The sequence below is a fragment of the Marmota monax genome, unplaced genomic scaffold, assembly GCF_021218885.2.
Source record: "Marmota monax isolate L192 unplaced genomic scaffold, Marmota_monax_Labrador192_F-V1.1 WCK01_AAM20220418_F8-fsc00921, whole genome shotgun sequence".
NCBI classification, from domain to species: Eukaryota; Metazoa; Chordata; class Mammalia; order Rodentia; family Sciuridae; genus Marmota; species Marmota monax.
Window position 1 is genome coordinate 42,222 of NW_026694069.1, and position 72,089 is coordinate 114,310.

The window sequence follows — 72,089 nt, forward strand, 5'->3', positions numbered from 1 at the left end:
TGGGTCTTGCATCTGTTAATGCCTTTGTGATGTGTCATAACACAGCAAAAAGGCAAGCAAATACAGAAAAGACAGGAAAATCAAGTCAAACTCATCCTTTTAATCAGTAACCCACTCCCACAGGAGCTCAGGATCGGCCTCTGTTGCTGGTACATCAGACACTGACAGTGGCTACATGAACACTGGTGAGGAAAGAGAGCCCAAGACTGTTTGGCCCTGACATAGTCTCCATCCCTGCCAACATAGTGATTCTGTTCAGGAGCCCATTAGCCAAGCTTTGAGTGGTCAGTGACAGAAACTGGTTGACATCCCTGGCCAAGTCATCCTTTCCTTCTGGTTGTTCAGTGTCTTTTCTGCAGTGGGCATTCCCTGGTGGACATGTGATGAAAAGGTGATCACACTAAGTGCCTACTCCCATAGGTCCATTCACATGCCTCTTCCCTACACCTTCCTGTCCTCAGACTTCCGGTATTGCTATCTTGCTTCTTCTAAACTCCTGACCAGCAATCTAGCTATTTGATGTTCCCCAGAGCATACAGGTTAAAATGGGATTGAAGCATCTCAAGTGAGTGTGTGGAGATACCCCATCCTGGAATCTCCACCTGTTCCCTTCTCCATCAAGACCCTGATTTTGGCATAGAATAGTTTCCTAGACTTATATAGCTCAGCTTTCTCTGAAAATTTGCCTGTCTTATAGTTAAGTACTGTGTCCAGTTTTCAGTTCCCTCTGCCCTTCAACAATAAGAAATGAGGGCTTATTTAAAACCCCCTAAGGAGGTTCTCTGACTTTGCTTTAATTTACTGATTAGTGGATATGAACCTGTCATTTTATTTCTTCAACCATCATAGAACTTAGCAACATTCCATTGTCCGTAGTGTTACTGTTTCCCCTCAAAAGCCAGTTCACCCATCCTTGTATCAGTTCAAATCCTCTAAAAAGCACACACCAAAATAGGATTAGATGTTTATTGAGGGGAACACTTGTAAAGAATAAAGGGAAAGGAAGAGAAAGAGACCAGGAGAGCCTTCGGATTGTGATACAGTTTCAATACCTGTGTAGGGAGAGGGAGGAGGGAGAATTGGTAGGAGGAGCCTCATGTGCTATTTGATCCATTTTTTGAATTCTTATTGTCAGTTATGTTTCTCAGTTCTAGGTTTTCCATTTGGTCCTATTTCTACTTAGATTCCAGTCGTTCGTAATCTCCAGCTTTTATTTTTTTAAGTACATTAATCACAACTATTTTAAAGTACCTATCAGATAAATTATTTCACTTGAGCATCTATTCCTATTGTCTTATATTTTTTCTTCTTGATTTTCAGTCATTTGACTCTGTTACTTTGCTTACATACAAATTTTAAAGCGTTAAATGTGATTGAAATTTCAAGGCCCAGCTGTATTTGTGTTTGGTTTTTGTTTTTGTTTTTTCCTGTGCTGGTGATTGAGCTCAGAGCCTTGCACATGCTAAACAAGTGCTTTATCACTTGAGCTACACCCCATCCTTTTGTCTTCCTTTAAAGAGAATGCAATGTTGTTGTTTTTTTCTGGAAGATCACTTTGATCTATTTGAGGGTGGTTTTTGTTAGAGTTGACATTTTTTTTAGTTGTAGCTTACTCCTAATCTGTGGCAGAAGCTTACTTAGACAGTGGTTTTGACTTGTAGAACCTAGCTCTTACCATACTTCTAAGGAAGTAGCTCTTCTGAGACTTCAGCTGATAGCCTAGGGTATTTAGCAAGGCCTCTACACCTTGACAAGGCTTGAATCCCTACCACCATTTCCCTAGCAATGTGAAACTGTTCATATCCTTGCTCAGCTCTTTAACAATCATCTGCTGATTTCCGCTTGGTTTCTGAGAGTCCTACTCTGCTTGTGCACAGCTTAGGATTTTGGTAATGCCTAAAGGGGAAATCACACTAGAATTTTTGGCTAATTCTTTGTATTTCCCTCTACCTTCTTTTTATTTTTCCCTTCTATCCCTCTAAGTCCCAGGCTAAAATCCCAACTCTTCCTCCTTTATCTTTCTCACCTTTTGGTTCTTCCATTCTCTTGGGACCACCTTCAGAAAGGTTTCCAAACCAACCATTCCACTGCAATTTTTCTTGTCAGATCCCAAATACCTTTCCATTGCTAACTCCAATGATCAGTTCTTAGTTCTTTTCTTACTTGATCTTTTAGCAATATTTCATATTTGACCTAGTTGATCACTACTTCTTCCCATAAATTTTTCTCCCTTGTCTTCTAGGGTGCTGTACTCTCTAGGTTTTTCTCCTAAACTATACCTCCTGTTTCTATTCCTTTGCTAGAGACTTACTCCCTCATTTCCTTCAGGACTTTGCTCAGATATCACTTCAGGAAAACCTTCTCTAATCATCTTATGATTTAAGATTTCAACCCCATTCTTACCTCACACAATCTGTATTTATGTATTTATTATTTATTTATTTGCATGTTGCTTAGTTTTTCCATTAGAAGTAGTAGGCTCAGTGGAGGGAAGGGATCCCCCCCCCCTCCGCTTTCTTTGTGCACTGCTATCTTCTGGTGCCTAGAGCTGTGCTTGGCATAAACATACAGTAAATATCAGGTGAGTGAGCAAATGCAAGAACAACTTATCACCTGAGAATTCATTCATTCATCAAGTATTTATTGAGTATGACCCTGTTTCAGGTTCTGTACTAATATGTAGTGTTATTGTAAAGACAACAATTAGAAATATCACCTCTGCACCTGAGGGTACCATAGTGAAATCTAGTATAGGTTGGTAACATGGAGAGGCAGTAATTGAATGAAGTAATATTTAAAGTCATTAAGATTGTCCTTTAAAATTCTAAACAAACTTATTATTTATAATTTTTTTGTAAAATATGAAGTCTGCATACTTCATATGGGCTCCCGCAAAATATTGACACGCATTTTGTGTTTTTTTTTTTTTATCTTACTTACAGCAAACTACTGAGGATAAAAAGGTTATATCTGATATATTTACACCCAAGAAGAGCTACAAAGGGTATCAGCACTGAAGAGCGAAGTCGATGAAATGAAAGGATGAACCTCAGATGACACGTCTGAAATGGTGATTACACTTTCTTTTTTGTTTCTTTATTATCTTCTACTGCTGGAAAACAGATGTTTTTGTGTTTATTTTCAGTGAAACATTCATATTTCTTCACAGTGTGTTTTATGTTCTTTCATCTGTTCCTAATAGTCTCTTGGGGGGGGGCGGGAGATACTGAGGGTTGAACCCAGGGCTGTTTTACCATTGAGTCACATCCTCAGACCTTTATAATTTTTATTTTGAGACAGGGTCTTGCTATGCTCTGAGACTGGCCTTGAATTTGTCGGCCTCCTGCCTCACCTCCTGAGTCTCTGGGATGACAGGCATGTGCCACGGTGCCCAGCTTTATTTTTGTCAATCTCTTTTGAATTTTTTTATTTTAATAAGAATGTTCAACCTATAATAGTTTATGTATATTGTGACTTTTTAGATACATATATCTAACATTTAAAGAATTTTTTTAAAAAAGTATGTTTTCCCAAGTTATACCTCTGTACCTAATGGAATTATTTCCTTTTCATGTATGTCCTTGGTATTTCTGTATATTCACGGCTGCTGTTCAGCCAGAAAGCACTGGCACATTTTCAACAGGCATTGTAATATTAAAATTTTTTCTTATTGGTAAATAGCTGCTGCCTCAAACTCTCAGAGTAACTCTGTCTACATTGGACATTCCCCTAGAACATTCTGGATTTTACCAAAATCTACCTCAAAAAAAAAAAAAACTAGCATTTACTACAGAAGCAATCTCCAGGACTCAGGACTCTGTTTGTCCCTATAACTGGTATCTATTCTAACTGGTCATTAGTTGTGCTATTCAGATTATTACATATTTTTAATATCACTTCATTCATATTTATGAATATTTTATGTAACTTACATAACCATATATATTTAAATAGTACAACATGATTGTAGTCTACATAAGCAACTTTGGAATGTATTTTATTCATTCAATGTTAAGGTTTCATATGGTTTAAAAAACCAAAGATTTTTTTTTTCCCCATTAAAGTCAGGTACAGATCAAGTGGAAGACACTCTTCCTAATGGCTTAGTGTTCTAAGTAGTGTTGGACACCTTGTAAACCAGGCAGTTTCCAGGAACTCCCAACCTTATTTACTCAGTGGTAAAATGGGGATAATAATACTTATTTAGTGGATCACTGAAAGAATGAACTGGGTCAGGGCTGGGGTTGTGGCTCAGGGGTAAAGCACTCAGCTAGCATGTGTGAGACTCTGGGTTCAATCCTCAGCACCATGTAAAAATAAATAAAATAAAGGTATTTTTTTTTAAAAAAGGAATGAGCTGCATTAAATAAATTATTTAGTAAGTGCCTTACATATGAAGATCATCCTACAAATGGTGACTCTCCTGATCCTGGATCCTTCCGTCAACACTTTCAACCCATTCTTGTTAACTTCACCCTAATTTCCTAGAATTTGAATCACTGTGACAAAGGAATTTTTTAATTTATTTATTTATTCTTAAGGGGTGCTGAGGATTAAAGCCAGGGCCTTGCACATACGAGGCAAGTGCTCTACCACTGAGCCACAACCCCAGCCCACAATAAAGGATTTTGCACACTTAAGCATTGGATGCATGCTGGCAAATTGCCAATTCTACAGCCTTTTTCTTCCACTCCTCACAGTTGTGGGATGGAATGTGATTCTATACCCTCCGCTTTCTTAGATTCCAGTAGTCACTTAACAGACTCTAGTTTCTCAGTGATCTACCTTGAGATGGTTTTTTTCTTATTGTTACTCTGTCTTAAAGAGTTTAGTGTCAGCTTGCTTTCGGGGTGGTTTGTATACTCCCCAATAATGGGAAAACAGGTATTATACAAATTTTTTTTTAAAAAAACTTATGTTTTCATAGCCCTACTCTAAGCCAGTACATGTGGTACTGATGCTACTGACCATGACCACAAAGGTTGCCCAGCAGATGAATGGTAAGATGGGAGGAGCCCTCTGGAAGGTGGAGGTATTACCTTCTCTTTTATTTGTACAAGGTGAAGTTTAAGAGTCTACTTTTTTTAATCTAACCATTAACTTTTGTTAATATTCTGTTCTAAATGTACTACTTTTTTGAAAAAAGTTGGAAAAGACAAAGGCAAGTGCAGGATTTGTGGAGAGCACCAATGAGGAATTAGATAAATGAGTAAGCTTTGGCAGACATTTAGTTGGTCACCATCTGTTCACCAAACAGAAGAGGTGGACCTGACTCATATTCATTGGGAGTTTAGACAAGTAGTTCTTAGACATGAGCTGTTCCAGTTTTCTGGCATAGTTATACTCCCTACTCCCAAAATATTTTGCATGAATTATTAATTCATTTTTTTCTAACAGAGCACAAAAGTAGCAGCTGACAATACCTGCTTTTGTGTAGATCTTTGGGTGAGACAGTTGGCACCACAGGGCTCTCAGGATATCATGAGATAGAGATTAAGTTGTTGGCCAAGCCACATTCTCATCTGGAGGCTTGTGGTCCTCTTCTAGGCTCTTGTGGGTGGGGCAGAAGTCATTTCCTTCTGGCAGTAGCACTGAGGTCCCAATGCCTTGCTGGCTATCAGCTCCAGGTCAATCTAGGCTCTTAGAGGTTGTCCACATTTCTTTGCACACCCCCTTACCTCCCATCTTCTGACCAGCCAGGGCACATCAAGTCCTTGCTGCTAGAGGCCTGTAAGTATAGAATCTTGACTTCTTCAGGCCTTTCTATGTAATGTACCCACTAATGGAGATGTGCATCTGTATTTCCACACTTCCCCTTTTCTCCTTGAACCATTTCCCCCTCATCCTTAGAGTAGAAAACATACAACACCTTAAAATGAGTGTGTAGCCCTTGTGTATTTGATATGTGGTCCTCATAGATTACCCACTGTCACCACCACAATTGATGTCTATGTTCTACTAGAGAATAATTCCAGAGTGTTCTTTAGGGAAAATCCATCTTCATTTGCACAGTTTACATCATTTTCCCCAGGCATTCTCCATTTCAACACAGTATTTTGTATGCGTTTTTCTTTGAAATCAGAAAATAATGTTGCACTAATAGGAAGACAGTGTCACCATGCACTGAGTGGACATTTGGAAGCATTTTCTAGGTCCAAATACTGGCAGTGCAGCAAACAGAACCAAATGCCAATGAGAAATCACGGAGGTTAAATCCTGATAAGAGGCAGACACATAGGGATAGCACATAATGTCAGGTGGTCAGGTGTGCTCACTCTGAAGTGAACAGTAAAGGGATAGCAACTTGGGATATCTTATGATTTTAGTGGACATGCTGAAGTTGTCACAATAGCTGTCACTCTTGCAAAGCAAGTTGCTCCCGCAGATGATTATCTGGATGAGCCGTTGCTTAAGACACAGAGACCAAAGCAGGAATCTCTAGGAACTTGGTCACATTTCCCAGCAGATGAAACTACAGTAGTCATGCAGGTTGACAACATGAATAATTTGTAGTAATGTTAACAGTTCTTATTTATGTGTACTCAAAAGCCCTTCTAAGGTGATGAAGATATCAGAAGAGAGTGATACCTTGATCATTATAGATATGTGAAAGAATTGATACTTAATTGGATTCTTTGGCTACTGGTGTGTGTATGTATGTATGTATAATGGACATATACACACGTATAGGTTTTGTCATATATTAATTCAGAATCGAAATGATTCTGAAATTTTAAGATTCCAGCTCATTTATTTTTTCATCAGACAGGTGGTACTCTCAATGTATCTTCTAGGAACCAGGAGAGGAGCTTGCGGATGGATTGATGAGCTGTTTGCAAATTCAGCCTGGGGTTCAGGTACCAACTCTACATCAGTAGTTTTCCACAAGTGGAGATAGTGCCCCCAGAGACCATTCATTCATAACTGAAAACATTTTTTGTTGCCACACTGGGATGGTGGTGTGCTGGCATGTAGTCCAGCAGGTAGAGATAAGAAATGCTGCAAAACACCCCACTGTGCATGACACAACCACACCCCCCGACATCACCAAGAGTTGTGTGTCTCAAATTTCAATAGTCCTGTTGTTGAGAACCATAGACTAAATACGTAAATAAATGAAAGAGACCCTGGACTATTCTGAAGTTTGAGGCTGTGATTGAAACTGTCTTGAAAGTTACAGTGTTGAAAGGTGAACCCTGACATTATCAAAAATAGCAAAGGCCAGTTTGTCTCAAGTGGAGGTTGATTTACATCCTTCTAGGTGCCTTGAGTTGCTGGTTTAGAAACATAACCACGTGTGCCACAATCTTTTGTGGTCTACTGAGATGGAGTGGAAGATGGTCAGCTTCAGGCCTTGCTTGACCATGAAATACCCCAGCTCATGAGCTGCTTAGAAAATCAGTGCACACATAGGTTAGCACATAAACTGTCCAGTTCAGATGATGTAAGCTGTACTGAGAAAAATGTGTTCTCAGGGAGGGAAAAAAAAACAAAGTGACATGTGAAGAGATAGAAAGGGGCTTGATGCACACAGTGAGCTTCAGTGATTCACACTGAGTCAGGGTGCAGAGCACAGTGTTGTGGCAGCATCTTTCCCCTGTTTGTTTTTATGGAGCACTGTGTGGAGCACTCATCAGCCTTAGAGGTTCATAGATTTCTGTGAATAACAACATTTCTGTGGATTGCAGGTATCACTCCTTTGATCCCAGAGTTTCTAAGTCTGTGCTCTGGGGCTCCCTCTCCCCTGTCTCCTCAACCTTATCTGTTTGTGGGGCCTGATGCCCAGCATAGTCAGCAGGAGTGGTCCTGAGGTTGAGAGGAAAGGCCCCTTCACCTAGGATAAGGGTGGCTCTGAAAAGAGTCCTCCTCCTTTGCTGCTCTGTTTGGTAACGTGCAACCAAGACTGTAAACTGGGCTTTTGGGAAGGTGGATACTGTCTAGAGGCTTTTAAACAGGTCCTAAGTGTGTGATGTTCTCTTGCCATGAATTATTTGGAGATGAGATTGAGTAAACATCCTAATTTTTCTTCAAGTATCAAGCTAACTTTCATTGTGGTGAAGATATGAATAAACACCAGGATTTTTGTTGAAAACGATAATGGACTTGGAAATCCATTTCTAGGAACTGTGATCAACATGGTGTTAACCACAGAGCAATGGTAAGACAGTTTTGTTTTTAAATCTATGACATTCTCAGTTCACCTTGGCCAAATCACTTAATCCCAGTAACTTCATCTTAGAAGCATTTTCTGATTCTTGACAACTGATTTGATCTATATATTTTTCACACTTAGCCAGAGACACTGCATTTTGATTTAGAAATTGTGACTGGTCTTGTGGTTAACATTCTTAATCAAGCTTTTGTGTCTGTGACAAAATAAAGGTTAACTTTATTGTGGCCCTAAAATGACTTCAGGTATGAATATGAACATAGCAAACAGGCTGAGGTTATAGCTCAGTGATAGAGCACTTGCCTAGAACACATGGGGCACTGGTTTGATCCTCAGCACCACATAAAAATGAATAAATAAAATAAAGGTATTGTGTCCATCTATAGGAGACAATATAGAAAAACAGTATCTCTTATGACATGGAGATGGACAATGATGCATTACAAGGTAATATTAATATTGGATAAGCTAAAAATACCGAGTTTTCTATTGTCATCTCTACTATCCATGAACATGTGCAAAAATTCAGATCAGTCATTTGTTGGCTTGATGTTCCAAGTGTTATCCCATGGTAACTGAACCATCATCAGCAGAGTTTTGTATCCATTGTTTATGTGAAGCCACATGCTTTCTCTGGAACCACACAGGTTGCTCTTTGCATTTAAGAGGATTCTTTGAATAGACCTAGGAAACAATGTAGGAGAACTATATTTTCTTGTACTCTTCTAAACAAAGTGGTATTTGGACAGGGGGCAGAGATTAGTTTCAAATATACGAGAGGGTATGCTAAGACATAATTTGCTTTAATTATTGATTTAAGTTTGCAATTTGTGCCTGTCTTACTAAAAATGACAAAGCATTTAAAATTTTTAAACAGGTAAAATCCATGGCCAACAGTGATGAATATACTATAGGAGCTAGGCCCATAATTAAACATGAGCCAAGGCAAATGTTCTTTTTTGAAGTTAGAATTTGGTTTATGTTAATTTTCTAGAAATATGAAAGATTAATTTGGAAGGAAAGAATGGAACATTGTTATGAAACTTTCTGAATGCTCCCTATAAATGAAATGTGTACAAATGTCATTCTTGATGCTATTAAATTTAAAATGATGTAATTCAATAAAGGTAGTCATGTTTAAGTCATTGAATTGAGTACCTTAAAAATATATTTTATGATTAAATTATTGTTTTTCTACGATAAATGGAAATATTACTGAAATTAGGGCACTATCTCATTACATTAGCCTATTAATCTTTTATAAATTGGGCGAAAGCAAGTTGGGCATGGGTATTATACAATGATAGGACTGGGAGCAGCTGTGCTGCTCATGGAAGTCCCTGAAATGAAGAACATCCTTCCTCAGTTACATGCTGTAAACTCCCCAGCAGTAAAAACAGAGCCTCCTTCCTCATCTAGTGACCCCCACCATGACCAGAAACAGTTCCACTGTTGAACTTCAGAATTTTCAACACTGAGGATAAGTAGTATTAAATTTTGGATTCAAGGAAAGTAGTCCTGACTTGCAAATATCTAATTAGCAACACTTCTTTTTTTTCCTTTGATCACACTAGAAATATTTAAATTTTCAGAAAGCAGAATGCACAAAGAGAACTTAAATGCTCATGTTTCAGGCTTGACACTGAATTTTTGTCTGTCTCATGAAGAACTTTGAAAGAAGTAAGAATCTTCCGACATGATGTATTGGTAATGTGAATTTTCAAGATTTTCATGTCAAGTAGGGCTAAGCCAGGAGCACAGGTGAGTGCCCTCTACCCCCCCAAGCTGGTAACAGAAGATTGTTAAACCTGGCTAGAGCTGGGTGGCAGTTGGGGCTTCAAGAGCCAGACTGGGATCCTTCAACCACTCCTTCCTCTGCCTCCCCAGGGCTCCCTGTCATATTTAAGCAGCCCACGCTTCCTGCCTGTAACTTAGGGCCACAAAAACTCAGAGCAGACTCCACTCTAAGCCATAAAAAAACAATAAGGCACAGTTAATGGTCCAAAATATGTTATTTCTGCATTCTGTCCCCAAGGGGTCCTCCTAAGTTATTACCTAGAAAGAAACATAAAATCGCACCTAAAGTTGTGTGTTTCATAGAAACAAAGAAATTGAGCTTTTTTTCCCCCCTGTACCTCCCTGTAATTTAAGGCAGTGGGTCTTCCTAGCTAGAAATGAGGTTGCTACTCACAGATCAGAGAGGCTGCCCCTCAGTAGCTTGTACCAGTGTGATGTGGACATTTGTATACAGGTGGCTGCAGAATTTGTGGGGCCTGGTGCAAAATGAGCATATGAAACCTCCTGCTAAATATCTTAGGAATTTCAAGACTACAACAGATGTGAATTAACCAAAGGTAGGGAACTTCTGAATAGTTTGCTGGGTGGCTGCAGAGATGGCGTGTCTGTGGGGCCAGATCTGCACACGCAGGATGCTCTGAGGAGCAGAAGGACAAGGCCCCTGAGCAGACTCCTGCCTTTGCCTGGCCTCTTCAGACAATGGAGATTGTGAGAAGATGAGGAGAAATTGTGGGGTGGCTTCTGAGGGAAAAGGTGGGGTGGCCAAGGACAGAATCCTCCTTAGTGGTTCTCCTGGTCCTGATGTGCCTGGGGTTGGGTACTGGAGGGCCCAAGAATCAGAATTATTTAATTTATTTAATTACTGGGAGGAACAAAGACTCAAATGTGCAAGAGAATGCTGGTATTGAAGAAGGGATGGACACAAGGCACGGGTTCTAGGCAGGGAATTATCCTCATTGTATTTTCATTGAATCAACTGTGTGTGTGTGTATGTGTGTGTGTGTGTGTGTGTGTTGCATACATATGAATATATATACATATATTTTATTATTTTTAATGAAGTACAATGCACCAAATTTAGATAAATTATTTTTTCTCCTAACCTGCTTCTCCCTTTTCTCCACCTTGGTATTTTTTAATCACTGTCCTTCTCATTTATCAAGACAGAAACAGGGAGTCTTCTTTGACACCTCTCTAATATCCTATCACTTCTACTATCAGTGTCTCTCTTGAGCCTACATAGGCACTTTCCACTGATGTTACCATTTTTCCTGGCCATGACTGACCACAGCCTCTTCAATTCCTCCCTTTTACATTATGCAGCCAGGAATTTGAGTCCTTCTTTTGCCACATGTTAGCTGGGTGACTTCTCTGAACCTCAGTTTCCTCTTCTATAAAATAAGAATAATACTATTTGTCTTAAAGGGTTGTTGTTAGAACTTGAAATGAGAGTAGGGTTTTACCATCATCCCTTGATTTTGCATCCTCAGGCTGTAGTTTAAATATCACTTTTAAAGAAAATTCTTAATGAAAGAGAATTTAATGTTACCACTTGAATTTTGTGCCAAAAATATATTTGTAACCTACATGTATATTAGGACTTCATTTTTCATGTTTCCCTTTGTTTTGTCAGATAATTTTTGCCAACATTGGAAATGTTGGCCTTGTCCAAATCATTGTGTTGAATAGTTAAACAACCCACTTGAATCAAAGTGTGAAATATGATATATCAAGAACTGTGTAATGTTTTGAACAACCAACAATAAAAATTAAAAAAAAAAGAATAAACAGATTTTCAGGTATGAGAATGACCTGGCTCTACACCAGACTGTGGAGGCTGACATCAATGGCCTGATAAAGGTGCTGGACAAGCTGACCCTGGCCAGAGTTGACCTGGAGATGCAGATTGAGAACCTGACTGAAGAGCTGGCCTATCTGAAGAAGAACTACAAGGAGGTCAGAAGTTGTTTTATTTCTTCTACACCAAAATTAAAGTTTCAGATTTGCAAATCTGGAGTTAAAACATGGCCTGTTAAAGGGGCCATTTGTTTTTGGATGTGCCTGTGTGTGTCCATTGCTGCTGCTGCTGTTAATAATGGTTTCTACGAAGGTGTAACAAATTAGAGGCACTTTCTGATTTTGTCACTTTCATTATTAGGTAATGAATTAGGTAATAAGAATTTTAATTATCTTGATTTGGTGATTTTGAAAAAATATATATGGTATTTCAAAAGTTAGAAAATAAACAAGTCTACCAGTAATATAAAATGCCATCTACACCACACATGGAACTCTGATGGCCACGGTGTATAATAGGGGCTGCTGTAGAGAATGGACACTGGCAGGAAATTCATAAAGGAGGCCACTCACACCCTGCAGGCCTGGGCACTGCCTTCAGCCCTCAGGTTGGCAGCTGTAGTGAAATCCCCCAGCAACCTGCATCCCAGGCCTCTCCTTCCTGTACAGACTGTGGACTCTCCAGAAGGAGGGCCAGCTAATCCTTCTGACCCATATAGATTCTGCAGCATATAGATAGGGTCCACAGTCACTTAAAGGGCCAGTGAAAATATCTTAAAATTTTTTAGCATGCTTAAATACATTGCCTTTTTTTGGTTCTAATTAGTTATGTATGAAAGTAGAATGCATTTTGACGCTTAATACGTAAGTTCAGAATAACTTCTCATTTCTCTGATTGTACATGATATAAAGTTACACTGGTTGTGTAATCATATATGCACATGGGGTAATAATGTGTGATTTATTCTCCTATGCTACCTACCCCCATACCCCTCTCCTACTTTCATTGCCCTATGTCTAATCCAAAGTGTCCCTATTCTTCCCTGGACACCTTCCCTTATTGTGAATTAGAATCTACATATCAGAGACAGCATTTGACCTTTGGTTCTTTGGGGTTGGCTTATTTTACTTAGCATAATATTTTCCAGCTCTATATCTATTTACCAGCAAATTCCATCATTTCGTTCTTTAAGGCCTAGTAATATTCCATTATGTATATATGCCACTGTTCTAGTTGTAAGTTCTTGATGCACTTTGAGTTGAGTTTCTCACAGGGTGAGAAATACGAGTTTAATTTCATTTTGCTAAATATGGATTTCCAGTTTTCCCAGCACCATTGTTGAAGAGGCTATCTTTTCTCCAATATATGTTTTTGGTGCCTTTGTCTAGTATGAGATAACTATATTCATGTGGGTTTGTCTCTGTGTCTTTTAGTCTATACCATTGATCTACATGTATGTATTGGTGCCAATACCATGCTGGTTTTGCTTTTATTGCTCTGTAGTATAATGTAAGGTTTATTGATTTTCATATAAACATCACTTTTTTATTATTTTGGTACCAGGGATTGAACTCAGGGGCACTCAACCACTGAGCTACATCCCCAGCCCTATTTTGTATTTTATTTAGAGACAGGGTCTCACTGATTTGTTTAGTGCCTCATCGTTGCTGAGGCTGGCTTTGAACTCACCATCCTCTTGTCTCAGCCTCTGTAGCCTCTGAGATTACAGGTGTGTGCCACGGTGCCCAGCTAAACATCAGTTCTTTAGGGATCCCTTTCCTGCCTTGCTCACTGCTGGCTCCTACAGGGCCCCAGACTGCTCTGCAGCATTCATCACATGAACCTGTCTTCTGTTCTCACACCTGTCTTCTCCACAAGGACAAGTATTCTACCTTGTATCCCTGATGAGGTGCCTGACATGGAGATGGAGTTCCCACTGTTATATGACTGGTATCTTCACACATAGTCAAAGGTTCTTCCCAACTGTAAGTAAGTGAGCAGATGACCACATACATAAATGAATACTAAAGACACCATTCCAGAGAGTCCATTAACCATGCATGCAGGGGTGCTCACTTCATCAGAGCCAATCCCTTTTGTAAGAAACAAATCTTGGTCAGATAATGCCACTCCAGGCAGCCTGACAGAGCCAGGAAGCCAGGTCCCCAGGTCAACATAACAGACCACAAGAGGTATGGAGCACATGTATGGCACTGCTGGGGGCAGGAGGACACCCCAGGGGAAGGAATGAAAATGGTATTTGATGGTCATTGGCCCAGGGTCACCTGAGTGGCTTGTCCTCTGGCCCTGGCAGCTCCCTACCCAGTCTTCCCCATTAAGACAATCTGGGCAAGACATGAGTGATCCAGTGCCCTGTGAAGACCAACACAGGCCTAGGGTCAGAGTGGTTCCTTTTTGTGTGATCTTTGTGAAATAAAATATATATGCAAAATACATACAGTATATCTGTGGGGGCTGAGGAATTGCACCATTAATGTGGCTGACACCCACTTCCCAATCAGGACCTGCAGCTTCCCCAGCACCATGGAATCACACACACATTCTTCCTGACCTGCTTGCTCCACCCCTAAGATGGCCTTGGCCCTGGCTTTTGTCATTACCTTGTCCTCACACCCCAAAGAGAAGTTGGTCTCTCCTGGCTTTGAAGGTGTCAAGGATGGGAACATAACAGCACATTTTGCTCTTTCCACTCAGTATTTGTGAGTCGTCATCTGGTTGTGTGTAGCCTGTTTACTCACTGTGGCTGCATTAAGTCCTGTGCATTAATCTTCCTTTCTGGATGTGTATCATGATGGGGTCTTTTTTCCCCTGTTTATTCTTTAAGGTTTCCATACCTGTTATTTTTCTATTTATCTGGTTACCCACTTGCCTTAAAAGTAACTTTAAAAAAAAAAAAACCTTAAAAATAACTTTAAAGAAAACCCATTACCTTGCCATGTTATTGGTTTGCATTCCACTGCTCACTACTAACTGTTATCTAATACCCCTGCCAAGGTTGGAAACCCAAAATCATATGAGGGACAAGGGTGATTAAATCAAATCATTACCAGCGAAATGCTCTTGATTATGAGTTAAGGCCTATCCAGGGGGCCACAATATCTGATGCAGGAGAAACAGATTCTAATACCATCTTAGAGGCAAATGCCCTGTGAGAAAAACAAGAAGACACAACTATCACAATAAGATTGATACAACAGGAGACACAGCAATATTGGATACAATGAGTTGTATCCAGACACCAGCAATTTCCTCCACCAGAAAGTTCTAGAAAACCACCAACTAAAAAGTTGTCTCTGTGGCAAGGGTGGTGAGGACAGGGCACCTATTGGGAAACACAAATCTCTTTTTTTGTGGGGGCTGGGTACCAGGAACTGAACCCAGGGGCAATTTACCACTGAGCAACATCCCCAACCATTTTTTATATTTTATTCAGAGACAAGGTCTTGCTGAGTTGCTTAGGGCCTTGATGGTTTGCTGAGGCTGGCTTTGTACTTGCAAAGTTGCCTGCCTCAGCCTCCCCAGCCACTGGGAGTACAGGCGTGTGTACAGTGGCCTCTCCTGCCACATATAGGGCAAGAAGTCTTTGGAAGCCTGCCATCAATTGGGTGATCTTTCTTCTAGTGCCTTCACTTTCTGTAATGATGACAGATGCCTTCAGAGGCTCAAAGGTCCTGTGGGGAGAAAACGGGGTGGCCATTAAGAGCTGCAGTCAATAATTGAACTGGTCTCTTGTTCCTCTTTTCTTTTTTCATAGGTCTCTTAAAGTTTCCTCCTGGTTCAATCATAAAAGACCTGGATGGCTACCTTTAAGGGAATTCCCAGGGTCTGCTACCAATTTTGTAATTTATAATATCTGGAGCAAATTGGAGAATAAATTTGTCTTTTGAAATAAGTTGCCCTTCCAGAGATATAGGATCTAAGTTTGTATATTTTACTAATCTTTTCTTCAATCTTTCTACAAAAGCCATGGGATTTCACCTCAACTCCTTATCAATTGATGCCAATGGCATGGAGTAGGTTTCATCCTACTGTTTTTAAGTCCTCCCTTGAGACAAATGATCACATGATCCCTGTGCCACCTTCCAGGTGATTCATCATAATTCCAATGAGGATGCTCAATTGGAATGGCAGAAGGACCCACAGGTATACAGTGTTGGTCATATATTTACATAGATCATCTCCCAAACCTTAGCAGCTTCTGTCTCCTGATGACTCTCTCTGTTTTCTAGAGTTTGACTCAAAATTCCTGTTACATCTCTCTAGATTATTTCAAAAGCCTTGGTCAGATGTGGGAATCCCTCTATATATTCATTAGGGTCATCAGTATACCTTCCTAAATCCTGTTGGAATTGTTTTATATCTTGCATAGAAAAAGGTACCTGCATTCCTACCAGTCCAGATTCTCCATTTGTCTCTTGCAATGGGTGTAACCTGGCAATGGGCTGAATAGGGACAGGATTATGATGAGGGATACCAGTATGGCAGTGAGTGGGAGCAGTACATAATGGTGAGTTCAGAGGAGAGTGGGAGAATTCTATTTTGACATATATATAAAGTATACTGTTGAAAGGAAGGAAGGTGTGGTTTGGGGGGTACTCTAAGCCAGTAATGTTTTGACTCATCATTGCTAGAAAGGCATCATCAGTGCTGTACATAGCACATAAATCTTTTTGATCCCTCAGTAAAAAAGCCTGTATGTAGGGGACTTCTGGCCATTTTCCTTCCTCTCTGCAACATGAGTCTACTAAGGAAAGACTATTGTAGTTCAGACTTCCTAAACATAGTCTGTCAATACCCCAGGAGTCCCTCAGCAGTACTGACAGGCAAGAGAGATGAATGTATGAAGGCATCCCTCCCATATATTCCATTTTAAACCCAGAACCAGGAGGCATCCCTGTGTGGTTCCTTAAAAATTCTGTGTGTAGAATGCCTGTCCAAATTATATATGTATGTAAGTGTGTATATTTACTTGTGCATCATTTGCTGAACCCTCTGTTGCTGAAGCTGGTAATCTTATTGAAGAAAGATGTTTAATAATGCCTTTATGCCAGCCAGTTGACTTAACTTGGAGAAGTGACTCTTAATCCTTTTGCAGAGAATTTTAAGAGTAAGATGGGCATGATTTTGAAAAGTGGGTGGTGGGGGGGGTGCGGGGGTTATTGTGTCACTCTGTTGAAAACATAGTCCAAAAATAACAATAGGATAAGTGACATAGAAAAGGGCAAGGATCATTGCATTCCTTGGCTTTCCCTTGGAATAATAAATGTGAGGGGACATAGGGTTCATGCAAAAGTACCACAGAGAAAGAACAATAACTACCATTTTGGTGAGGAAAAGACATCAGCTGAGAAAAGTTTTCCTAGCTGTGAGATATCTTAAACTAGTGCCCCATGAGGTGATTTGTACGTAGGTAAAGATGGGGAACTCATTGCCCTGCAGCTTCTGGGAATAGCCTCTAAAAGAAGGTGGTGTGATGCTCATTACTGAAGAGAGTCAGGGGGACACCATAAGGCAACAGCCACAACAGTGGAGCCTCAATGCTTCTCTGATGGCCTTGCTCAAAAGAATGCCAAAAAAAAAAAAAAAAAAAAACAAGAGAGAGTGTACATCTGCATGTCAGCAGGAAAAAAAAAGTTGTCACTACAGTTATTAACAGGAATAAAAGATGAACAGTGACAACAAAAATGACATCAAGCAAACAGAGCACGGGTGTGACATATGGAAGAGGTTTTGGCAGAGAAAAGGAGTACACAGAGAATCCCAAAGCAAAATGCAAGATATTAGAGGCTAAATTAGTCATTATCTCAAACAGAGCTGGGAGAGGAACAGGGTGAAGTTCAAATGCCTGTCCTGTAGATGGCTGTCAGTCTGAGTGGAAGCACCAGGTTAGATGTCACAGGAGAGTGAGGAGTTGAAGCTTCAAATCTCACTTCTTGTGACCCAAAGAAAGAAAATTTGAAGTCAGACATGAAAAACCATGCAAGATGACTTTTCTTTTCATAAGTAAAAGTAAAGTAAGGCTCAAATAAAGAGCACTCTCAGGAGAGTACATCAGCTCCCAGCAGAGAACGACAAAGGAAACAGTGCTGTCTCCAAATTCATTGGTGTTTTATGGTTGCCCTGAGAACTGGGTCCACCTTCACCCCTCTTTCAGTTGCCCCACTCCTTCATGTCAAGAGTAGAGTTTTTGACCTTAGTTGGTCCTCTCCAGAACTGTCTTGGTGGCCATCCTATTAAGGGGGTCCTTCATTTACAAATAAATGCTATGTTAGTATGAGTATTGGGGTCAATGGCCAGACAGAATTTAACTTTTTTCTCCTGCAATACTGAGACGATTTCTCTTCTGATATAGATTGAGATACCTATGGCCATAAATTCTAGCTTTTCAATGACCCCAACAGATCCTGTCAAGAGTTAGTAAGGACTCCATTAATTTTTCTTGGTGTATTTCTTAATTGGCTTCCTCTGTTCTGATTATTTGTATACCATTATCTGTTTACCCACTTGCCTTAAATGTATTTAAAGAAAATCTTAAAAACCACATAAAGAAAACCCATGACATTGCCCTGTTATTGGTTTGCGTTTCAATGCTCACTATTAACTGCGATCTAATCTCTCTCATCTCCTTAGAGAACTGACAAAAATTATCTTCTTTGGTTTGGCAGATAGAGGTCAGAGGAGGGCCCCTTTGCCTTGGAGCTAGCAGGCTACATGACAAGTGAACAAAATTCCCCTGCCTTCCATAAAGACCACACAGGAAAGCAGGTAGAGAGTGGGAGTCAGCCACAGAGACAGCTTTGACAGGATGCCCCTCCTTACACAGTAGACCAGCCAGATTTCTTTAACTTGATGAAGTTCCTCACTGATCTTCATCAGCCCCAGGGGCATATTGGACACAAGTCCCCACAGATAAGAAATTAAAGCAGAGCACTAAGGGGGCTGGAATGCAGGTCCCACCACCCTGGGTCAGAGCTCCTATCTAGAGCTCCTATCTACTGAGTGACAAAGAGCCAGGCACATGTGGGCACTTGCTTGGGCAGGCACCAAGCTGTGGCTTCACCAGACTGAGATTCTGATGGAGTTGGTGTCTGGTACAAAACTTTAATTCAACTGTTAGAGTTAAAAACAGGAAAACATATGTCCTAATCAATAAATTGTTTGCTTTATTGACAATATTATGGTACAAAATTCTGATTTTTTTGAGATTTAAAAAAATGTAATGATATTAAATATTATTACAGCATAATATTTAAAATAACACAAAATCAAACATGGCATTCAGAGTTCTCACATTTTCTACCAGGCTAAAAATTTTTATTCATATATATTATTTGTATATCTTTATGGGGTATAGCATGGCAATTCAATATAGGTGTACAGGTTTTATCATGCAACATTAACGTTACTTCCAGGGAGTCACTGTAGTGTAACCTGCCTTTAGTGTTTTGTGATGAATGACTTTGCATAGAATTCATACTGTGGCACAGTCAGAGAGACTGTCTCTGCATGCCCTTCAAGAATGGGGACACTGTAGCATTCCAAGCAGGCATTGATGTAGGACAGATGAGGCTGGACACCTGAGGAATTTGCAGGAAGTAGGTTTAAGCTGAAGCAATCCAAAGGGGCTAATGCCAAACAATCTCTGGACTCCATGTCTGGAAATTCTCTGAGATTTCTACTCAGTGGGTGGCTACACAACACAATGGTTAACATAACAGTTACTTTTTGTTCCGTATTCTTAGAAAACAGAAACTTACACATCAACAAACTTGATTTGAGACCTAAAATTTTTTTTGAGTTATAGATGGGCACAGTACCTTTATTTTCTTGCTTTATTTTTACGTGGTGCTGAGAATCAAACCCCATGCCTCATGTGCTAAGCAGGTGCTCTACCATTGAGCCACAACCCCAGCCTTGCAGGCCTTTACAAGAAAGAAACCTGGCCTTCACAACAAAGAGGAGCTCAAAACACAATGAGCACTCTAGAAATACTGCTGACTTCTTAAAAATATATTCTTGACTAGAAGAGAGGCTTATGTGTTACAGTTAAAGTGGGGGATCTTTGGGGGACCACATCATTATCCCCTTGGATGCTCATTATTTAATCCTTGAAATCAAAGAGCATCATTATCTTCTTGCTTTAAAGCTTTGTCTAATGTCTATTGTAGTTGTTGTTTCTCTCTTTTTTTTAAACAGCTGCTTCTATAATAGACCCACTAGTTTTAACGTAAAGGGGAAACAAACATGGAAGCAATAAACAAGTTAACAGCATAATCCCTTCTATATCAATTAAGCTTTTGAATCTACTAAGAATAGGAAACCATCCTCCAAATAGTGAGCTTGGACCCCAACTATAATGCCCTTTCAGGTTTGAACTGGTAAATGGGTTAGTTTTCTCATATTGTTACCTACATGTTTGATTGTTATCTGTCCTAGAATCAATGCAAAAGAAAGGACTATTTATATGACAGAAGTAATGGGTGGCAATTAATCACACTGTAAGAGCCAACCTAGAGGATAAAACAGTCCATTTTCCTATTGGTTAGTTTATCTTCCACCTTGTGTTGATCAGCCAGCCCCCTGGTAGCTGAAGCAGGGCTGATGTTTCCTCAAGATTTGGACGTGTGCAGGCTAGTCAGCTTCCAGTGTGACTGGAGCAGGGCTGGTGTCCTTCTGAAAGCTTGTCTGCTGGTTCTTTATTCCTGATGCTCAGCTGAAGGAGTGCAAATTAAGGAGGGAAAGTTGCAGAAGAATGGATGTGAGAATGAGATTCTATTTTGGGGTGGTTCCAAAACAGGCCAAAAGGAACAAAATATTACATAATGTATACCTGCGTAGGTATATATACATGTATTCTGATAGTTGGTGACACTAAAGAAGAGTAAGGGGTTGTGGACAGTGCTCCATGTGTGTGTGGCAGAGGTGGGGGATATCCCAGGAGGCTTGAAATATATAGATTTATCTCAATGTAACTTTAAACAAATTTGAAAATATAAATATATAAAATATAATATCATGATTCTGATCCAACATCTTATGTTTTGGCTTATGATCTTCCATATATTAATATTTCATCTAAAAACGTAAATTTCAACTCCCTGCCTCACAGGAATATTGCCTTCCAAAAGTCCATTTCTAAATGAGTTAACCTTAATCTCAGAATATATTTCTGCATGGAAATAATGCTGAATGCCAACCTGGCTCCCAAAGTTTAGATAGTTCTCAACAGCTTCATTTACCTCTGGCTTATCCTTCTCACCATATTTACTTTACCAGATGCAAACCCAAAGTTGTACCTAGTTCTGTACCCTGGTCAAGTTCACCCAGGTAAGAGGGATTTGAATCCAGCTCTACCCACTCTGAAGTCTTTGCCTCTCCTCACAGGACCCTTTAGCAAGACAAACTTTTTTTTTTCTTTTCTTGATAATCTCTTGGAAGAAGCCAATGTCAGGCTAAATTTGGTAGATCTAGGAGGTTATTTTCCAAAGAGGCTGCTTTGCCCCAAGTCCAGGTGGGTAGAGTCCAGTCACTCTGGCTGTCCTCAGCCTGCTACAATGTATCTGGGTCTCACACCACTGCCCCAGAGACCCGGTGTCCAATGACCCTGTCTCCAAGAGCCAGAGTCCCCTCAGGGAGGAGTGGAGGATGGGAGAAGGAGACAGGGTGGGAAGCTCAGGAGAAAGAATCAGAAGGTGCTCCCAGGCCTGGACTCCCAGAGCCACCAGAGATCTCTCTCTAGCTTGCCCCACAGGGTCAGGTCCAAACCTGACCAACAGCCCCCAGGCTCTGCCCCCACCCCTCACCAGTGATCTGGACTTACCTAGCCCTGCCCACTGCCTGCTGTAAGGACTGCAACCTTTATTTAAAGTACTCACTTTTTATCCTTGGATGAGTTCCCTGAGTTAGCACCGCAAATCCTCAAGGGTCCTGAAGGACCAGTGGATGGTCCTGGGGACGAAAGGCAGGAAGCATGCAGTGGACTCTGGTGAGGCGACTGTGATGGAGAATGCCCAGGTTCCCAGCTCTTGTGGTCTTGGGCACAGCAGCAGCCTTGGGGTCAATTCACTGCAATGGTACCATCATGGAATGGTGGCGTCTGGTAGCAATAGCAGCTACATGCAGCTGCTTTGGGCATAGGGCATCAGGCGTCAGAGGTCAGGAGTTGAGTATTGGTGTGGGGTGGGGGTGTCTGTGGAGGTGTCAACATCCGGCTGCGATTTGGGAGTTCCCTTGCTTCCTACTTATGGTGGCAGTGACAGTGGAAGAATCCAGAAAGAGTGGTGTCAACAACAGAGGCATCCAGCCTTAAGACTTTTTGTCCTGCCATAGTGAGAAGGGTCCAGCTGCACTTGCAATGAAGTTGGCCCCGGTGCTGAGTGTCACTGTCTGGTGTCCATGTTAAAGTCTGGTGGCAGCAGGGTAGAGCTCCAGAGTCTGGCAGGGGCAGCAGCAACACTCAGTTGCATCAGGGCTCCAGGCTCGGTATAGGGGTGGGGCGTCAGGCATTGGGTGAATGGCAGTGACGGTGGGGCCTGGGTGGGCAGCGTCAGAGTCCAGCTGGGGTTTGGGAGTTCAGTTGTTGCACAGTGGCAGAGGCACCAGAAGAGTCCAGAAGCAGGGGAAGCAACAACAGAGGTGCACAGTAGTGAGCATCTTCATCCTGCAGCAGGAACAGGAGTCCAGCTGCAGGGCAATGAAGGTGGCATCCGGTGGCCACATGGGGAGTCCTAAGGCTGGAGCCAAGAGTGTCAGGGCTGGCAGCAGTGGCAAGGGTGTGGGGCAGTGGGTGTCAGAGTGAGATGCTGACCAGTAGCTGGGATGGCCTCTGTGGTGGCAGCTCCAAGCCTTTGTCTTGCTCCTGGCAGAGTGGCCTGCTCAGGAAGCAACATATGGGAGGTGGCGGTACCCAGGCAGGTGCCCAGGACCTTATGCTATCCCCATAGCCAGGCCTGTACTGGCCATGAGCCTAATGGGCGGCTGCTTGCCCCCCCCCCCATACGGCCTCTGCAGGGGCACTAGGCCATCTGCCAGGTTGGGCCGTGTGACAGGACCCCACCCTCCCCAGCTGCTGAGAGCCACAGCCGAGTCGGAATGACCCTGGCATTTTATAAATAGTATTGGCTGACAGGAGAGGCATTCTATCCGCCTTGGCCACTACTTTGGAGTTCTTGTGGGGATTCCTGGGGATTCCTGGAGAGTTCCCATTGGTTAGGGAAGTGCAGGAGGAGGGATTTCTGGAGGATATTTCCTGCTGCTGCTTCCTGGACGAGCCGCGTGGCTATCGGGAGGAGTTCACGGGAGCATGTGTGGAGCGTGCTGGTGGAGTTCAGAAATAAAGTTTGTTCCTGCTTCAGTGGCTCGTGATTTGTGCCCAGCCAGACTGCAGCATTTGATGGCCCGTGGGGGGAATGCCTGAAGCTTGGGGGTAAGTGAATTGCTTGCCCCTAAGGGAAGGCGACAGAATGGGTGACCATTTCAAAAAACAATGTGTTCTTGTTTTGATTTGTTTTGTTTTTGTTTCAAGCTGCCTATCCCTAGAACTTTCTCAGGCAAACTGGGAAAAATGGTTGGCTCAAGGTTTGAAGTTGTTCGCCCATGAGGAAGAGATAGAAATAGACCACAAATGCACATGTCACACATGAGAAAACGACTCCGATAGAAAGACAGTGACATTTGTGCACATGCTTACTGTTCTCTGTGTTATGCCACACCTCTGTCACTTGAAGATGCTTTTTTCTTCTAACCTTCATGTCCATGTTGAAAACCCTTTAGGCTTTCACGTGCTCTCAGCCCAAAGGTCATCACCATTACCCAACAGACAGCAAAGACAGAATATCAGCAATTTTAGATAATATAGGCAGCTCTGGGGTCCCAGCTCTGGTACCGAGGCTTAACATGCTGGCCATGGCTGCAGGCACTGCTGTCCCAGGATTGGCCACCTGTTTATATAGCAGTGGGTTACAGATCAGCCTTGGGCAGTGAGGTGAGACAGTGAAGCTGGCTCCTAGGCATGGGAAACTTTAACCCTCTCCTCTGAAGCCAGGCTCTGAGATCCCTCTGAGATCCTGAGTCAGTTTGGCTCTGGGTAGCCTGTGAGCATGAGGGGTGAGGAGCCAGAAATGGGGAGAGACTTGGAAGGGGAGAATGGGGGGTCCACTGAGTGTAAAGGCAGTTGAGTCAATAGACTGAGTAAGGAAGACCCATCCTCACCCAATGAGGGCAGGCAAGGTGTAATCAGCCAAGATCCTCAATAGAACAAAAAGGAGGAGGAGGAGGAGGAGGAGGAGGGGGAGACATTCTATTTCCTGGAGCTAGGACACACTTCTGCCTTTGGACATTACTCTCCAGGTTCTTCAGTCTTTGGACTCTGGGACCTGCACCAGTGGCCCCACAGGTTCTCAGGTCTTTGGCCTCAGACTAAGAGGGATACCATCTGCCTCTCTGGTTCTGTGGCTTCAGACTTGGACTGAGCTACACTACTGGCTTCCCTGGCTCTACAGCTGACAGAGACTTTGCCAAGTTCCCCAATATATCCCCTCTCATACATCCACAGACAGTTGGTCCTCCATATCTGCAGGTCCTGCTACAGCAGATTCAACCAACCACAGGTCCAAATATTCTAAAAAAATAAAATAAAATTGTGTCTGTACAGAATGTATACATATTTTTCTTGTCATTGTCTCTGCATCACATCGGGTATTTGAAGTAGGCTAGATTTAGAATAAACTAGATCCCTATCTCACCAATTACAAAGCTCAACCCAAAATGGATTCAAGGCTTAAATGTAAAACCCAAAACTATAAAACTATTAGGAAAAAAACATGGAGAAAGACTGTGAGATGTTAGAATAGGCAAAGATTTGAAGGGGACCCCAAAAGCAACACAGGGAACAAAAGCAAAAACAGATGAATGGTAATACATCGAACTACAATGCTACATAGAAAAGGAAACAATCAACGGAGTCTAGACACAACCTATGGAATGAGAAAATATTTGCAAAGTAAATATCTGATAAGGGTTGCATCCAGAATATATAAGGAACTCTAAAAGCTCAATAGCAAAAATATAAATTACCTGATTTTAAAATGGGCCATGGACCTAAACAGACTTTTCTCAAAAGAAAGCATACAAATAATAATTATATGAAAAAAATTCTCTACATCACTAATAATCAGGGAAACACAAATCAAAACTGCCATGAGACATCACTCACCCTAGCAAGAAAGGTCATTGCCAAAATGATCAACAAAAATGCATATTGGTGGAGATGTGGAGGAACTAGAACACTTGCACAGTGTTGATGGGAATGTAAATTAGTACAGCCACTATGGAAAACAGGATAGAGGTTCCTCAGAAAACCAGAAATAGAACTACCCCATGATCCAGAAATCCCACTATTGGGTCCAAAAGAAATGAAGCCAGTAGTTCAGAGAAGCATCTGAATTCCTATGTTCCTTGCTACTCACAATAGCCAAGAAATTGCAGCAACCCAGGTGTACATTCACTGATGAATGGATAAAGAAAACATGGTACATATACACCCGGCATGCAATTCAGTCACAAAAAGAATGGAATCCTATCATTTGCAACAAGCATGAATGGAATCAGAGGTCATTGTTTTAGTGAAGTGAGCCAGAGAGACAGGCACAGAGAGACAGCATGGCGGGGCTATTGTGGAGCACTTCCTAGATCAGGTTGTAGCAGATATGGTGGTTTTTATCTTGGTTGCTTCGTGGCCCTCATTGGATGATCTCCATCTCTGAATCAGGAACTAGGAGGAACAGGACCTGGGAATCTGTACTTACCCAAGCCTTCTGGGTAATGGTGATTATTATCACAATTGCTATGTATTCAAGTTGGAGACCTGTTGGAATAGCTAGTCACATTATCCTCACAGCTTTCCTGTGATCAGAAGAGCAGTGCACTGCCTGGCATTTGAGGACTGTCAACTATGAGACCCAGAGTCAAGGTCAGGGCCAGTGGTATCTCTGACTCACCCATAACAATGGATTCATCCCAGTTTTTACAATTAATTCAATTTTTTCCTCCTTGGGCCAGGCATCAGAATCATCTGTGGGGTTCCAGAAATGCAGGTGGCTAGCTTTACCTCATGCCAGTTAAGGCAGGAGCTCTGCAGAATGAGTACTGAGAAGGGGGGTGTGGAATAAATCCAAGGCCTAAACTCATGCTAGCTAAGTTAGCTAAGTGTTTTACCACTAAGCTGCACCCTTAGCTCCAGGAATTTGTATTTTTAAAGGCTACCAGGTGATGCCAATGTAGAGCCAGGGTCGAAAATCACTGGTGGCCATTATTTCAGAAGTTCTCATCCTTATGTTTAATAATGAGGGTTCTAATCAACATATTGCTGACACATGAGGGTCTCAGTTTCCTCTTCTTAAATACAAACACCATAGACAAGAGCCAGCCCTGACCAGTGCTCTTACCCTGAGTGTCCTCCACCTGGTCACCACTATGGTGAGTCCTAGGGATGTGGTGGAGGAATCTCTCTGCCCACAGATCAGGACAGTCACTTCTCACTAATGACTTTCAATACTTCACCTGGTGAGGAGGTGCGACAGGAAGCAGGGAATGGGAGAGAGTTGTGGGTGTACTTTTCTCAGGAAGGTCAGCCAAGGCTTATTCTTTGTAGCCTATTTGGTAGCAGGCCCTTCATTTCACCCAGGTTTCTCCATTAACTGGCAGACATGTACTAATTATCCTCTGATAATTTTTCCTTGGTGATCATTTCCTCGTTCTCTATTCAACTTTGTGGAATCTCCTTTTTGTCTTAATTAGGCTACCTGGTGGTTTAGTGACTACATTAGTTTCTTAAAGAAACATCACTTCATTTTATTTATTGCTTCCATGCATTTTCACCTTCGATTTTATTATTCTTCTCCATTGGGTGGCTTTTATTAGGGTTATTTGGTATTTAAATATGTTTTCTAATTAGAAGTATAAATAAATTTTTGTGTGCATCTAGTTGACCTACTTCTGATACATGCTTGAGTTGTATTTAGTCATCTGCCATTTGTTTCCATGTATTCATAATTTTTCCAGCTTAAATGACACTTTTGCTCCCACTGTTCGCTCCCCATTCATTTTTTTCCAGACAGAAGACTAAGAGCATTTTTTTTTTGGGGGGGGGTGTTAATTCATTCAGAAATAACAATAATCATAACTGCATGACATATGGGGATGTATATGAGAATTAAAATGTAGACTGCTTTCCTGTTCAATTCCATATTAAGTTTAATCATCCATCCATTTATTCTCTCTAAACATTAATGGAGTGTCTACTGCTTGCCAAAGACTGTGAGATGAGAGACCAGATTCCCTCCAAGGCGACCCTTGCATTCTATTGGTGAAAGACTAATAATAAATAGATATAGAAATATGTGGTTCCCATGAATGACTCTGTACCATGACCTGAAATACCAGTGAGCAGCAAAACCGTACCACTTTTCTCAAAGACATTAAAGAAGGCCTATTGGTAAGTATCATAAGGAGGTAAGTACTTACTGAAAGAGGCAGACCAGTTGTGATTAATGCAGGTTCGGGCAACATGTACTGAGAACGGGCTCCATCTCTGCCCTGGGCTGGATACTGGGATGGATGCTGCACTGGATACCGTGATATCTGGGAGTGTCTCATCCAACCCAATGCACTAGCATTTTATCCTCTTCCCCTCCTCTTCTTTCCATTTTCTCCTTCCTGGCTTACTCTCCACCAGATGAATCAGAATCTTCAATTAGAACATTCAATGAGAAATGTCACTATGCAGCAGACTCCCAAGGCTGGTTTCCATGACTAACTCTCAGCAGCAACTTGACTCCATGGACAGCTTTCTTATAATCACTTCTGAGCACAGGGATTTTTCTGGAAAATCAGAGAGAGGACTCTGAAATGTAGAGGAACAAAACCAATGTCTAAATTCAATAAAGCCCCAAATTAAGAGGACACCATAACTGATTATACTTTGCAACCCAATGCAATAATTCTGAAGTCAATTTCAAGAAGAGTTAGGCTTTCCTAGTTTTTAGAATATTTTCAAGATATGATAAACAGAACAATGTGTTGTCGGCATACTACGGACAGTACAGTGCATAGTTGACATCAGAATTAGACCTATAGAAGTTTTCTATAGGACATTGGTGGAATCTCGAAGTAGTGGGTAATATAAAGATTACTTTATAAAATAACAAATGCTAAAGAGGACAAGAAGAAAAGAAAACTCATACTGCAGGAACATAAATTAGTACAGCCATTATGGAAAACAGTAGGTTGATTCTTTAGAAAACTAAAAATAGAACCACCATATGATCCAGCAACCCAACTACTAGGTATAGAGCCAAAGGAGAGGGACTCATTATACCAAAAAAAAATACCTGAACTCCCATGTCTATTGGAGGACAATTGATAATAGCTAAAACATGGAACCTACCTGGATGCCCTCTAGTGGATGAATGGATAAAGAAAATTATACACACACACACACACATACACACAATGAACCATTATTCAGCCATAAAAATCCTGTCATTTTCATTAACATGGATGGAACTAGAGATGATCATGTTAAGTAAAATAAGCCAGACACTGAAAGAGAAATGCCACAAGTTCTCAGTCATTTGTGGAAACTAATGAATCAGTCTCAAAAAGAACAAAAAGGGATAGTGGTACCAGAGACTGGGAAGGAAATGAGACAGGGGGATGCAGAGAAATTCAAGTAGGGGTAACAAAACCTAGAGAGGAAGAATTAGTTCTGCTTCTTCTTTAGCAGAGTAAGTAACTGTAGGTTAAAACAATCTGGTATTTTCCAAGCACAGAAAAAATTAATGGTTGAAGAGATCGTGTAGTACAACTGCTTCAATCTGAGGCAGGTTCAGGCAGCCTAAGAAGGTACACGGAGCAGAAGGGCGATCTGACATGCTTTTATTTGATGGGTGGGTGGGAATCTATGAAGTGGAAAGTCCCATTTAGTTTATATACAGGATTAAAACGAAGCTAGCAGCTTGCCAAGTATGATATCAAGGGCTATATAAGAAAACACGTGCACCCTTGTTCTTGACTTTAATAAGACATCTTTACCATTGCTTCCTGGACATCAGGGTGAGGGAGCCTGACTCACGCCATTTTCCCTATAGATGGAAATGCTTATTACCTTGATTATTACACATTCTGTATATTTACTGAATTACCACATGTACCAATACAGATACAAAAAAACCAAAAACTATGTCTCAATATAACATAAATAAAATGGTTGTATAATTAAAATGAGTATCTGATGTATGTGTGTCAAGGATTTAAATGCACAACAATGCAACTGTAAAAATGTTAGAAGAAAGGATTGGTGATTAAAAAAAAATAATAAAGCAGCAAAGCCAAAGAATGACAGAAACCCGGAAACAACCAGTGAGGCTGATACTACAGATCTATTTTTAAGGGACACAAAATACTCAAAAAGCTTGCAGATCCACTCATAGGGATCAGTGCCCCGGAGTGGATTTGGGATATCTTCTTTGAATCCAAGGAGGTCGGAGCAGCTGCATTCAGTTGTGCTGGCCATTGCAGGGATCAGGTTAAAGCTCTTCAGTGCTAAGGGCTAAGTTTCTGGGGCCCACGTGCATATCGTTTTGTAAAGTGACCTGGCAGATAAATCCGGGGATGCTTAATAGGGGACACAAGGTGGGACAGGTAAGCGGGGAGACCCATCCCCTCTCCCATCCACTAGACTCAGCACCTCCGAGTCCTCCAGGTGCAGCTCCCATGCGGGCTTCGTGTGGAGGCGGTTCCGGAAGAGGCCAGCCCCGCAGGGTTGAAATTGAAGCTGAGCGAGCGAGCAAGCAAGGGCGGGCGGCTGCCTGCTGCGTGGGTCATCTCCCCGGGAGGCCAGGCAGGTCCTCCCATTTCCCCCACCACCGCCGGCCATTTTTCTGACCGCTGCCTGGAACAGGGCTGACCCTGAACAGGCTGGGAGCCAAGTGTGCACCTCTCCTGGAGAGGAGCTTTGCGCCCCCCAATCGACCCACATCAGAGGTGCTCAGACGCTGCAGGTTCAGGCAAGGAAACCTGGGCAGGTTTGCATAGCGCACAGGTTGGACCTCTTCTGGCCCAGGTGAGTTTCAGGGTGAGGGCCAAAGGGCCAGGGGAGAGGATGCCTGGGTGCAGGGCCAACTCGGGGTGCAGCAGCTCAAGTGTATGTGTCGGGTACATTAGGGGTACAGAGGATGTTGTGCTATGCCAATGTGTGGTAAGTGGGAAGAACCGGTACTGACTTGTCCATTGGGATTGAACCCAGAGGCACTTGACCACTGAACCACATCCCTAGTCCTTTTTTTTTTTGAGACAGGGTATTGCTCAATTGCGTAGGGCCTCACTAAATTGCTGAGACTGGCTTTGAACTTGAGATTCTCCAGCCTCAGCCTCCCGAGTCACCAGGATTACAAACTGGGCCACCAAGCCAGGTTTTATTCTTCAATTTCCAGCAGTGTTTTAGCAGGTTCTCTGTCACTTCTCTGCCAACTCTGGAGCAATCCGTCTCATTGGTGTGATTGGAAAACGTGTGTAGTTAGTTACCCCGTGCCTCATTTTTTAACCTAATTAATCGCTTTTGTTTTTTGTTTTAAATTGCCAGGAGACTTTCCAGTGATATCTGTTACAATCATGTTCTTTCAGGGCTTTTCTCCTTCAGGGTCAACGCCCTCAGGACCACAATGCCTGGCAGGGGCAGGGGCAGGGGCACAATGCCTGGCAGGGCCAGGAACACCATGCCTGGCAGGGCCAGGAGGAGGGCCGATCAGCCTATCCCCCAACGTGAGGCACCTGGAGCTGCTGCAGTGAGTGCTGTAAAGTTAATTGTTTCTTTTATGCTAGAGATCCCTGCTGGAGGTGAAAAGAATTTAAAAGCCCAGGTTCTACCACTATAGTCCAGTATAGAGTTCTTTTCTGTTAAGTGAGAACTGATAGATTTCTAAGAAAAGTCAAATTTCTTGGCTGAGGGGATGCAGAGCTCTCTGCTGTTTCCCTGCCTGGTTTTTACCACATGCAAATGGATTTTTCCTTTCAACCCAGAGTGATCACAAAGGTTTCTAAATTTCTTGACTTGAGCCCAGGACACCTCTTTGGAAACGACTTGGAAACAAGCATCTTCATTAAAGTCCTCAACCACCTGAACCAGATAGAATTTGCAGTCTTGTTTAACACTTGATATCCCTGCTATGTGGATATGTTCTGTGTTCTTTTAGTGCATATCAACTTTGCACTGGTGAAGGAGAACCCTACCCCTATTGATGGAGTCCAGCTTGGTGACCTCTAGTGGGACTGGGTACTGCTTGGCATTGGCAAGACACATCTGAACCTGCCCATTCTGTGTTATTCCTCTCCTCTTCTGCTGCCCTCAAACCTCACCATCTCCTCTCTAGTCCTAATTTCAAGTCTTTGACATTGACTCCCAGGTCATTGAGACAGAGCATTGACCTCAATGTCAATGACCTCCTAACTTTGTCTCCTCAACTAGGAGCATCAAAACCCCTGGTCTCAGCCCCTTCCCTGAGGCCCTAGGCACTAGCTTGGCTTTCATCGGGGATCCTTCAGCAGTCCTTGATCCCAGGAATCCCTCCGGCAACTCCCCTGTCAGCTACTCAAGGCAGCTGGGTATTGCTCATCTAAAGCATTTGCATTCAAAAGAGATTCCTCCTGTTCAGCAGGTAATCTCCCCAACAGTCCCGCCTTCACCACCCACTTCCTGCTGCAGAACTGTCTCCCTTCTGACCCCCAGTTCTTCTCTTTTCTCTCTCTCCTCCTGCTGGGCTCTCCTCAGGGCTCTACTGAGACTGCTCTTAGGCTCCATGGTGCCCTCTGCCTCCCCTAATCCGCAGATTGTTTCTGTCCTGCCTGCACGTGCCCTCCTTGATGAACTCCCTCTAGCCACCATACACACCATTGTTCTCCTCCTCCAGCACTGCCACCCCTGCTAAACTGTTCTTGGCTGGCTTCTCCTCCTTGCTCCCATGACATGCCGTGGGTCCTCTTCTCTCTTCCATTTAGACTCACTCCCTTGCGATATTAGCCAGTGTCATGGCTTGAAATGTCTGGTATGTGGACAGTCCTCATATCTAGATCTCCAGCCAGAACCTCTCCTGCACTGCCCGACGATCCTCACAGATGTTCATGGACACACCACACTCCCAATTTCCCCGACCAAACATGTCATTCCCACCTCATTCAAAGGCGTTTCGTTCATCCATTTGTGCAGGCCAACATCTTTGGGTTCATCCTAGACTCTATGGCAAACCTGTCCCATAGACCACCAGGGAATACTGTCTCTCACTCCCACCCAAAGCCAGGAATGGAAGCCTATCTAGTATCCACCAGCTTCTCAGCACTTGGATCCCTCCCTCTGGTCCCAGTTGTCCGCAACCCTCCCTGGACACTGCAGTGGCCTAACTGGTCTTCCTGCCTCTGCCCTTGTCTTCCACTTGATCTATTCCTAACAAGGAACCAGGCAAACCAGGTCCTGTAGCTCTTGTGCCCAACACCCTGGAAAGGCTCCCATTTTCAAGGTGAAAGGCAAGTTCCTTCAAATGGCCTCCCTTTTTTTTTTTAAATCCCACTGTCTTCTCATCCTGTGTCTCACCTTTCCAGCCACACTGGATCCTCGTTCTTCTTGAACATTTCTACCTGTGCACCCCAGAAATTTTGCCCTCCCGCCTCTATTTATGGCCCGTGGGACTTGGCTCATTCACTCACCTTCTTCAAGTCTGATCCCATGTCAGTGTCCCCTGAGGTTCCTCATTGCTCCCCATGAGTTGGAGCAGACTTCCCCTCCCACCCAGCTTCCCAGAACCCCCATTCTGTTTTGCTCTGCATTTTTTCATTTTCTTAGCTGCAAGGTGCAACAGAAGTTATTTTTTCAAAATTTACTTTTTACTGGAATGTAAGCTTTTCCAAGGGAGAGGCTTTCTTTGGGTCCCGAGCATATATCATCTGGGCAACACTACTTTTTATTTCTATCTCCTAAAATCCTGCAGGCCCCTCAGGCTGCTGCGTGGCAGCGTGGCCCCTACCCACCACGAGAGGAGGTCCAAGCAGCTGCACATGGGCAGCCAAGAGGTGCAGAAGGAGGGGTCCAGGCTCCAGGTGAGATGAGGGAAGGAGAGTGTGTGAGGGGCAGGGGAGGATTGTCAGGGGAAGGTGCACACACCAACAGAAAGCTCCAGTATTCCCATGATGCTTGGCAGGATGGGGAGCATAGGCAGCTTATAACTATCTCCCTTCCTGCAGTGAATTATTTGACTGTCAGTGTTTTATTTGCCTCACATTTGAAAAGCTAATGAAAAAGAAGCAGAGAACATTATTCATGAGCCAATTCAATATTGTTCTCAAGGTTAGATAATATATTTGTAGAGATAACCCTAAGTTAGCCAGGAGTTCTGGGAACATGATTCTTTTGTCTGTTTAGGACAATACACACATAAATGTACCAAAATAAATTTTTTTTAAAAATAAAATAAAATAAATTGCTGTGTTGAAGGTTGAGCAGCTATTTAACCACTGGGTGTTTTCCTGCCTTTCAGCATCCTTGCAGGTGACAGGTTTCGTCATTATACAGGTGAGCCCTCAGGCTCAGCTGTCGTCATTTGCCAAGGGTGTGGCTAATGCAATCAAACTTCAGACCCCATTCTCTGCCTCACTTCTTATAGCCAAATAACTTGTGATAGGCTAAACCTATGAACATTAAATAAGAAACAGAAAAATGTTTTAATATACAAAATCCAGAACCAAGAAAGTGAAGTTTGAATACATCACATTAAAACGCACTTGTATCCCCCATCACAGTTCTGCAGGTGTGACTAAATATCATGTATAAAGTATGTGGTGTGTAGCAAATGCCAATAATTGATAACTCCTGTTTTCTTCCACAGAAAATGAATTTGATTGCTGGATGTGTCAGGAGCTAGTTCTAAATTCTATACATAAAATATAGTGAATAGCCATTCTCCTGTAGAAATACAGACTCTTAATACTGTGTAAGAGCACCATAAACTAAGAATAATAGTTTTCAGAAGTAACATTTCAGAAGTAAAACACTTTGGTCATCCAAACTATGGACTCTTGGCCATTCAAGGAAACAGGATTTACAGATATCTTTCACAATGCACTATTCACACTTTCATTCAAATCTTGCCTATGTGGAATATTTAAATAAATCCTAGAAGGTAATGAAATAGGCTGAGGTCCTTTCCAGTTTTTCTACATAGAAAGGTCAGTTCCTCCATACTAAAAGGGAATTGCCTGGATGGATAGATATAATTTTTTTTTTTTACTTCATTCATTCGGCACTTTCTGCTGCCCACTAGAGGGCAGCACATAGTGCCAGGAGCTGAGCTATGAAGCTCTGCCACCAGAAATCAGGGTATTTTCCGAATCTTGTGAGGGTGAACAAATCGTGTAACAGGAATAAATCAAGTGCCAATAAAAGAGATTATTGGGAAACTTTCTTAGTAAACTTCTTGCAACCTGTCCATGAAATGACGTTTGGATCTTTCAGTGGCATCATTTTAAACCTTGATTGTTTTGCTTGATAGTTGGGGTTACATTGTTCTTTTCCCTTTTTGCTGTATAAATTTGCAGCCTTTGCGTGTATTCATATGTAGGAGAACCTCAACTGGAAGCTGGACTGCAGGCATTATCTGTGAGGCCTAAGAGGCGTGCTGGAGTTTTTCAAGATCTTGTGGTGAATACCAGGCAGAACTTGGAGCATGTTAGACACTCAAAAACAGGTGTGTTGGCCTATGACCATTACATTTTATGGAGCTGTTCATTTTAAGCTCTTGATTACCAATAATGTGTGTTTAAGAGATTCTGCACAGCTTCACACCATCACTCTACGTAGACATATTTCACTCGGGCTGCCACTCGCCTTTCATTCAATTTTGCAGAAATGACCATTCATTGTAGAGTTTGGGTAGACTGCTTATCTTTCCTTAAAAGCCCATAAAATAGAATGACTCAGTTCTTTGGCTGTCCTGAGCTTTAAAAAAATTACAACTGTTATCCATAGTGGCTTATTTTTCCTTTTGGTAGCTGCAGAGATTTAGTTTGGGGTTTGATTTATATAATATTTTAATCTTAAAGTTAAAACTCTCTAAATTTATATTTACATCAGTTCTCACCAAATTGACAGGCACTCTGGAGATCAGGTGTGTACAAATGTTTGTTTACTCTTTATCTCCATGATTGACCTAAGTTTGTTTCCTAATATCATAGTGTCCAGACTATTTGGGGTCAAATCAGTCACTTTGTCCCATTTTCGACATGTGCATTATTTTTTTCAGGTTCAGAAGGTAAAGCGGTAAAACTCGTAACAAACCATTTCCGATTGACATGTCCCCAGTGGATTGCATATAAGTACAACGTTGACTTCAAACCAGATGTAGACGATACAAATCTGCGTTCACAGTTACTTTTTCAACATGAAAGCGTTTTTGGAATAAGCCATATATTTGATGGAAACTCTTTATTGTTATCTCGAAGGCTAACAAATCAGGTTAAGTAATATCTGACGTTTTCTTTTCTTTCTCTTGCATTTACACTTTGCTATCACAAAACTGTTTCTGTACAAGAGCGTGTAGAGAAGTTTTGAGGATCTCTTGCCCACAGGACTTGTAACTAACCTGCGTGTCACATTTGATCAATATGAATGATCAATAATGCTTCTGATGTTAGTGCTTAAGGGGACTTTAAATGGAATTGAAGCACAATGTGGCTGGAAAATGCTGATTAAAAATTTTTTTTCATTTACTCTCAAACTTTAGCCAAAAAAAATGTTTGGATAAGGACATATTTTCCTTTTATGCATTTTCATTATCTTCTTTGAACTTCATCATCAATAAATTTTGATATTAGTTAACCAAATAAATTATTTATAGGCGCTTAAGTTAAAAATTCTAAAGCTTGGCTTTTGTGAACCGTGTTTTCTACACACAGGCATCATAGTGGAGTGTTGGATATCTAAGGGTCATGTTGGCTTGTTATTCAATGAAACTTTTCTTTCTTGAAAGAACGTCTGCAACATTTTTGTTTTGTACTCCTTAGGAGATGGAATTTGTCAGCTATACCCTAAGCCGTAGCATTGTGAAGATCACACTCTAGCTTTCCAAGGAACTGCCGCCCAACCACCCTGACTGCGTGCGCTATTACAACGTTCTCTTCAGAAGGTGTGTTGGCAAGATTGAGTTCCCATGAGCTGCGCTCATGGTTCACTTAGGCATCAGTGCTGGTGAACAGAGCTGTGTGCTTCTCACACTTTGTGAATTGACAGCCTCCATGTATTGAATGGTGAGAAGTCTTGGGGAAGAAGTGACACTGGGGCAAGCTCTGTGGCTCATCTCCAACACTCATTCTCCCTGCCCACACCCATTTCCGGTGTTTGGTACCTGCCAGAGTTATCACATGCATAATGGGTGTTTTTATCTGGAGCACCTGCTTGCCCCTTCTTCTGGAGTCACTATGTTGACCAGATGTTCAGAATTACAAACTATGTGTCCCAAGTTTTAAGAAGTTTAAGTTCAGTTCTGGGAATGAAGGACATTCTGCTGAGATTCATATAATTTATCTTTTAAAAAGAGCCAGAAAAATTTAAGTTACATGAGCCTTTATATCTTCCCTGGGAGCATTGGCACATGCAGCTCTGGAGGCTGAGGCAGGAGGACTGTGAGTTCAAAGCCAGCCTCAGCACTTTAGAGAGGCCCTGTCCCTAAATAAAATATTAAAAAGGGCTGTGGATGTGGTTCGGTGGCTAAGCACCCCTGGGTTCAATCCCTGCTATCAAAAATGTATAATATATAAATTTGGGGTGTGTGTGTGTGTGTGTGTGTATATATATATATAAAATAACCAATATATATTTTTTGTATTTATATACACATATTTTTGAGATATATATGCATGTATGAGAATATGAATATATAATCTTCATGTAATTTATTATCGGGTGCTTTGTCTTAATTGATAATAGAACCAAAACCATTGGCAGACTGTTTTCCTAATGTATCTTACGTGTGACCAAATGCTTAGTAACATTCATTCTTTTCAATAAATTCTATTGTTTCAACTTCTAGAACTCTGAGGCAGATGAATTTGAAACAAATCGGCCGCCACTATTATGACTACAGGAAGAAATGTGTTATGTTGGGCCATGGGTTTGTATAAAGTAGAAAATACAATGTTCTATAGACTTAATATATTGTTTTTAGAAAGTTGCTCTATTTGAACTGGTATGATTTTAAAGTGATATACCCTTTAAATTGTACCACCCACCCACCATGATCAACTAAAGTTCAATTTAGTATAAATTAAAAAGAAAAATTAACCTTAAAAAACCCAGCATGATGCTCTGCCACTGAGGCTTATTTTAAAATGAACATTTTTTTTCTCTTCTCCCTCTCTACCTCCCTAACCTGGGGTCGGGGGGACAGGTTTACTCTTGGTCCCCATCCAGTTATCTGTCCTTAAGTGTATACCCACCACAGGAGTGAAGAATTTCAGACTTGGGGATGGCACCAGAAGAGCTAAGAAATGATTATCTCCCAAAATAACAAGTGAAGTAGGACCAGGAACACCTGGAATTGCCTCTGTCAAAACCCTTTGGTCCCTATGATGGGCAGAATCGGTCTCTGGGACAGGAGCCCCCTGTGTTTCTCCTTTCCTAGCAAAGCAATTAAACTTTTGGTTTTATTAGAAAGGGGGGGGGGTAGGAACCTAGTATGAAAAACATAAACCTAAAAGTATTCAGTTATTGTATAAACAATACAGGAAGCCTAAATCAATTAAAAATTGAGTGATAAATGTCTGAAATTTAGTAGCAATTATATATTATATACATCTCTATTGTTGGGATATGTGTGTATATAAATTTATTTTAAAAGTTAGAGATGATGCATTAAGCCTGTATGTAGTAATAACAATTAACAAAGAGATGTGCTACTTATAAGTCATCTTTATTTGAAGGTCCTTGGAAAGATCAATTATTGCTAAAATTAAGGGATCAAAACCAGTTGACTTGTACCTATTTTAGACCCAGAGCTCAGGCCTTGAACACTTTGCTTCCTGCGCAGAGGCTGACCATCATACTCTCATGCGGTTTCTTGTGCCTGCAGGTTGGAAGTCTTGCCTGGTTATATTACTTCCATTCTTCCATATGAAAACAGCCTTACTCTGTGTGCCGACCTGAGCCATAAACTACTCCGATTGGAAACTGCTTATGATTTAATAATGAGACTAAAGGAGAACAATGAATTTGCCAAAATCAAAGAAGAATTAGTTGGGTCAATTGTTTTTACAAGGTAAGTCTACTTTTTAAACAAATTTATATAATCATCAATTTGATTACTCTCTTCACCCCACACACAAGATGTTCCTGTACTTCTTGAATCACTGAAGGTGGACATTTAGGACTAGAAATAGCATGAAAATCATAAGAACCATCTGCTGCACTTCCCATCTGGTTACAGCCTGGGAGAGAGTCTCTAGGCTCTTGTTGTCCCTCAGTCCCTGACGCCCATTCATTGGGTCTGCTTGCCCAGAGCAGCATGTTTTTTTCTGCATTTCTTCCCTTTTATTTTTTTGGGTGAATGACAAGCTATTTTAAAAATTAGCTCTTACATATAATCCATTGGCTACATTTTATTGGAAGGAAGTTTTTATCTTAATTTTCCTTCTACACAGAAGTATTAACTTGATAAGACAGTGGAAAGCAGTCTTAAAAAGAAAGCTAGAGAACTCGAATTTCCCAACTGCAACCTTATTAAAAAGTGACAACAATTGAGACAGGGTGATACTGGCACAAATATAGACCTGCAGACCACTGTTACAGAGCTGACTCCAGAAGCCGGCCCTCACCCTTGCAGTTTCTTATTTTTACAGGGATGTCAAGTTAATTCAACAAGAGGGAAAAGCCTTCTCAGTTATATGCTGGGGTGACTGGATATCCACCTGACCTCTCACACAATGCACAAAGTTTACCCAAATTTAATTCAAGAACTAACTCAAAATAGACCATGTGTACACGTATATAAGAGCTAGTAGGAGTAAATTTTGAGTTTGGATTAGGCAAACTCTTCTTGGATAGGACATCAAGAGCACAGAGATAAAGAACATTATAGGTAGATTGGACTTCAAGTTAACAAATTTTATTCTAAGTACATTGTCAAAAAAGTGAAAGGACAACTGACAGACAAGGAGAAAATACATGCAAGTCACATGTATTAGAAGTAGTAGTATCTAGAATATATAAAGGACACAACCCAACAAGGAAGCCCACCAATTTTTTAAAAAATGGACACATCATCGGAGTAGACATTTCTACGGAGACCTTTCTCCAAAGCAGATATTCTGGCCAGTGAGCACATGAGAGAATGTTCAACATCATCAGCCAGTGAGACTCAAAATAAGGTACTACTTCACATCCATGATGGTGGCTAATATGAAAGCAGATATCAACAACTTGGTAAGGATCTGGGAAATGTAGAACCAACTTTCTACATTGAGGTAGAAATGTAAAATAATATAATTTCTTTGTAAAATGTCATTTGAGGAAGTGTCAGACTAAAGATGGCATACCACATGACCCAGAAACCCCACTCCTAGTTATAAACCTAAAAGTTTTCAGTTCCCTTATCTGCCAAAATTCATACTTGCATGTTCATAACATAATTCATAATACCCAACTATAAACAAACAACCCTAAGGTCCCTCAACTGGTGTATGAATAAACAAAATGTTTATCCATCCAACTGAAAATGTGTGTATTTGTGCATATACATATGTATTGTGTGTGTGTGTATGTATGTGTATAAATATATATACTACAAAGATTTTGGAACCCAGGGCCTCACCCATGCTAGGCAAGTGCTCTAGCACTGAGCTACAGTCCCAGCCCTTTGTTTTCCTTTGTGACAGGGTCTTGCTAAATTTCCCAGGCTGGCCTGGAACCTGCCATCCTCCTGACTCGGCCTTTCTAGTAACTGGGATTATAGGCACAGGCCACTGCTTCTGATTCCAGTAGAATATTATTTGGAAATTAAAAAAAAAAAAATCAATTACCAACACTTTCTACAGCCTAAATGAACCTTGAAAACATTAAGCTAAGTGAAAGCCAGGAAAGATTACATGCTGTACAGAGGCAGGAAGTTGATTTTTGGCTGCCTTAGGGCTGGGAGACTAGGGTGGAAATGAATGGTTGCTTATGGTTATGATGCTCTTTCTGGGGAGGTAGAAATATACTAAGATTGTTGATTGTACAACTCTGCAGATACAATGAAAACCATTGGCTCATTCACTTAAATGGGTGAGTTGTACAGTATGTGAATCAAATCTTGTTAGTATTGATATATCCTACAATTACTTGGAGGATTAAAAATACTTTCGTGTGCAATGACTAAGTCAGGAATACCCTCTTACATTGTGGTTCCGCCACAGATACAACAACAGAACCTACAGGGTGGATGCTATCGATTGGAATCAGACTCCCAGAGATACATTTCCAAAATCAGATGGTGGCCAAATCACCTATGTGCAATACTACAAACAGGTAGGAAATCTTATCTTAAAAATTTTGAATCTTAAAATTTTTCAAACTTAATAGAATAAACTTCTCAGAAGTCTTACTTAGGAACCTTAGATATACAGTATTAACATACTCCCCTTTGGGGACTAGGGCTGCCTCATCTATTATCCATGTGTTCAAGTGCCTGTGTAGAGGGCAAAGTGGCATCATTAGACAGCTCTAGCAGGGCCACTCTGTCAGCCTTAGAAGTGGCTAGAGTAGTTTTCAACATGTAGATGGACTATTGGATAAAAATAAAATATGGTCAGTCTTCAGATAGAAAAATGTACTTGTCTAGAAGTCTCAACTCTGTAGTACTTGGTGCAAAAAGAATAAAAATGATCAATTACACTTGATGTGATGTCTCAGTGATGTGCTAAGGCACATCATGGGTTCCACAATTTCAAATGTGAGTGTTCACAAAGAAATAAGTAAACTTAGTAAACCAGGGAGCACCAGTTGATACAATCGACTTTCTAGTTTGGGAAGATGAAGAATGATCATTTAAAGAATGCCAGATACTTGTAGCAACTAGAAACAAGTTGCAGATGGATGATAAAGAAAAGCTTATATTTGTATATAAGAACCCAAAATGTAGCCACGTGGAGCCATTGATAATGACTGCACTCTGGTGGGTGTCCAAGGGAACAATAGTACCCTGGAGTGAATGCCACCCTCAGCCTTGTGTCTTCCATCCAGAAAGCAGTCAGTGCCTCAATCGCCTCTTGGCTGTGCATGCTAGGACAGTGGAGCCTCCTGATCTTGAGGAACTTGGGTTCTCACAGCAGGCAGACAAGAAAAAACTATTCTGATCCTCTTACATAGATGGGGCCTCTCTTGTGGCTACGTAGATTGAGTGGTCATGGAAGCTCCTGAGAAGCTGAAGTGTGCATGTCATAAGGGAGTGAGCTGTGTGCAGATCAGGGAGAAGAAAAGGAAGGGGACAGCAAAGGCCCCTTTCTCACGGTGTTTCCCTATCTCGGAGCTAGTGTGTTCTCTGGAGAATTTAGGTGGTTCACAGAGGGAGCTGTGTCAACAGGGCTGGGGCTGCACCCTTATTGGAGGGTGAGGTAGGGGACGCCTTGTATAGAATTTTGAGCCCTGGGAAAACTTGAAGATTACTGTGATCAAATGGTAATATGTAGATGGATCAAGTGATCTGGGGTTTGTTTGTTTTTATTTTTTTTGTTTTTTGGGGTTTTTTTTTTTTTTGGGGGGGGAGCTTTTGGTATTTTATTTTGTTGTGGCCCTGGGATTGAACCTGGGTCCTTGAGCATGCTAAGCAAGCACTCTACCACGGAGCCCCATCCCCAGCTCAAGTGATCTGTTTTTAAATACTATTTCATCTATATATACAGAGACAGCACAGGCAGGTAAAAATGGAGGCAAGGAATCCAGCGAGGAGTTTATTAAAGGGACTCAACATAAATGGTGGTGTGCTGGCTTGGAGAGGTGAATAGGAATGGGCAGGACTTGTGGATGGTGTGGATCTTATGCGTGCCAGAAAAAGGAGAGAAAAATGGGTGGATGATGGCATCATCCTCTGGGATGGGGGAGCCTGGAAGAAGCTGGCTTGGGTGGGCTGGAGGTATGAGAGGCTCTGATGGAGTGGCAAACTGCAAAATCAGTGAACTCCAAACCATGAGAAAGTTCTAGGACAGGGACACAGGTAAATCCCAGGTGCGTTTTAAATAACTACAGGCCTCTTTAAGGAAAAGACATCTATATCTTCTGTATCAATGTCTTAAGCTAGCCTCCTAGTTTCAATTCTTAAGAATAGTCACAAAAGCTGAATTTGAGGTTGTCTTCTTCGGAGTGTGGGAGCTTTCTTGAAATTCCCAGGTGCTTGAGAAACACCTGATGCCAGAATCCATGTGACAGATTGTCTTCAGCCAGGACCTTGCTGATAAGTGATGTGGAAGGCTCTAGCAGGATTGCTATTTTTTTTTTTTTTTTGCAGGAGGAAAGGCACCACACTATTTGAGAATTGCAGCATCAGTGTAAGAAGTTGTTTGTGACATCTGGTTTTTAAAATGTCTTTTCCTCCTGGAAACAGGAACTATGAGCTTAGGGGAAAAGACTGAGAAGAAATGTTGGATGTAGAAATTTTTAAAAGGGGTCAGGATTTGCCCTTCCCCATTAGTGTGAGTCGTCTTAAAAGTTCTTGGTGTGCATTAGGAGTTTTCAAGGCAAGGTCAGTGATCACTGTATACTCCTAAGTCTCTCAGCCATCGCTGTGTATAAGGGCAGAGAAGAGAACAGTGACCTCAATGTGATGCTTTGTAGGAGCCCGACTCTCTCTCTGCCACGTCTGCTTATAGGAACCATAGCGACGTGGTCCCTGGGACATCAACATTAAGAAAACTTAAAAAGTCCTCTTCATGCTTTCTTAACAGCTAAGGGAAAAGTAATCACCAGCACACCTCCAGGCACCATGTGATCAAAAACACGTGCTTTTGTATCTCTTTATGTCAGGTTTTCTGTTTTTTTTCTGATAGTCACACCCGTCTTCCTTGCTTCTCTTGAGCAGAAATACAATGAATATATCACTGACTTCAAACAGCCACTCTTGGTCAGCCAAGGAAGATGGAAAAAGGGCCGGAGGCTCATGCCACGTTCACCTATACGTCTGGTCCCTCAGCTGTGCTACCTGACAGGTAATGCTGACTGATGGAGTCTCTGTGGAAGACAACCCAAGTCTTTAAAAGTCAGATTCAGCTGGTGCCATGGTGCGCACCTATGATCCCAGCAGCACAGGCCAAGGCAGGAGGGTGGCAAATCTGAGGCGTTGAGGCAACTTGGTGAAACCCTCCCTAAAAACAAAAAGGGTAGGGATGTAGCTCAGTGGTCGAGCACTTGCCCAGTTCAGTCTCTGAATTTTTAATACCAGAGAAAAAGTCACTGATTGAATTATGATGTAGAAAGTCTTTTTGCAGAAGCCTATGACCCAGAATTGCAACCCCTAAGTTGGTCAGGTGTGGTTCCCTCTACCTCCACTACCTCGGTCTTCTCTAATATAAATTTATTCTTGCTTGTGTAGCTGTATTTTAATCTTTTTTAAAAGGTCTAACAGGTACCATACAAAGAGGATCTTCAATAATGAGAGAATTGTCTGCAAAAATGAGACCAGGTCCCATGAACAGGTCAAGAGTATTGAAGGAGTTCAGGGACTCTCTACAAGTGTAAGTGCTAATTTTCTGACTGTGCTTGTGCTTGAGTGTCGTGTGCACTGAGTTTGAGCTCTGTGTGTATATCCCTTGACATCTCAGATTGTTCTATTAAAAAATGACTATTGCAGAAAAAAATGCTATTCTTTGGGGGAGAGGGGGAGCAATTCCAGTTTTTCTGATTGGGCAATGTTAGAGGACCAAGATACAGGAATAATGAAAGAGGCTCTAAATTGCCTATGGAAATGTGAGTCCAGGGGCAAGATTATTTCAGAGTTCTATCTGCAATATTGTTAAGTTCCAGCTGCTTGACCAATTAAGTTGACAGCTAAGGAGTTGAGGCAAGGCAAATGACTTTATTCAAAGAGTGGCTCAGTGAGAAGAAAGAGGGAATTCTCTGCCCAAAGCCCTTCCTCTTAGGAAACTGATCTCGGGGGGCTTATGTTAGTGATTGACGGGTGTTCCCAGACAGTCAGGCATCCTGCAGCAGGAAGGCTGAATAATGGATATCCAAATCGTGATGTTTTCCAGTTTCTAAAATCTCAACAACTCCCACCATGAACAGAAACACCTCCACTGCTGAATTTCAATATTTCAACCCTGAGAACAGGCAGTAATGGATTCAAGGAAAATGGTCCTGATTTGCATATATCTAATTGCCATTGCTTATTTTCCTTGATCTGATCACAATGGGAATATTTATATTTTCAGAGACCAGAATGCACAAAGAGAACTTAGTCGCTGGAGTTTTGTGCTTGACCCAGACTTTTTGTCTATCTCAGGAAGAACTTTGAAAGAAGAAAGAATCTTCCAACATAAAGATTCGGTAAGATGAATTGTCAGGATTTGCATGTCATGGTGGAGTCAAATAGAGTAATACACAAAGGAACCAACTCAGCCATGTTTATAGCTATGCCTGTTGCTCTTCTCAGTACACCTATTCTTTCAGTGAGATGACAGGCAAACACTGCATAAGGATATGTGTGAAGCACTTGGCTATAGTGAGCTCTTTCATCTCTTTATCTAAATCTGTGGACATTTGCTCCTGGCAGTTGGAAGACTGATCTTCCAAGTATATTCTTAAGGACCAGATACATAGAATCGGAATGATGCAGAGGAACCTGTAATAAAGGAAAAGACTGAAGTTTTAACAGTATTAGAGCAAAGAAGGATTAATGAATCCGGCAGCACTCGGAACCAGAAGAGGTTCAGAGTTTCATGGCAGCAGTGTGGGCAGTGAGCTGCCACAGGCTGATGTAGAAGTACAATGAAAACGATATATTTGACTGGAGTCGAAAGACCCTACATAGATGTTGGTTGGCAGTTTCTGGTTGGTAAATTTCCTAGTTTCATTTTACTTTTTACATTAGGTCTCCACGTACCTCTGAGGAAACTGAGATCCTGGAATCATCTTAGTCTAATGAACTCTCAACTAAAACTTCATGACACCCAAGATAGAATCCAAGTTCTGCTAATCTAGATCTTAAAGATGTGATCCACACATTATTTAAGCTAAGAATTGAGAGATTTCAATAGAAATCGCACAGGTATACAATGGAAATGCCCTTGGATAATGTTGATGTCGAAAAAAAGTGATTTATGTCTTATCATTCTTTTCTAGTTTGAGGCTGATCCACCAGCAGACTGGTTAAAAGGATCAAAAAGTACATCCTTACTTAGAGCGGTGTCACTGAAACACTGGGTGATACTTCATACTAGGAACTGTGTTTCTGAGGCCAAGATCTTAGAGGAGAATCTAAACTCGGTCACCCCTGCCATGGGCATTACATTAGAAAAAGCAAAAATGTAAGTAGAGTGGCAATTTCCAGTTTAGAAATCGGTTGTTAACAATCTGAAAGTAGAGTCTCTGAGATATCAACTGGGAGGAATCATTTTCTTTATCAAAACTCTGAAACCCTGTAAGTAAATGTTAATTTCTTATAGTCAACAAACACTAGAACAGACTTTTGTGACATGCTTTGTGGCTGTTAGGATACATGTTGAGGAAGACATGGGAATGAGCAACTTGGTGTGAATGGATGGGGAATACTTTTTAAATTTGTTTACTTATACATGACAGGAGAATGTATTTTGGCAGAATATACATACATAGAGTTTAACTTTTCTATTTAGGATCCTACTCTTGTGGTTGTACACGAGGTGAAGTTACACTGGTCATGTATACAAATACAAGGCTAGCAAAGTGAGGACTGATTAAATTGTACTGTCTTTCCCCACGCACCCCTTTGTTTGCTTTTGTCTAATCCAATGGGTTATTGTTATTCCCCTCCCCAGCCTCCTTTGTTTGGGTTAGCATCCACAAAGCAGAGAGAACATTCAGCTTTTGGTTTGGGGGATTGGCTTATTTCACTTAGCATGATAGTCTCCAGTTCTGGATGGGGACTGTTGAGAACTAGGTCCCACTGGATGCAGTGGCACAGCATGTAATCCTTGTGGGCAGGAAGCTGAGGCAGGAGACTCACAAGTTCAAAGTCAGCCTCAGAAACTTAGTGAGCCTCTGAGCAACTTAGCAAGATCCTGTCTCTAAATAAAATATAAAAAGGGCTGGGCCTGTGGCTCAGGGGTTTAATGCCCCTGGGTTCAATCCTCAGTACAAAAAAAAAAAAGAACAACAACAAGGGGCTGGGGTTGTGGCTCATTGTTAGTGCTTGTCTTGCATGTATGGGGCACTGGGTTTGATCCTCAGCACCACATAAAAATATATAGATGAAATAAAGGTATTGTATCCATCTACAACTTAAAAAAAGTTTTTAAAAAGAACCAAGGTCCCAATCATGTTTCTAAAAATTGAACTTATTTTTAAATGGTTTAATCTTTTTGTAGCAATTTTGGGTTCACAGAAAAATGGAGAATGTATGGAGACTTCCCATGTACTCCCTACCTCCTCCATTATCAATATCTCCCACTAAAGCAGTGCATTTAAAATAATTGATGAAACTATATTAATAAACCTATATTAATCCATTACAATTGCTCAATCTATAGTTTACATTGTACAAAATCAAGAATGAAATTCATTCTATGGATTTGGACAAATGTATGTGACATATATCCACCATTACAATACCAAGCAGAGTAGTCTCAACTAATTTTTTTTCACTATGTCCATAGTTCTCACTTTTCCAGAATTTCATACAGTTGAAGCATATAGTATGTAAATTTTTCAGATTAGCTTCTTTCAGTTAGTAATAATGTACTTAAAGTTCTTCTTTTTATGGCTTGATAGCTCATGTCTTTTTAGTGCTAAATGTTATTATGTTGTCTAGATGTACCACAGTTTTTTTTCATTCTCCTACTGAAGGACATCTTGTTTTCTTCCAAGGTTTGACAGTTATGCATAAAGCTGCTCTAAATATTTTTGTGCCAGTTTTTGTGTGGACACAAGTGTTTAACAACTTTGGATAGATACCAGGAAACACAATTACTGGATCATATCATAAAAACAAAGTGTTTTTAACAAACCACCAACTGTTTTCCAAAGTGTCTGTACCTTTTGCATTCCCCTTGGCAATGATCAGAGTTCCTACTGCTCCAATTTCTCACCAGCATTTGGTGTTACAGGTGTTCTGGGATCAGGTGATTCTAGGGTGACATTGACTCTAAGTTGTTTATATTTGCATTTTCTCAATAGCATAATATGGAGCATTTTTTCACATGCTTATTTGTTAGATCTTTCCATATTTATCTTCCTTGGTGAGGTCTTATATGTTTGGCTCATTTTAAAATCAGCTTGTTTTCTTATTGGTGAATTGTAAGAGTGCTTGGTATATTTGAGATAACAGCTCTTAGTTAGATGTCTTTTGCAAATATTTTGTTTTAATCTGTGGCTTGTCTTCTCATCTCTTGACAGTTTCCTTCACAAGGCACAAGTTTTTAATTTTAATGAAGTCTTACTAATCTATTTCTTCTTTTTCATGAATTTTGCCCTTGATGTTGTATCAAGTTGTTGTCATAACCAAGGTCATGGAAATTTTCTCCTATAAAACTTTAGGAGTTTTTAATTTTGAGGTTGTACATTTAGGTCTGTGATCCATTTTTGCATTAGTTTTGGGAAGGGTGTAAGGTCTGTGTCTAGACTGATTTTCTTTCTGGCACATGGATGTCTGTTTGTTCCAGGATCATCTGTTGAAAAGATTCCTTATTGTGTTGGTTTTGTTCCTCTGTCTGATTATTGACCTTAGTCTATTTCTGGCTATATAATTTCCATTGACCAATTTGTCTATGCCGTCCCCAAAACCACACACTGTCTTCATTACTGTAGGTTTCTATTAAGTCTTGATGTTGGATAGGTCATTCCTCCACCTTTGTTCTTTTTCAATATTGTATTGGTTAGCTGTGATGCTCCAATTTTAAAAAAAGTGGAAAGAGAAAAAAAATGTGTTGGTTATAGTGGGTCTTTTGCTTCTCATAAGTTTTAAAAATTAGTTTGCCAATATTCACAAAATTATTCACTGATTTTTGATTAGCATTGCATCAACTATAAGTTGAGTCCATCTATGAACATGGAATACTGTTCCATTTTATTATTTATTTATTTATTTATTTATTGGGATTTTAGTTTCCCTTACGTAGGTTTTAGGCATATTTTGTCAGATTTATACCTAAGTATTTCATTTTGAGGTGTGAATATTGTTTTTTTCATTTAAAATTCTACTTTTGTTGCTGATATTTTTTTAAAAAAAGCATTTAGCTCTTATATATTAAGCCTTGTATCCTGAAACCTTACTGTAACCTCTTATTCATTTCAGGATTTTGTTGATTCAGATTTTCTTCACAGATATCATCTACAAAAAGGTTTATTGCTTTGACTTTCTTCTATAATCACATTAGTAAGAAACTTTGAGTAAAATGTTAAAGGAGTTTTATGTGTGGGGACACATCTGATTTTTAAGTTTTTTTTAATCAATCTTTTTAGTTATGAAAAATTGTGGTCAATTTCTGATCTGAGAGTTTTGTCTGATGTTTGCTGTCTCTCTCTTGATTGTGCTTTTGCATTTTGGTGTGCCTTGTAATTTTTCCTTGATGGCTGGATATGATGCTTTGGGTCAGTGTGTGCTGTAAATGGTCATGTGGTAGTAAGTTAAAGGGAAACTAGACTCCTATAATGAGGTGTCATTCTGTGGTGAGGTTGAGCCTGTGGATTGTGAATTTCACAGGTGCTTAAGTTCTTCTCTCCTTGGTCAGGCAGGACCAGATGGCTAGAGTGTGCTAGAGTTGCTATTTCCCTTATCTCATGCAGATTAGCTGATAATTCCCCAAAAGATCAGGCTCTGGTAACTGGTTTTCCCTGCAGGCCAGCCTTGCTGGGAAGAATTTTCTAAAATATTTCAGAAGGATTCTTCTTCCCCTCCTCTTTTGGAATCACCAGGGGATTTTTCTGATATTTTAGAGAACCTGGTTGATCTCCTAGAAGTGAGTCTTCCAAATTACGGGGTCCTCCCTGGGCCTGGGTACACCTGCAGTTTTTTTAATTTTCCCCAGTTGTCCACACTGAGCATCCACCAATTTCAATAAATTGTCAATGACAATTTAGGTCTCTGCTTTGTCTTGGGCCTGTTTGCTCTCAGCCTCTCGAGCAAGCCCTGACTCTTGGGATCACCTGTGTTTTTTCCTTGGGGGCAGCCATTTGCCCTGTGTCCTCACCCCTCTTAGGGATCCTAGAATGATTTTTTTTTTTCAGTCTATTTAGCTTTTTACTTCTGATGACCAAATGGTGACATCCCAGCTCATTACAAAGGAAACCAGACCTACAAATTAGTTTGAAAAACAACTAAAATGGAAATCTTGACATTTTTATCATGGCTTATTTTTATTCATTGCATGAAATATTTGTTGTGTTTCACTATTCATTTCCACTGGAGGATTGATGATATGTTTATTTTCTAGGAGAGAAGTACCTGGTAACACTATCTCTAGTTATATAGACATTTTAAAGACGCTTATCAAAGATGGCCCAGAAATGGTAAGTGTCTAGTTGGTGTGTGTTCTTTAGTTCTAAATCTGCATTTACATGTACTTTAAAATTTAGAAGGCTGCCCATGTTCCCCTAAACTAACCAACAACTGCCAATGTATCTCTAGAGTGTAGCTGAATGTGCACTATCAGGGCTTAGCTATTCCTTTTGCTAATGTTCTCAGGCTTTTTTTTAATAGTCTCATACTTGGACATTTACATTTTTCTAGTTTTCAATTATTTTGTTAAAATATTTATTTTTTAGTTGTAGTTGGACACAATATCTTCATTTTATTTTTATGGGGTGCTGAGGATCAAACCCAGGGCCTTGCACGTGCTAGGCGAGCGCTCTACCGCTAAGCCACAATCCTAGCCCCTTCTCAGGCTTTTGAATTTGGAATTATTTTATAAAGTGATATGACATATAAATTTAATGTAAATGGGTTATAAAAATCATCATGATTTTCATCTCCAGTTATGATCTAAGTAAATGTTTATTTAGTATAGTATTTCTTCTAGCTCGAGTCCTTCCTCTTGTTCAATGATTCTTCCATCCATTGTTTTAGGCCAAGTTGTCATTACCTGGTGTCTGAGTTACTACAGAAATATCCCATCTTTCTCCCTTCCTTGAATTCTTTTCCTTAATTCATCTTGCATCCTCTTCCTTCCCTCAGGATGATCTTTGACCAGGGAGGCTTTCTTAATCATGAGGCCAGTATGTTTTTCTTCCTTTTATATGAAGCCTAGACTTTCTTTTTTTAATTGCTATAGGGAATCTTGGGAGGCAAACACCTTTTCTGAGCCAATATCCATTTTCAAATGAAATGTCTTAGCTCTTCAGAAAAAGAGGTAAATCAATAAATAGAGATATATATTTATTGGATACCACATGTTTTAAAGTATGTTTCCATTGTGGAATGGTTAATTCTAGCTAATTAACATGCATTACCTAATAGTTGTGTCGATGGTGAGAACACTTAATATCTACTCTCGTGACATTTTTTTCAAGAATATTATATACACCATTAACTATAGTCAACATGCTGCCTGCTAGATTTCTGGAACTCATTCCTTCTACCTAACTATAATTATGTGTTATTTGACCAACACCCCTACAGGCTCCCCATTCTTGGTAACCAACCCCACCTGTGGTAAACACTGTCCTACTTTCCACTTCTGAGATCAACATTTTTAGATTACACACACAAGTTAAGTTTATATGATGCTTTTTGTTTCTGTACCTGGCTTATTTCATTTAATATCCTCCAGGTTCATCCGTGGTATCACAAATGACCAGATTTCCCTCTCTTTATAGTGAGTAGCATTCACTATGTGTATATATACTACTTTCTTTGACCATTCATCTCTTGGACATGTTAGTTGATGCCATATCTTGGCTATTGTGAATAGTGCTGAGTAAGCATAGGAGCACAGATACTTCTTTCATGAACTTGTTTCCTTTACATATTTACCCAGCATGGGATCATTGGATCAAAGGGCAGTTCTGCTTTTAGTTTTCATGGAACTTCCCCTCTGTCTCCAATGATAGACTGTACTAGTTGACATTCCCACTGGCAGAGTGCAAGGGTGCCCTACTCCACGCCTTTGATCACAGTCATCCTCAATGGAGTGAGGTGATGCCTCATATGACTTTGATCTGCATTTCCCTGATGATTAGTCATGTTGAACACATACCATGTACACCTGTGAAACATGCATAAATACATACACAAAATCTTATGCCTGCATTTTAGGATTTTAGTTGTAAGACAGAAAAATATTTGTCTAATCCACTGACTAATCCATTTGTCTAATCTCTCTCAATTTGGATTTGCTCATTTCCTCATAATTAGATTCAAGTCATGCATTCTTGCAAAATACCATAGATGTGGTAGTGGGTTTTTCTCAATCCATGATATCAGGAAGCACAGGATGTTGATTTAAATGAACTGGGACAAGTAGGGTACTTGCTAGGTACTCTATCTATAAAGATCATCCTGCAAATGGTGGCTTTCCTGATCCTGGTATCCTTCTGTGGACACTTTCAACCCATCCTTGTTAACTTCACCCTAAATTCTTGGAAATCGAGTCAATGGAACAAAGGATTTTTCAAGCTTAAGCATTGGATGCACACTTCCCAGTTTGCCAATTCTGCAGCCTTTTCCTTGTGATGTGATTCTACACTCTCTACTTCCTTAGACTTAGTCACTTAATAGACTCTAGTTTATCAGTGTTCTGCCTTGAAATGGCTTTCATTTCTCTTATCATTACTGTCTTAAAGAGTTTCATGTCTGCTTGCTTTTAAGGTGGTTTGCATATTGCCTGATGATAGGAAAAACAGGTATGATGAAATAAAAAAATACTTGTGTGTTAAATCTCCAATTCCAAGCCAGTGTGTGGTGGCACATACCCTGACTATAACCTGGACATTAAAAACCATGGTCGTAAAGATTGCCCAGCAGATGAATTGCAAGATGGGAGGAGCCCTCTGGAAGGTGGAGACAGGAGTATGTAGGATTTCATTACCTTCTCTTTTATTTGTGAATAGTGAAATTTAAGAGTCTGTTTTTTAATCTAACCATTAAGTTTTGTTCATATTCTGTTCTAAATTTACTTTTTTTATTAAAAAAAAAGTTGAAAAAGACAATGTTCGTCGGTATTGATTGTTTCCACGATATTGTAAGTCGTCAGAAGTCAATTGCAGGATTTGTGGCAAGCACCGATGAGGAATTAACCAAGTGAGTAAGCTTTGGTAGACATTTGATTGGTAGCTGTCTGTGCACCCAACCAAAGAGGTGACCTGACTCATACTTATTGGGAGTTCGGACGAGTAGTTCTTAGCCATGAGCTGTCCCAATTTTCTGGCAAAATCATGCTCCCAAAATATTTTGCATGAATGGTTGAGTTCGTGGGGGGTTTTTTTGTTTGTTTTTCATCTGACAGAGCAAAAAGTAGCAGATGACAATAACTGCTTATATTTAGTTCTTTGGGTGAGACTCTGAAATCATGAGATAGAAATTAAAATCTCAGCCGAGCCACATTCTCCTCTTCAGGCTCTCGTGGGTGTGGCAGAGGCCATTTCCTAGTGGTGCTAGCACAGAGGTCCCGATGCTTTGCTGGCTGTCAGTTGCAGGCCAGTCTAGCCTCTTAGAGGTCGTGCACATTCCTTTCCACATGCCCCCCCCCCCCATCTTCCAACCAGAGGCCTGGAGGTATAGAATCTTGGCTTCTTCAGGCCTTTCTATGTAATGTACCCACAAAAGAAGATGTGCATCTGTATTTCCACAACACCCCTTTTCTTCTGGAGCCATTCCCCCCCCCCATCCTTAGAGTAGAAAACACACCACACCTTAAAATGAGTTTGTAGCCCTTGTGTATTACATGATATGTGGCCCTCAGATTACCCCTGCCCCCATGATTGATGTTTGTGGCCCACTAGAGGATGATTTCAGAGTGTTCTTTAGAGAAAATCCATCCTCATTTCCACAGATGACATCATTTCCCCCAGTGATTCTCTATTTCCACACAGTAACATTTTATACTGCTTTTTCTTTGAATTAGAAAATGTTGCGATAATGGGAAGACAGTGTCACTCAGTGGACATTCTGAAGTAATTTCTAGATTTAAATACTGGCAGTACAGCAGGGAAAACGGAGAACCAAATGCTGATGGTAACTCATGGAGGTTAATAAAGAGGCAGACAAATAAGTAGAGCACATAATGTCAGGTGGTCAGGTGAGCTCCTTCTGAAGTAAACAGTAAAGAGATAGCAACTTGAGACATTTTATGAATTTTTTTGTGGGTGGGTGGTAACAGGGGTTGATCACAGCCACTGAGTCGCATCCTCAGCCCTATTTTGTATTTTATTTAGAGACGGGGTCTCACTGAGTTACTTAGCACCTCGCTTTTGCTAAGATGGCTTTATACCCATGATCCTCCTACCTCAGCCTCCTGAGCCACTTGGATTACAGGTGTACACCACAGTGCCCAGCCATTTTGATTTTACTGGACATGTTGAAGTTGTCATAATAGCTGTCAGTCTTGCAAATCAAATTGCTTCCTCAGATTATTATTATGGGTGAGCCCTTTGCCTAAGACATTGACCCCCAAAGCAGAAATCTCCAGGAGAAGAGTTTTCACTTGGTCACATTCCCCAGCAGATGAAACTAGAGTAGTCATGTATGTGGACAACATGAGTAATGTTTTAAAATGATTTTTTAGTTGCAGATGGGCATAATACCTTTATTTTTAGGTGGTGCTGAGGATCAAACCCAGTGCCTCACAATTGCTGGGCAAGTGCTGTACAACTGAGCCACAACCTCAGCCCCAAAATGAGTAATTCATAATAATTTTAACAGTTCTTGTTTGTGTGTATTCAAAAGCCCTTATAAGATGCCTAAGATATCAAAAGAGACTAATACTTGATCATTGTAGATATGTGAAGGGATTGATCCTTAATTGGATCCTTTGGCTACTGGGGTGTGTGTGTGTGTGTGTGTGTGTGTGCACGCGCGCGCGCGCGCCCGCATATATACACATGTATATATTCTTGTCATAGATTAACTCAGAATCCAAATGATGAAATTCTAAGATTCCAGTTAATTCTTTTTTTTTTTTTTTTTCTGAAAATAGGTGGTACTCTCAATGTATCTTCCAGGCACCAGGAGAGGAGCTTGTGGATGGACTGAAGAACTGTTTGCAAGGTCAGCCTTGGGGTTGGTGTACCATCGTTCTACATCAGTAGTTCTTCACAAGTGGAGATAGTGCCCCCAGAGACCAGTCATTCATGACCGAAAACACTTTCTTGTTGCCACACTGGGATGATGGTTTGCTGGCATGTAGTCCAGCAGGTAGAGACCAGAAATGCTGCAAAACACCCCATTGTGTATGACATGACCACCCACACCCATACCACTCAAATTTCAATGGTACTTGTTATTGAGAACCCCTGGACTATTCTGAAGTTGGAGTCTGTGAGCGAAACTGTCCTGAAAGCTACAGTGTTGAAAGGTGAACCCTGACATTGTCAAAAAGAGCAGAGGCCAGTTTGTCCCAAGTTGAGGTGTGCTTACATGTTTCTGGGTTCCTTTCAGGTGCCTTGAATTCCTGGCTTAGAAATGTACCACATGCACCAGAATCTATTGTGGTCTATCGGGATGGAGTGGGAGATGGTCAGCTTCAGGCCTTGCTTGACCATGAAATATCTGAGCTCGTGAGCTACTTAGAAAATGAGTGCCCATATAGGTGAGTACATAAATTGTCCAGTTCAGATAATGTAAGAAAAAGCTGTTCTCGGGAAGGAAAAAAAAAAATCTAAGGGACATGTGACGAGAAAAAGGGGCTTGATTCACACAGTGGGCTTCAGTGGCTGGGTGGGCAGTTAACAGCCCCAGCCCTTTGACTTTGTGGTTCACACGGAGTCAGGTGCAGAGTGTGGTGGCAGCCTGTTTCCCTTCATGGAGCACTGTGTGGAGTGCTCATCTGCCTTACAGATTCACAGATGTCCATGAGCACTTGGTCCATGGCTCTCAGATGTCACTCCTTTGATCCTGGAGTTTTTAAGTCTCTGTGCTGGGGCTCCCTCCTAGCTGTGTCCGCAGCCTCTTCTGATTGGGGGGCCTGCTGCCCAGCAGAGACAGCAGGACTGGTTCTGAGGTTCAGAGGAAGGGTCCCTTCACCTAGGATGTGGGTGGCTCTAAAGAGACTCCTCCTCTTCTACTGCCCCACTTGGGTACATGCAACCAAGTGTTTAAACTGGGCTGTATGGAGGGGGGCTGCTGTCCACAGGCTTTTAAATAGGTCCTAAGCGTGTGAGGTTCTAGCACCCTGAATGCTTCTGAGATGAGATTGAGTAAACATCCTAATTTATCCTAATTTTTCAAGTATCAAGTTAACTTTCATTGTGGTGAAGAAACGAATAAACACCAGGTTTTTTCTTAAACACAATCGAAGACTTGGAAATCCAGCTCCAGGAACTGTTGTTGACATGATGGTAATCAGGGAGCAATGGTAAGAGGGTTTTCCTTTTATATCTGCATCTATAACGTTCTCAGTTCACCTTGGCAAAATCCCTTCATCCCAGTAACTTCACCTTAGAAGCATTTTCTCATGCTTGACAACTAATTTGATCTATATATTTTTTCACACTTGGCCAGGGACTCTTCATTTGGATTTAGAAATTGTGATTGGTCTTATGGTTGTTTCTTAAGTATTTTTTGTCTGTGGCAAAATAAAAGTAATTTTATTGTGGCCTAAAATGCCTTCATTTAAAGTCGTAAATGGGCTGGGGCTCAGTGGTAGAGCTCTTGCCTAGCATGCATGAGGCACTGGGTTTGAGCCTCAGCAGCACATAAAAATGAATAAATGAAATAAAGGTATTGTGTCCATCTACAACTAAAAAAATTTTTTTAAAGAATAGCAAATTGTGTTTGACAGCTGGGAGTTGTCACAAATCAAATATGAAATATGCCCTATGAGAATGTCTATTTAAGTAATAACCTGAAGAGGTTTTCAGCTTTTAAAAATGTCTTGATGCTTTTAAAGGGGGCAATATAAAAAAAAAGTTTCTCTTATGACACTTATCCTGTAAGAACATAGACAAATAATGCATTATAAAGTAATATTGGATAAGCCACAAAATAGTTTTATATTGTCAGCTCTATTATCCTTTTATATTGTCAGCTCTATTATCCATGAACATCTGCAATAAATCGGAGCAGTCACTTATGAATTCTTTTCATGTAAGGAAGCAACCCACCATGAGGGAGAATCAGCAGACAAAATGACAACAGGATCAGACATCCAAAACTTTTAGACAATGAAATGATTGCAATAATTCCATAGTAAAGTATGCTTAAAAGGGAAGATGGAATGAAGTCATGGAATAAAAGTCATAAGAAAAGTAACTAAGAAATGTTGAATTAAAAGGTCAATTTGGACTTGGATAGTTAACAATGATAAACTTTACAAAAATAAAGAAATTGGAGGAAGTATCAAAGTGAAGTTTACCTGGAAATAAAATGGTTAATTAGAAAATACATTAAGTATCCATGATGCAGTAGTGAGCCTTAAAATATGGAAGCTAAGAAAGAAATGCTCAGGAAATTGAGGCAAAATAAGACTTGCTGTATATCAAATAGAAGGTTCTATAGGAAAAACATGGGTAGAAGTAATAAGCAAAGACAGACTGAGATTCTGAATCTTCATGTTTGAAAATAATAAAATCTGAGCAACAATAAAAATGAGTCTCCATTTAGTTGAAATTTAAGAACAGCAAGAATAAGAAATTTTAAAAGCAGTCAGAAGAATACTATTATTTATATTTATAAACAATAATTATTCAGTACCAGTAATAGAAACAATAGTGATATTGTATCTTCAAACTGCCTCCAAAATATCAAACTAGAATTTGATAGCCCCCTAAGCTATCAACAAGCGTACCTAAAATACAAACATGTTTAGGTAAACATATGGTGTCCACATGAGCAGATCTACCCAGCTCTCGCTGAAAGCCTTGACTTCATAAGTAATGAATAACTGCTAGGTATATTAAAACATCGTAGAGTTCCATTCTTATGGATGTCTGTGTTTTTTAAAATAGTAGATCTATAAAACTATAATCATATTTAATTAAAACATTTTAAGGTTCTCAGTTACTGGGGAAAACAAGAGCTTCTGGTTAACTTTAGATGTAGATGTTTCATTTCCATAATTGAGTTATATGAAATTGGAATGGGAAATAAAACATATGAATAGAGGGAAGAAATGAAATTACATTAAGGAAGGGCAGAAACATTGATCAATATAGTCTAATACAGGAAAGAACTAATTCAAAAGGCAAAAGTATAATAAAGCATTACATAGGACTGTACACATAAAAATAAAATTCAGTATTTACAACAAATGGAAATAGATTAACCTTGCCAGTTTTGTCATTTACAGAAGCCTGTATCCCCTGCCCAAGAAGCCTCATCTTTAAATTTCTGCATCTAATTACCTGTTGCCACCCAATGTGCCAATTCTGTTTCTTTTCCTGGGCATCAGTACCTATATTTCAAGTCTCCATCTCAGGAAAGTTATTATCTACCTGAACTTAATGGTCCTTTATGGACTTGCTTTATCAAATCATTGTTAGTTAGACAGGCTTCTAAATTGAAAGGAAACTCTGTCTATAGAACAGATTTCTGTAAATTAGTAAATGAAATATTTTCATCTGATACTAGGGTTATCATATTCTACTCTAAAATAAGCAGAGACCCCCGTGTTCTGTAATTGCAGGTATGACTTTTACATTGTAAGTCAGTCTTCTACAGTTGGTACTGTGACTCCCACTCATTATAATGTTATCTATGACACCGTCTGCTTGGACCCGGATACAGTCCAGCGTTTAACTTACAAACTGTGCCACATGTACTACAATTTGCCAGTGAGTATTTTATTGTGATTTCCCTTCAAATCTGTAAAATGTGTTGTTTAAAACTGAGCAACTTTTCAACCTCTGAATTGATATCTATGACAATGTAAACTTAGAGATAGTAAATGTCCATTTGAGTGTAAAGTAAAAAAATATTTTTTTTTCTTTCTACTAAAGGGCATCATCCGAGTTCCTGCTCCTTGCCACTATGCCCATAAACTGGCTTACCTTGTGGGCCAGAGTCTTCACGATCAGCCAAGTAGCTTACTAGCTAACTCTCTCTATTACCTTTGAGCTGCAGAAGATGTGATATTGAAAACCACAATTCGTACATTAAAAAAATTTTTTTTGAAGCTGGGTATCTGAAATAGATTCATAGCTAAATTGTAATCATTTTTTATTGCACATGGGAGAATGTTGAACAGCATCAGAGATGGCAAAGAAGAAAACCAAACCAATATCTAGCAGAAAGAAATTTAGAAATATTAACTCTGGTATTTGGGATTGCTTATTAAACCACAAATTCCACAGGAGACAATTGAGAGAGAAGTTGAATTTATGTTGACAGATTGGGTCCAAATCAGTTGGTGCTTTCTACTTAAAATACTACCCCCGACTTGACCCAAGGCTGCCTTTCCAGCCTGCAAAGAACTGACAGAGGATTGTCTTGCAATTTCCCTTTCAAATGTTGCAAAGCTTAAGTAATTAAATGTGCCCAAACACTGTGCGTTCCAAGTGGTGTGCTGATAATTGAAAAGGGGGCATTAGTCATCTATGGATTATATCTTTGAACAGATGTCTGTTTGGAGAGGTAATAGAGAACATGGTGATTTAAATTGGCAATTTGGGAACATGGACAGCTTTTGCCACTTCTACCACAAAGGATATTAACATCTCTTAGCCTTTCTTTTGCTTGCTGTCCCAGTGTGATGCCATATTAACTGCACCATCATCAGAGTTTTCAATCTGTTGTTTAACCTTACCTATGAGGGCACATGCTTTCTCGGGAACCACACAGGTTACTCTTTCCACTTAACAGGATTCTTTGAATAGACTCAGGAAAACAAATGTATGAGAACTTTATTTTCTCGTACTCCTTTAAACACAATGGTACTTGGGCAAGGCAGGGTGGGCAGAGATTAGTTTCAAATATAACAGAAGGTATGCTAGGAAATAACTTGCTTTAATTATATGGTAATTGATTTTGTTTTGCGATTTGTGCCTGTCTTATTAAAAATAATTAAGAAAATTTTTTGTAATATAGGTGAAATTCTAGTGAGATACACAGCCAACCATGATAGAGGAGATAGGCCCATAATTAAACAAGGGCTAAGGCAAATGTTCTTTTTTTGAAGTTAGAATTTGGTTTGTTGTTTCTAGAAATCTAAAAGATTAATTTGGAAAGAAAGAGTAGAACACTGCTATTTATAGGAAAAAGTTTGCATATATACAAATATCATTTTAAGTTTAATAGCATTAGGAATGACATCAATAAAGCTATTCAGATTAAAGTCATTGAGTACCTTAATATGTTCTGATTAAATTGTTGCTTTTCTAAGATGAATGGAAATATTACTGAAACTGGGGCATATCTCATTTCACTAGCCTATTAGTCTTTTATAAAACTGTGTGAAATGCAAGTTGGGCATGCTGGTATATGCTCAGTTACTCTGGAGCCCAAGCAGGATTGCAAATTTGAGGCCAGCCTAGGAAATTTAATGAGATCTTGTCATAAAAATATAAAAGGGCTGGGGATGTAGCTCAATAGTAGAGCCCCTCTGACTTCAGATCCCTAGTATTGGCAGGGGGGAACATTAGGTGAAGGAAGTTGGGTATTCAGTATGTGCAAAAAGGAAATCTTACCATTCCAAAGGCTTATAAAAATTTCTGTAAATGTGTCATACACATCAATGTCTGTTTTACATTGTTGAGAAGGGGCTGGAGAGTGCAAATTAAAGGCCTATCAGGAATGCATCCTGTGTAGCAATACAATAATAACTTAGGAGAAAATGCACTTCCTAATTCTGGCAATAGTGAATAACATACAGTTGGCACCCCAGATCTGTGAGTTCTGCATCTGTGGTTCAGACAACCTCAGACTGAAAATAAGTGGGCGGGGGGGGGGGGGGAAGGCATCCTCTGTACAGAACATGAACAGACTTAAGAATTCTTTGTCAGTAGAACCAAAATAATCCAATATAATTGTTTATTTACACTGTATTTGGTATTTGTAATCTGGAGGTAAAATATACGAAGAAAAGGTTATATGCAAATTAACACTTTTATATAAGAGACTGAGCATCTGCAAATTTTTGTGTCCTGGGAGATCTTGGATCCAATCTCCCATAGATATTGAGGGGAAGCTGTATGTCAGCTATTTCCCTGAGCACTAATGAAAAAGCTGGACAAATCATATGTTCAAAGAGATAGCAAAGCAAACTGTACCAATATTTAGAAGGAAATCTGGAAAAATGGTATTTTTTATACCCAAAGTCCACAGTAGGCAATTGAAAAGTTGGATTTATTTTGATAGACGTGCGGGTATATGTTGCACGGAGGGTTGGTTATTGGTGACTTATACAATCTTTGGTTTAAAATCCTGTGGCCTATACCCTAGGGGAATCGTGAAGTAGATAAGACCATCCAGGAACAGAAACGAGACTGCTAATACCCCACAGACATCCACCAGAGGCAAAGTCTCTCTCCAGGATAACATCTTTAACACCAGTCTCTTATATTTTCCATATATAATACATATATAATATGAAAAATAACTGGATATAAGAGGGAAATCAGAAACAATGATTGTAGGGGCTAAAATGACACAAGTTATCAACCCAGAATAACACGAGAGGTAAAATTAAAAGGAATCTCGAGGAAATTGTGGAAAAGAACTTGCCAATTCTAAGACTAAAAAACAGTATCTAGAATAACTCAGAGGATGGCTGTAGCAGCACGTTTGACACAGCTTAAGAGAACTCATGAAATGGTAGGCGGATCAGAAGAAACTAAAGCCGTGAAATGAAAAGATAGGAAATGTAGAATATAAAGAGGGAATCTCTCATTTTCTTTATTTCTAGAAATTTGCTGGACATAGTTGTTCCCACAAGGAGAATAGATGGGACAAAAGTGATGAGAAGTGGTATTAGCCTTATTATATTGTTGGCATTGCATGCAGGGAAGAACATGGAACAACAAATCAGTACGTACAATTGTAACGCACCAACAAAAAGGGGGGAAATAAAAATGGTAAGAGATTAACAAAAATTATATTTTAATAAAGGTTATACAAATGTAAAAAATACAGGACAGGCTGGAAATCATATTTTAAAAAACACATCATAGAGCTATGATTAAATCCATGCTTTGTATTTTTGGTAGAAATAGCGCAGAAGTGATGCCATATCTTCCTATCAGGAAGTACATGGTGTTGCTGTATCCCATTAGTCATGACAGCTTGGATCACTTTAAGTTTTCTGAAGTTACTATTTCCATTTGTAGTAAGTATCCTATAGGAAGATATTTTAAGCCCAAGTGTTCTGCTCCTTATACTCACTGGTGTGTCACCCACGGAGTATTCTTGCTTAAAACAATGATGGCAGTTACCAAGTCTTGTACACTGTTGAACAATGAAAAGGAAATACGTTTTTTATAATTAAACGTGTGGTTCACTATATTCTTTGTGCCTTTCACAGGTTGACAAGGTCCTTTTTAATTCTCAAAAGTTTTTTATCATGAGTAGATGCCAAAATTTTTGCCAAATGCTTTCTCTGCCTCTATTGAAATGACCATGATTTTACTTAAGTCTGTTTCTATGATGGAGTGCTGTTTTATCAGAGTCCCATACCTGGTGTAACCATGCCTGCAAACCTGTCACCTTCAACTGGTGTCCATGTAGTATCTTACAAAGTTACAGGTCTGACACGGATCTGGAGGAGCTAAAGTCAAGGTGCTGGTGAGGCTGCATTCCTGGGGTCCTTGTCCTCTCCAGCTTCTCAGGGGCCTTGCTCTTCCTCAAAGCCAGCAAGGACCCACTGACCAGTCTCACATTCTGTCACCCTGACAGTGACTCTCCTTCTGCCTTCCACTTCCACTCACTGGTGTTCACATTCATGCCATTTGGATAATCCAGGACAGTGTCCCTATTTTAAGGGCAGGTGACTAGTTCCATCTGCAACCTTCCAAAGTTAGGCAACATTCTAACAGATTCCAAGGATTCGACTCGGACATCTTTTCGTGAGTAGTTTGCTACCACAATTAAAGTTGGATTTTTTTTTTTTAATAAAAGGATATTTTTTTACTCAAGTAACTGCAAATAGGAAACCAGAGGGGGGAGTCCTAGGCTGGGACAAACCTCCCAGTCAAGAACAATGGGGAAAGTGGCCCCTACAGCCTTTATGGACAATACCCTCTCCCTCTCCTCTGCTGGGGCTGGGCAGTAGGTACTCCAGCCTGCTGCACCCCAGCCTGCCTTCCCCAAGGAGAGGATGGACTGGTAGCAGCAGCAACTGATGAAACACTGAGCCAAACGACAACTGGTCAGAGGCAGTCTAGTCTGTGAGCAGAGGAACCTTGCCAGTTGGGGAGGGGTGGGAAAGGCAGGAGCGGGCAGAACTGGTCCTTGTCAGCACCCATCTGAGGAAGAAGGGAACGGCCTAGAGTGGAAGTGGGCAGGATGGGTGAGGGGTGAGTGGGCCCCTGGCCTGCCTTAGAGGGCTGCTCAGGGAACCTGGGCCTTACCTGGGAAGTAGGTGACTTATCTCCACCACTGAAGGAGACACTCAGATCCCAGGGTGAAGGCCAGGTGTGCAGGACCTCCGACCAGGGGACAGGGGCTCCAACTCCAGCCTTCCTTCCTGTACCCAACCAAGTGCAAATCAGATGAAGCGAGGAGGCAAGAGACGTGGGTACGAGCCCCACCTGAGGAAGGAGTTTGGTTGGAGCAACCTGGGGGCTGAGCACTTCTCCTCCATTGGCCACTCCACCTACTTCCGGTCCAGCAGAGTGGGGCATATGGCAAAGGGAGACCAGGTTTGTGCCCTTTTTAAGGCCAGAGGAGCCCTCCTAGGCCTCTGTATGGGAAGCCATAGGGAACAGGAGAATAGCCCAGACAGCAATGTCCCCCACCAAGGGAATGGGGATGCAGCAGGCACAGGATGTGAGAGGGAGACAGACAGACAGACAGACATGGCTGGGAACAGAAGCTGGAGGAAAATCGCTCCCCACTGGATCCACAGAGGCCCTGGAGCAGCTGCTGGGCTGTGTCCCATGGTGGCGAGGGCACAGGTGTCTGGCCGGGGGCCATGTCTGTGCATCTGGGATAAGAGGTGGGCAGTACAAGAGGAGCCAAGCAGTCCAGTCCCAGAAGGAAACTGCTCCTGGAGAGAGGGGACACTGCACGGTCCCTGCCCCTCCTGGAAGGACTCCTGTGTAGTGCCCTCTCGGGTCCATGGGTCTGCCCCTGGGCTTCCTTCCTCCCAGAAACGTGGTGGTTTTCCGGGCCTTGGCAGAGCCCCTGTTTTTCTTCCCTTTGGTTGGACCTGAGCTCTCTCTGAGGTGAGCACTGAGCAAGGCTCCCTTGGAGGCTGCCTGCCCGGCCTCGCTTCTCAGTGCTCTTCGAGCTCAACATGCTCATCTCCCTTCTCCACGGGGCAGGTGAAAGGCAATGGCTGGGAGGTGTGAGCTCTCGGGCTTTGGGGGCAACAGTGCTGGACACCGAGGACCTGCCTGGCCCTGCCGCAGCACCTGCCAGTAATGTGTCTGCCTTCTTGGAGCCCCGCCAGCCCCAGAAATAGTCCCCTTTGAGTCCCAATCAGAGGAACAGCCCTAGATCAAGGGGCACTTAACCACTGAGCCACATCCCAAGCCCTTTTTAAATATTTTTTTATTTGAAGACAGGGTCTTGCTGAGTTGCTTAGGCCTCGCTAAGTAGCTGAGGCTGGGTTTGAACTCATGATCCTCCTGCCTCAGGCTCCTGATGGATTCTTTTTGAATGGATGTTGAATAACTCTTGCATTTCTGGGATAAGTCCTAATTGCACTTTTAAATTTTGTTAGATTTGATTTTACTTATTTAGGATTTTTGTGCCTATGTTCATAAGGGTATGTCCATGTGGTCTGTTTTCATGTTTTGTTTTTTTCTGACTTTGCACTTGATTTGGGAAGTCTTCTGTTTTATGGAAGAGTTTGGTAGAATTAGTAGTGATCATTCCTTGAATGTTTCGTGTGATTCACAAAGCCAGCCAGATCTTCTTCCTCCCAGTGACAGATTTTTAAAAAAAAATATTTAAAAGCAAAAATTCAACCTTTCCCCCAATAATCTCCCAAATAAACAGAAAACAATGTAGAGTGCATCCGAGGTAGGGTTTGACTCTGTGAGGTCTGGGGGGCCAAGATGGAGGGAGGGAGAAAGAATTAAGAAAAACAAAATTTAAAGACTACAACAAAGGAAAAAGCGTGGACTGTTGAGAAATAAGAGCCTAGGAGATTGCGGGACCCTCCCAATTCTACCACACCAGAAAATGAGAAAGAAATTTCATGGTGGGAGAAGAGATTAAAGATGGGAGAAGAGGACAAGTCAGGGGAAAATGGGGACCCTGGCAGCAGGAGGGTGGAGAGTCGAGTGCCAGTGTGAGAATCTGTCTCTCTCCGTCCCTCATGCCTTGGGCTCCAGCGTGGCATCTCCAGCGTACGACTCTTCGCCTTGGTCAGCCACGATCCCCAGGCCTTCTCTACCCTGTCTGAACCTCTGCCCGCTCCTCTTCAAGGGAGGTGGCTGGCTCTAGGATCCTCAGACCTTTGTTCTTTGGGGATCACTTGAACTTTGAAGTTATTCATGGAGTTGTTGAGGTGAAGGGAAACATGTGGAGCTGGGGGGAGGGGGACATGGCCACAGTAGTGTACAAAGAAGCAGGAACATCTATCTGAGTGACCGCAGGTTCTCAGCAACCCCCACCTCCACCCCAGCATCCTGGAGTCACTGGATCGTGGTACCAGACCTGGGGAACTGAGTGAAGTGTGTCCAGCTCAGTAAGGGAGGTGCCTCGTGGAGATCAGTCACCTCCAGCACCCACCTCAGGGCAACACCTGCCATCCCCAGGTCACTGGAGGCAGAATTGTATGTTTGTCTCTTATTCCGGTTTCCATGATCAAACTCACTCTGTCCATGGTAAGTCCACTGACCTTGGAGCAACGGAGGGCAGATGGGCTGGCCCAAAAGAGAGTAGTGCCCACCATCCTGTGCTGGACCCCGAGGTGGGGAGACTGTGTGAGAACAGGAAGGGACTGAGTCCTGTGCTGAGGCCGCTGAGGCTGATCAAGGAAAGGGTACTAGAGACTGGCTAGGAGGTATGACAGGGGTGCCACTCATTTGAGCGCTGGCCTGGGGGCTCCCGTCAGGATGATACAGGCCTCCAGGTGTCTGACCCCACTAGTCCATGCTGTGATATTTCCAGTGAGCCCAGTAGACCACGGTTCTGGAGGAGTCTAGGGTCCATTAGAGATGTTTGGCTCCATGACCAGCACGCCTGGTCCAGAGGGTGGTGCTCTTGAGTATCTGAGCTCTGACATCTGTAAGGGACCACAGAGAGAGAGGGGAGACTGAGGCATCCTGGGGCTGCTCAAAGCAGGGAGGTCACAGAAACCCCACAGAACGGCTCACACCATTCTGCTGAGCTGGAGGACCCTGCTGGGCCACACGGGTACAGCCACTTCCCAGAGGCCTTCTTGCATAGACTGGCTCTCAGAGACCAGCATGGGTTGCTGGAAAGGCATCTGGACCACATATTGTGTCATCACCCACTAGGATGGACCTTAGGAAGAAGGTGCTGATGAATACAAACCACAAGCCTCATCTGCCTGCTCCCATGCTGCCCCTTGGGTTGCTGAGCAGGACTCACAATGTCATCCCCAATCACGCCGGGGTTAATCCACTCTAGGCCTCATGGGCCACTAAGCAGCTACCAGGATGGCCGAGGCAGCTCTTTCTCGCTTTGGGGGCAGTAGACTACTGAGCGAATGTGAGGAAGAGGTTGAAATTGCTGGTTGGGGTTAGGATACTATCCAGGGGGACAGCAAGAAACCCAGACCTGTTCAGGCAGGGGACTTCACGGACTGCAACATGTGGTGCAAGGCGAGAGGCAGAAGAGGCAGAAGTGGGAGGAGCTTTCTTGCAGGAGCCACAATGAAGCTTGTCTGCTGAGGATGCTGGGAGATAGTAGGGGTTGGGACAGAGCCTAGGGTAAGTGGGTGGGCTGCTTCCAATCGCACCTTGGTGGCTAAGGCTCACTTTTCTAGGGAGGTTGCTGAGGCCATCTGCCTGTGAGATCATGAGATTATTCCAAGATGACTTACTGAGAGGCCTGGATGGAAAAACACGAGGGAGAAGGCACCAGATAGACTGGGCAGAGGCAACCGGGCTGCACGCTTCTGGGGCACCTGGTGCCACGCTGGCCTGGAGGTCATTCCTGCACTACCACCTTGACTGCTTACCAATGCTGTCACCTGGGTGAGGATAGAGATTCCACTGCAGCTTTTGGTGACAATGACAGAACCATCAGAGTCGATGCTGCTCCAAGGTGGTGGCTCCAGGGACCTGAGTTCCGGTGTCTACTGTGCTCCAGTGGCTGCTTGAGGTGCAGCTCAGCCCTTGCCTGATGTCATTTAGACACCTGTTCTGGCTACCTTCATTATCATCTCAGCCCACCCGGGTACCATCTTTCTTGAGAATGAATCTCTCCGCAGGTCTCTGTGTTCTTCTTCTCATCCTTTATATGTTCTGAGACCCTCTGATCAGGGATTTGTATGTTACTGGCTTTGTGGATGGGAACTGCTTTCCCAGTTTGGTCAACATCGTGGTCCATCCCCAAATAGGCAGTTTAATAGCATTCAGGGATGTGAGGTCATCTGAGGGACTTCTTGCATTACTCGTGGATGTCATTAATTTCAGAATCCCCTGTTCTAGTTTTAGCAAGAGGATTCTGTCTCTTTTTCTTCTTCAGTGTTTGCAATAAACACCTGTCAGTCTACTCCAGTGGAGTCCACACAGTCTTGGCTGGAGTCTCTGGATGGCATCTTCTTTTGGCAACTTTTGTTTTTGTCCTTGTCTTCTTTTTCAGAGACATCTTTTGCAGACTTGTCAGAGGGCAGCTGTTGCATAATTCAATTATATCCTGAGTATTTAGTGGTTCATTGGCAAATGAGGTGGGACCCTCCACAATGGCAGGCTGCGCCCAATGCTTAGAGTTAGATCCACCCCTTCTCCAGACAAGATCATGACTGAATGTCCACTTCTGTTGTTTCCTGATGCAAACTGGTATCTCCACGCCCCCCCCCCGCCTTCTCAGTTTCTTCCTTACTTGGAGTCTTAGGTATAAACTTGTTTTTCCAGCAGTTTTTTTTCTTTCTTCTGATTCTTGCACTGTTTCCAGGGTCTCTCTGAATAGTGTGACTGTCCAGATGTTCTTCAAAAGGATTCAGTCACCTCTATGGATTCCTGGATCAAGGCTTGGCCTCCCTGAGTCCAGTCCTGTGATGGCGTCCCCTGTAAGCAACACATCTCACTCATGGTGCTGGGTGCAGCTCGGTCCTGCCAGTCAGTGGGGGGCTCTTCTTGGCAGGAAATGGGGAGAAAAAAATGGCTTGACAGAGGGGAAGGAGAGGGAGTACCCGATCCAGAAAGATAAGGGGAGGACTGGGGGTGTAGCTCAGTTGGTAGAGCACTTGTCTAGAATGTGCAAAGCCCTGGGTTCAACTTCTAGTACTGCCTAAAAAGAACCAGAAAGAGAGAAGAGGGAAGAGGGGGAATCAGAAACAGCTGGGCCTTTATGGGCAAGATTTTAACTCCAAGTGTGAGTTTATATATATATATATATATATATATATATATATATATATATATATATATATATATATATATTTTATTGACATGGTATTTGTACATATTTAAGAGGTGCAATGTGATGCTTTGATCATGTATGCATTGGGCAATGATCAATACAGAGCAATTACCATGCCCATCCCTAACTTTTATTAGGGATGCTTTTTTATTATTTAATGAGTATGTTCAAAATTTTTATATGGATTGAGCTTCTTACATGGATTGAGCTTTTTGATGGTTTTGGGTTACAAGGAACTTGACTGTTCATCTAAATCATCAAATTTAAGGATATAGTTGTTCCTCACATTTCCTTTTTATTTATTATTTTTTTCAGGGATGGAACCCAGGGCTCCACACATGCTGGACAAGTGCTCTATCACTGGGCTTCCTCCCCAGCCCTCTTAAATCTCTAGTAATAATCTTTCTCAATCAGCATAGCCAGAGGTCTGTCAATTTTTGTGATTCTTCTGAAAGTATCAGTAACTGGCTTCATTGATTCTCCTTTTACCATTTTCCTATTTCTTTATTTTTTTAACTTATACATGACAGTACAATCTTTTGATAAAATTATACGTGCATATTTATACCTTCTTCTAATTAGGACCCCATTCTTGTAGATGTACACAACGGTAGGATTTGTTTAGGTATTTTTATATATGGACACAGGAAATTATGTCAGGGTCATTCCACTGTCTTTCCTATTCCAACCCCACTCCCTTCCCTTCTTTCACTTTTGTCTAAAGTACTGAACTTCTCTTCTTCCCCTGACCCCTTATTGTGGTTTAGCTTCCACATATCAGCAAAAACGCTCAACCTTTGATCTTTTGAGATTGGTTCATTTCACTTAGCGGGATAGTCCAGGTCCATCCACTCACTAGCCAGCATGCTGCCCCTGATGAAAATAGGAAACTAAGGAGGCTGCAATTTCATTGATTGATGCTTTTCTCTATCATTTCCTCCATCTGGTTTTCCTGGCTCCAATATGTTCTTATTCTTCTTAGCACTTTCTTAAGGTTGAAACCTAGATGGTTGATTCAAAGTATTTAATATTAAAACTCCCCATACATACTGTTTTGGTTTCAATCTACAAACTTTGATGTGTATTTATATATATATATATATATATATATATATATATATATATATATATATATATATATTTAATCTGCAATATCATCCACATTTTCATGTGACTTTCTCTTTGATCCACGGGGTCTTAGCTGTTTCACCACTGTGACTAAAAGATCTGACCACAACAATTTTAGGGGAGGAAAAGTTTATTTGAGGGCTCATGGTTTCAGAGGTCTCAGTCCATATACATCTGGCTCCATTCCTTGGGGCTCAAGATGAGGCAGAATATCATGGCAGAAGAGTGTGACAGAGGGAAGCAGCTCACATGACAGTATAATATATATATATATACCCGTAGCCACACCCACAATGAGCCACTTCTTCCAGCTACACCCCACCTGCCTCCAGTTACCACTCAGTTAATCCCATCAGGATTGATCTGCTGGTTGGATTAAGGCTATAACCCAATCATTTCTCCTCCAAACCTTCTTGTATTGTCTCACACGTGAGCTTGGAGGACACCATATCTAAACCATAACAACAGGTTGTTTCAAAGTGTGTCGGTTTCTTTTATTGTTTTCAAATATTTGGGAATTTTTCAGGTGTCTTTTCCTAATATATTTCTATTTTAAAATCACAGTGGTCAGAGAACATACCTTGTTTAATTTCACTTACGTTAAATGTGTTCATGTAAATTGTTCTGTATATGGTATCCTGGTGCCCTGGTAAAGAAAGTGTGATCTCTGTTTCAAGTGTGGGATGCTCTAAGTGTGACTGAGGTCAAGCTGTTCTAGTTTGTTTGCATTTCTATATTCTAACTGATTTTCTACCTACTTTTTTCCTGTGATTACTGAAGGAGAAATATGGAAGTGTTCAGTTATTATCATTGACTTGGCTTTACTTTGCTTTTGAGTTTTTGCTATCAAAAAATCCTGTCGTGCATCTTAAAGCTGTGTTATTTGGTCCACATGCATTTAGAATTATGTCATATTGATGAATCAACCTGTGTATCATAGTGAGATGTCACTCCTCATAGGTCATGATATTTTTCTGAAATCTATTTTGTCTTGCACTGTAGTTTACATCTTAAAGATCCTTCCTAAGCTTCTGTGTTGGCAGGTTGATCCCAGCCCATGGCGCCTAATTGGAAGAGATGGAACTTTTAAGAGGTGGGGCCTAACAGGAGGTCTCAAGGTCATCAGTGGGCATGCCCACAAAGGAGATGGGGAGACTTCAGCCCTTCCTTTTCGCCTCTTTTTGGTTTCCTTACTATGGGGTGAGTGGTTTTGCTCTGCTCTATGCTTCCATCATAACATGCTGCCTCATCAAAGCCCAAAGCAATGTGAGCAACTGATCATGGATTGGAGTCTCCAAAACTGTAAGCCAAAATAAACCTCCTGTCTTTATAGGTTGATTATCTCAGGCATTTGTTACAGTACTAGAAAGCTGACAAACATCTTTCCACCAGCTCTTGCACATGCTGTACCATTTCTTTCATTCTTTAATTTTACATTGTCTATTAACCTAAAATGGAATCTTATAGTTCTTGGTTACTGTTGCTTTTTGATTAACTTGTGATTATTGTGCTCCCTAGATTCTAGGCTGTACCGGATGCCATATTTCACAATAGTCGAAGCCTCTGTTAGTGGCCTCCCATGGTGTCTTTCTTGCTCAGACCCAATCACCACTCTTAGAATCCATTATGAGCTTGCCCAGCCACGTGAGGCTTCTCTGGGGAGAATCTAATAGTATCTGACATTGATCTTTAGCCAACCATTCATCTTTGTGCCAAACCTAAAAGCCTTGATCAAGGCTTTCCTATTTTAAACAGGTCACAAGAATCAAAATATTCTTGACTTCCTGGGATACATATTAATATACAGACAGGATTGCAGGAGCACTGCTGCCTCATGGAAAGCCTTATCTTGTTTGCATGACTTCAATATCAGGAATAATCATGTTCAGCCATGGGCAATTATCACAAGAACCAAGTCTCACTCACTACCAGCCACAGATGCTCTCATGGTCCATGAAAATTCTGCTGCTCCTTCCCCATCTTTTCATCATACATGGGACTGCCTCAGGCACATGCAAAGATCCTTTCCTTGTGGTCACCTTCCCTCCCCCTCTTCTCTTCTGCAGGTTCCATACTCCATCCATGTGTGCCCCCAACCCTCTCATTCTTGAAACATCCTTGCCTCTGGAATCTCTCTTCACAGTGCTTTTGTAAGTGGCACAGTTATTACACAAAATCTATGTGGGAGACAATGTGCAGAGGGATGTGGTTTTTTAATTCTATGTACCTTCACATTGGATGAAGTTTTATGAGTATTTATTTATGGAGAACAAATGATCTCAAATGCTGCCAAAGCATCATCCATAGAACTGTGAAGTGATATAATCAAAAGTGACTTGGAGACACACAAATCTCACCCGAAAGAGATTAGTCTCCAGTACTCTCGGAATAGTTATACTGTAAAAGACCTTCTGGGGATTCCCTAGGGGGTTCACCTGCAGACACCAGATTCCTGGATTAGTTCCTCTGACTGTCCTTAGACGTGACACTTTTTCCTGATCCTGGTGACCCCTAATTCTCATCTAGGTGAATTTTTTTTTTTGCTATAACCTCATCATGAAAGAAAACATACCTTTCCTAATCCATACTAGAAACAATTTATATGATTCAACACTCATTTCTGATTTTTTAAACTTAAAAAAATAAGAACAACAAAGTAGAGTGGTATGCCACATAACATTTCAGTCAACAACAGACTGCATATACAATAGTGGTCCCATAAAAACTGTATTACCTAGTGACATTGCAACTATCTTAGTTTGTGTAAATAAACTCTGATATTTTCCCAATGATGATGTTGCCTAACCATATTCTCAGAACATGTTCCCATACCTAAGTGAGGTAACTGTGTGTGGATGTTTCCATACACTAGCAATGGATAGTCCAAAATGAAGTTAAGAAAACAATTTAACTTACAGTAGCATCCAAAAGACTAAAACACTTAAGAATGAATTTAATCAAGGAGGTACAAGTCTGATACACTAGGTACATTGAAAATAAAGAAGACCTAAGTAATTGGAAAGATGTTGTATATTCATAGATTGGAAGACTTCCCAAAATGATCTATAGATTCCGTGACATTCCCCAGTACTGAGCCAAGGGTGTAGCTCAGTGG

The 72,089-nt window shown here is 41.3% G+C and overlaps 1 pseudogene; it reads left to right on the plus strand.

Annotated features, from left to right (window-relative positions):
* The first annotated feature begins 29,706 nt into the window (after positions 1 to 29,706).
* On the plus strand, positions 29,707 to 59,359 carry LOC124106639 (piwi-like protein 3; annotated as a pseudogene).
* The last annotated feature ends 12,730 nt before the right edge of the window (positions 59,360 to 72,089 follow it).